This window comes from Zingiber officinale, chromosome 5A (assembly GCF_018446385.1).
Source record: "Zingiber officinale cultivar Zhangliang chromosome 5A, Zo_v1.1, whole genome shotgun sequence".
Lineage (NCBI taxonomy): Eukaryota > Viridiplantae > Streptophyta > Magnoliopsida > Zingiberales > Zingiberaceae > Zingiber > Zingiber officinale.
The window spans coordinates 15,104,668-15,176,756 of record NC_055994.1 but is presented as its reverse complement, the minus strand read 5'-3'; the positions used below and the strand labels follow the sequence as shown (position 1 = coordinate 15,176,756).

Sequence of the window (72,089 nt, the reverse complement as noted above, 5' to 3'; positions counted from 1 at the left end):
TTAGTTAAAGATTTATGTTGGATGTTGTGTTAAAGCATGATCTTCTTCTTTATATGTTTCGGCCATGAATGTTTTAGGGCTTTAAGAAGCGTAAAAATCCAATCTAACATGCTTATAGACTCCCTTATGATATGATAAGAACTTGGTTAGGTATTCATGTTTGTATATTGCTTGGAAATTTTATTTTCCTTTAGGTAAAGGTTCGGCCATGATGGATCTAGGGTTTCAAGAAGCTCAAAACCTAATTTAACTTGCTTATAGATTCCTTTATGATATGATATGAACTTGACTAAATATCCATGTTTGTATGTTGCTTGGAAATTTTAATTCCTTTATAGTAAAGGTTCGGCCATGATGGGTTTAGGGTTTCAAGAAGCTTAGAACCTAATCTAACATGCTTATAGACTCCCTTATGATATGATAAGAACTTGGCTAGGTATTCATGTCTATATGTTGCTTGGAAATTTTATTTTCCTTTATGTAAAGTTTCGGCCATGATAGATTCTAGGGCTTCAAGAAGCTCAAAACCTAATTTAACTTGCTTATAGATTCCTTTATGATATGATATGAACTTGACTAAATATCCATGTTTGTATGTTGCTTGGAAATTTTAATTCCTTTATAGTAAAGGTTCGGCCATGATGGGTTTAGGGTTTCAAGAAGCTTAGAACCTAATCTAACATGCTTATAGACTCCCTTATGATATGATAAGAACTTGGTTAGGTATTCATGTTTGTATATTGCTTGGAAATTTTATTTTCCCTTTAGGTAAAGGTTCGGCCATGATGGATCTAGGGTTTCAAGAAGCTCAAAACCTAATTTAACTTGCTTATAGATTCCTTTATGATAGGATATGAACTTGACTAAGTATTCATGCTTGTATGTTGCTTGGAATTTATTTTTCCTTTCCTTGAAGTTTCGGCCATGATAGAGTATGGAGTTTCATGAAGCTTAAAACCTAATTTAACATGCTCATAGACTTCTTTATGATATGATATGAACTTGGCCAGGTATTCATGTTTGTATGTTGCTTAGAAGTTTATTTCTTTTTTTTATGAAGTTTCGGCCATGAGAGATTTTAGGGTTTCATGAAGCTTAAAACCTAATTTAACATGCTCATAGACTTCTTTATGATATGACATCAACTTGGCTAGGTATTCATGTTTGTATGTTGCTTAAAAGTTTATTTCACTTTCATGAACTTTCGGCCATGACTATATTCTAGGGTTCAAGGAAGTTTAAATTTAAACTTAGCAAGCTCATGGATTTCCCTTATGATATGATATGACGTTAGCTTTGTTGGAGTGTATACTGAAAGCCTAAGCTTTTGTAAATATTTATTTTGAATAAAGAATCACATTTGGTCAAATTATCTACATTTGTTTGTAGTTGTTCAATTAATTTATATTGTAGATAACATAGTATGTGGTGTCACAAGCAGAAGATGATGTTATCAGTACCTTATAAATTATAAACAGTAGCTCACGACCAAAATGGAAAGGAACAAACCATTAGAAGGTCGTAGTGTAATTAGGTATTAGTTTATCTTGACTATATAATTACACTAGTACACTCAGAGTGTATTGAGTAGGACCATTTGAGGGCGTTTCTTTTATACTGACTTTATAAAGGAACAAAGACCTCGGTTATTATGGAAGTGTGTGCTCTTAATCCTAATATAATAACAAGCACATATATTTGATATTTATTTCTTTAATTTATCAATGGGTGAGATTTAGTTCGATAAATCAATAAACCCGATAAGTTGGGAAATGATATCACTTATAGTGTGTGTTGTTGATTATAGAAGGAAAATGTGTCCTAGAGATACTAGGTTGATAATGTCCCCAAGAGGAGCTCATAAGGATTGTCATGTTAAACCTTGCAGGTGGACTTAGTCCGACATGACGATAAGGTTGAGTGGTACTACTCTTGGACTAAGATATTAATTAAATGAGTTGTCAGTAACTCACTTAATTAGTGGACATTCAAAATCTTAAACACAGGGAGACTAACACACTCATAATAAGAAGGAGCCCAAAAAATGTAATTTGGGATTGGTGCGGTAGTTCAATAATAGTTCTCTAGTGGAATGAATTATTATTGATAAAATTAAGTTGTGTGTTCGGGGCGAACACGGGATGCTTAATTTTATCAGGAGACCAAAACCAATTTCTCCTCTCGGTCCCTATCGTAACCTCTTATTTATAGAGTACTATACCCACCTATACCCACCTTCTATACCCACCTAAAGGGGGCCGGCCAAGCTAGCTTGGGAATCAAGCTAGGGCCGGCCTAAGCATGGTTTAGGGTGGCCGGCCCTAGCTTGAACCCAAGCTAGAGGGGGCCGGCCATAATTAAATTAAAAAAAAATTTAATTTTAATTTTTATTATGTGGAAGATATAATTTATTAAATAGAATTAAAATTAAAATATCTCTCTTAAAAAAGATCTACAAAAGATTAAAGAAAGAGATTAGATTTCTTTCCTTATTTGTAGATTGGAGAGATATTTTATTTTCTCTTTAAAAAATTATTCACATGTTAAAAAATTAAAATTATAGAAATTTCTTTTTATCAACCATGAAGGGATTTTTGAAGAGAAATTTTATTTTTAAAATTTCCGGAAACAAATTAGGAAGTTTTAATTTGTTGATTGAAACTTGTCTAATTTGCCTCTCTATGATGTGGCCGGCCAATATAAGTTTAATTGGGAAATTTTATTTTATTTTTCTCAATTAAATCATGTCAAGGAAATTAAGGAAATTTTATTGTAATTAAATTTCCTAATTTACCAAGGCTAAGGAATATAAAAGAGGGGGTTGAGGTGCCTTCATGAGACACAACCTCTATTATTTTTCTTCCTCTCTTATTCCTTGGTGTGGCCGGCCAACCTCTCTTCCCCTCTTCTTCTTTGTGGTGGCCAAACCTTTCTCTTGGCATTGGAGCTCTTGTGGTGGCCGGATACTAGTTGGAGAAGAAGAAGAAGAAGGAGAGAAAGCTTGCATCCCTTAGAGCTTGGTTGGTGTTTTTTTCTTCTTCCTTGGTGAAGCTTTCTTGTTTTGGCCGAACCTAGCTAGGAGGAGAAGAAGGTGGTTGGTGGTTTCTCATCTCGGAAGATCGTTGCCCACACAACGTCCGAGGTTAGAAGAGGAATACGGTAGAAGATCAAGAGGTCTTTCTAAAAGGTATAACTAGTAATTTTTCTTTCCGCGTCATACTAGTTATTTTTGGAAATAATACCAAATACAAGAGGCTTACGATTCTAGTATTTCGAATATGTTTTTCGATGTTGTGTTCTTTTGTTTTATTTTTTCCATGTGATTTGATTGTTCCATTCGGTTAACCTAAAGTTATTTTAGGAAATTAAATATTAGCTTTCCATAAAAGGTTTTGTCTAGTCGGTGGTGGTTGCTCCCATATCCAAGAAGGTCTTGTGCCTCGCCACGTCAGTACTGGGAACCAATTATGGAAATTAATATTTAATGGAATTAATGACTTAAGGTGATTTGGATCGAACATGTTAAGTTCCGCAGGAGATCCAAGTCTAAACCTAAAAGAACAAATAGATTAAGTTTTGGATCAAACGTGTTAAGTTCCGCAGGCGATCCGAAATTTAATTTAAAAGAACACATCATAGCTAGGAAAAGGTTCAGACCTTTGTACAAATTTTTTGTACAGTGGAACCTCTAGATTTTTCGAGTAGCAACCAACAAGCTTGGTATTCTTATGCTTGTATAGAACTTAGTTTCATGCTCTTAAAGGTTCGGCCACAACCAAGTAAAAAGGCCTAGGAAGCTTAGAACCTACTACCTATGCTCATGATATTCTTTATAGTTTATGATATGAAATTGATTTAAGGTTCACATGCTTATATGTTATTGTAACCTAAAACTAAGCATGGTAACTTTCGGCCACTATATGGAATTAGGGTTAGAGACCCAATTATGATTTTGCTAGGTGTCTCACATACTAGGATATGAATTAGGAGATGCTAGTAAATATTTTCCATGTATGATTATGTTTTCCTATGATGCTTTATATGCTTATTTAAATATGCTTATGAACTATGCATGATGATGACTCTTATGATGTGTTTTATGCTTAAGTATGCATGCTTTATGATAAGACAAGTAACATGCCTATTTATGTATGTTTATGAACTATGCATGAAATGATTCCTATGATGACTATGTACCCAAGCATGTATGATTTCAAATATGTTGCATGCTCATTTAAGTAAGCTTATGAACCAGGCATGAAAATGATTTTTATGATAGCTATGTGCCCAAGTATGTATGCCTTATGATATGATAAGAAAATGGCTAAGAGTTGCTTCCCTTAAGTTGGGATTAAGAGCACTCTTCATGTTAAGACAAGAGCATGACATTTATGTTGATATGATAAGACAGTTATGATGGTGTGATATGCATGACATGTATTTTACCTTGTATGGCTTGTACCAAGGGTGGGCTCCATAAGCGCCCCTAGGCCGACGGACTATGAACGGGTCTAGTAAAAAGGGATGGGCTCCTTAGTACGCCCCTAGGCCGACGGACTATGAACGGGTCTAGATCCCTAGTAGGTTCAGGGTTAGCTACCATGTCCTAGGGATTGAGCGCATTTATGTATGTATGTGGTACAAGCCAGGCCCTCATGATGATGATATTATGTTTAAGTATTAAAAGATATGTTTAAAGACATCTTGCACTTGACATGACATATGTTTTAAAAAGACATTCTGCATAATGCACCCATTCATGATATGATATGTTTTTATGAATTATATGACATGATGTTATGCTATGCTCTTATGACTTATAGGATATGATATTATGAGATGTTTTGTTTATGATTCATATGACCTGATGATATGTTATGCTTCTATGATTCATATTACATGATGCCTTTATTTATGATATGTTAAGAGTATGATGTTTCTTAATGATATGATATGATATGATATGATAGGAGGCTATGTTCACATGATATAATGTTAGATGATTATGTCTCCATTGATATATGCTTATATGACCATGCTATGAAATACGGTTTTTTGTGAGTAGGAAAGGATCTTACTGAGCCTGTGTGCTCATAGCTTACTTTCCTTGTACCACAGATAAAGGCAAGGAATGGATGATCTAAGGGAGCTGCAGGAGAGGCAAGGAAATGTGTGTGGCAGTGGCTCGGCTAAGACAAATAAAGACCTGATATGTTATTTTGTTATGTCTGACATGAACCAAGTGTATTATGTTACATTCCAGTATAACTTCATGACATTTCTGCTGCTTTATATTACTAGAAAGAAATTTTAAATATGCTTGTGTATCCTGGAATAGTTAAGTAAGTAGCCCCGTTCCTTTTAGTAGTAGGGAGGGCGGGCGTTACATTTATTAAATTGTTTGATTTTATACTTTTATTTTTTTAAGTATATATTATTAGTTGACTTTATTAGATTAGTTTTATCTATATTCTTATCTTTAAGATTTAAATTTTTGTTAATTAAATTATCTTGGTTTTGAATAGAATTTTCTAGATTGACATTATCTAAATTATTAAATAATTTATTAAGATATTTATTGATTTTATCTAAATCTATTTTCTCATTTTTAAGTTTTAAATTTAAATTTATTTTAATATTTAAATTAATTATTTCTAAATTTTTATTTAATTTTAAATTTTCTAAATTAATTAATTTATTTGAATTGATTTGATCAATGTTCTGTTTGACCATAGTTAAGATTGATGTCATTTGATTGAAGTTTTGATTGACTTGATCAAAATCTAAATTGTCATGCATCATACCAGTGATAATTTCATAATTATCTAGATTATCATACACATTATTTAAAGTACTACTGATAGGGGTATTTTGGTAAATTATACTAACCTTAAGTGCATCCTCTAATTTAGTAGGTGTCTCTGTTGAGTTGGACTCGAGTTTGGATTCACTTTTGACTTGATCCTCTAGCTCCATCGACTACTCATGAAGCTTGATTAGACGAGTCCATAACTCATAGGCATCTCGATGTTCTCTAATTTTGCATGTGATCTCATTAGGTAATAATTTTATAATTAAATTTATTACCTTCTTCTTGTGCCACCATCGAAGTTGTTCATAAGAATGAAGCTTTCCATGTAACGACCCGATTTTCCCTATTTCGAGTACCAAATGTCCATAAAAAAATTTGAAAATGCTTTTAAAATATTCTAGAGATTTTTAGAGTATTTTTACGTAATTTTTGGAGGTCGTTTAGTATGTTTACAAAAAGAAAGAAATTTTGACAAAAACTGTTGAAGGCGAGGTTCGAACCCACGACCTCGGGTCGGATTGACCCAAGCAAAACCGGCCCAACCAGCTGAGCTACACGATTTTGTTAACTTTATATGGAGAGAATTAAGTTTATAGTATAGTTTTGATTAAACCCAAATATAAGAAAGGGAATTAGGTTTTTGATTTTCCGAAAACCAAAACAATTCCTCTCAAAAATCCCTCTCCTCTCCCGACGCGAGCGGCGACTCTTCTCCTCTCTCGCGGCGGAAATGAAGAAGAAACCAGGTTTGGTCTCCGGCGCCGGTGATCTCTCTCCTCCACGAATCCTTCACCAAGCCGAACTTCTCTCGGCAAGGTCAGCGCGGGCACAAGAAGAAGCCGCAAGTTTTCAAGCTTTGAAACCCTAGACCTTCCTCTCCTTCGGTTGTAAGTCCAAGAATCGTCGGTAAGTTGCTACTCACCTGCAGTAGGATAGCTCCAAGGTTTATTCCTTGATTCCTTTCTTTGTTCCCGAAGTTTTGCCTCCTGTTGAAGTTGCTGCCGAGATTTTCAAAGAAAGGAGATAGATTTGTTTGCTTAGCATGTGGTTTGGTTTCTTCAGGCTTCGTAGTTAGGAATTCGGATTCCTTTTTGATGTAGATCTTCCTGTTGGGATCATAATGGGCATGATTAGTCCATGTGGAGTTTTACAGGTTTCTTTGGATTTTTGCTACTAGGAAAGGAACATGAGGTAGTATAGATTTATCTTTTCTTTAGCATGTAGTTTGGTTCTGGTTTGTGGCCATGCTCTATAAAGGTTTTGGGTGTAGTTAACAGAAGTAGGTAATAATGATTTAGTTTGTTTCATGCTCTGTTTGGGTTAATAATACCATGTGCTATAGATGCAATGCTTAAACTTTTCTTTGATTTAGTTTGGAACAGATTTAATAGAATCATCAACCTCACTTTTAGCTCTCTTAGTAGCAGATATAAAGTCATGTGGTTCTTCCTTCTAAAGTTAATTCTAATTCAGTAGGAAAGGAATAAGAGCAGCCGGTATCTTAGCAATCCAGTTTTGACCAAGTTGTAACAGGCTTAAAGGTTACGATTTTCTTATAAAAGTATAGCTGTAAATAAGCTTTATATTAGTATTGTTTTAGTTTTCTAGTAAGCTTAAAGTTGCTTTCTTTGCTCTATTTTATAGCATGATTAGTAAGCTTAAAGTTGCTTTCTTTTGCTCTATTTTATAGCATGATTAGTAAGTTCAGATTTGCTTTCCTTTGCCTTGTTTTATAACGTGCTTAGAGAGTTCAGATATACTTCCCTTGTGTTATTTTCATGTAGCATACTTGGTTAGTTGTAATCTTACACTTGTTAGATATATCTACATGATTCTAATAAGCTCTAATAAAGGATTATGAGAAGTGTGAGTAAAGAAAAAGACCAAGGTCTAGTTAAAAAGAGATAACAAGTAAACTAAAGTAAGAGTCTAGTACCCGACTTCCAAGGTTGTCGTTAAACAAATCCAGGTGATCAATTCCAAGGTCTTGGCCCTGGTAAGACCAAGGTCTTTACCTCATAGGACTACAGGCTCGCTACCTCAGTCACTATCAGAGAGCGCGCAAAACAAAGATGGTACTAAGCTTGGGCCCAAAGAAGAAAATAAAAGAAAAGAAGAACAAGAAGAAGAAAGTGAAAGAGAAATTAAAAGATTAATTTCTAGTATAAGAAAAGTAAAAAGAAAAAGAAGAAGAAAGTAAAAGAGAAATTAAAAGATTAATTTCTGGTACAAGGATCTAAGAAAATGAAATAAGCTTTATGCTTAGAATCAATATAAGTTTAGTTTCTTTAATTCTAAGCTTACAGTGTTAGTTTCCTTATTTTTCTTGTTAGTTAGTGAGCATGTTTAGTATTCAGTTTTATTTCTGTATACCATGAGTACATGCAGCTTTGCTTTAGCATTTCAGTTTTAGTATTATTGCATTACTTTTATGCACTTCGAGTTTTTGTGAGATAGATTAGTATTTACTAAGCGTTTTCGCTTTTAGTTTTGTTTTCTTTCCTCCTACTGCAGATAAAGGAAAAGCTAAGACATGAAAGGGAGACGACAGGGTGGTGGTGGTGATGAAGGTGTGTGGTGACTGGACTATGGAGAGATCCAGAGAGTGCTACCAAACCTGCAGGACCTATTTGATTAGAGTTTATGCTTTAGTTCTTTTCTTTAACACTATTATTGTAACGACCACCCTTCTTACTACTACTACTATCTAAGAGTGACCATTACTTAACTACTAATTCTACTTAACCGGTATGATTAAAAATCAAATGGAAACCCTACCGAAAAATTTCGACAGAATCTCCCCTGTACCGGTGACCATATTCAACAATACATGCAATATATACTCAGCCACAAGCGGCTGGAACACATATCAATCAACCATGCAGTATAATAAATCCAAAATAAAGAAAACAATACCACAACTCATCACACTATATCACAATTCATCTACTATGTCCTAATCACATCAAAATATCATGTACTATCTCAAATACTTCTAACATAGCAAAAGACAATAGAAACTAAAATAAAACTTCTTTCCTAGTCCCAAGGCTTCCATAGTCCTGGCATCACACATCCTTCAATCACTTCCTTGTCGCCTTCCTTTCTATATCTTTTCCTTTCCTGTATCTGTAACGCCCCACCCTTCTTACCCCACCAAAGGCGGCGCTACGTTCTTATACTACTTACGTACATGTTTTACTATAACAGCGGAAGAATAAAAACTTTAAAGAATTTAATTTATTAAGCATAATATCACATATTCTGATTTGTTCAAATATTGATTCTATAACTAATCATATTAATTTGTCCGAATCGTTCTTTGCCGAGCCACCACCACACACATCACTATCTGCTCCTCCTGCTGCTCCGTTGTTCCGAATATCCGTCCCCCATATCTGCGGTACAAGGAAAGTAAGCTATGAGCACTCATGGCTCAGTAAGTTCCTTTCCTACTCACTGAAACCGAAAATCATCGTATATCAATATCATGCGTAATATCATAAGCATACAACATACAAGGGTATCATATTCATATCATATTATCACATGACATTATATCTAATCATCAGATAATTCAAGTACATATGTAGGCAATGCATCATGAATTTGAAAACTTATACTAATAAGTACTTGAAATTAATATCATCATTAAGGGGATCCCGGTTTGTACCACATACATAATACGCGCTCTTCATAGGTAGGTCCAAGGTAGCAAGTCTTGAACCCTATCATGCATACATACTAGGCCCGAGTCTTACTCCATCGACCTAGGGCATTCAGAGGCCCATTACTGACGAGGCCCGAGTCTTACTCCATCGACCCCGGGGCGTTTACGGAGCCCACCCATGGTACAAACCCATACAAAATAACTTATCATGCATAACTATCATATCATGTCCTTAACAATCTTTCATGCATTTCTTTTCATTATGTATAGCATTTCCTATGCTATCACATATCATGGCATATTACATAACATAATTTCATTTCTTCATTTTGTATAGCATTTCCTTATGCTATCGCATATCATGGCATATTACATAACATTATGTATAGCATTTCCTATGCTATCACATATCATGGCATATAACATAATTTCATTTTCTCCTCATTATGTTTAGCATTTCCTATGCTATCACATATCATGGCATATTACATAACATTATGTATAGCATTTCCTATGCTATCACATATCATGGCATATAACATAATTTCATTTTCTCCTCATTATGTTTAGCATTTCCTATGCTATCACATATCATGGCATATTACATAACATTATGTATAGCATTTCCTATGCTATCACATATCATGGCATATAACATAATTTCATTTTCTCCTCATTATGTTTAGAATTTCCTATGCTATCACATATCATGGCATATTACATAACATTATGTATAGCATTTCATAGAAGGAACCTTTGCACTAGTTCGGTTAGACAATAATCTTACTCATCTCTTTAAAATATTTTTGGTTGAAATCCTAAGGTTAGATACTCCTCTGATCATACATCATATCAATATAAAATCATGGAAAGGAATCCTTCTACATAGCATAGAAAATCTTATCATGAAATGAGGTCTTGTTTAAATCATCCTAGATTTGAAAACCTTTTCTTTAGCCGAATTTTTCTTAAATTCTTTCCTAGGTTTTCTAATCCTTATAAATCCGAAAATCACATAAAAGCCTTGTACCACAGGTGAGGGGAAGCTTACTTTCTTCGCTTAAGTTTCCTAGATTTGAGAACTTGCTTGTGGACCTTTCTTCCTTGCTTGCTTTGCTCGGAACCAATGGAGGAAGAAGTGGCTAGGTCTTTTGGTGGAGGGGAGGAGGAAGAAGAGGAGGCTTCTTCCTCTTGTGTTGCTCGGCAACAGAAAGAAAGAAAGAAGGGGGAGAGTTGTTGCTCTCGGCAACAAGAGGAAAGAGGGAGGGAGAGTGCTCGGCACAAATGGAGGAGAGGAGGAGAGTGAGTTGAGGATGAAGCCCCCTCCATGCCTATTTATACTAAAGTGAGGGGAGGAAAACTTGACTTGATTCATCCTCCTCATTTACTTCTCCTCTTAATGAGAAAGAATATGCTAGAGAAATGCTTCTTGAGTTTCTCTCTTTTCTTTCTCTTAATTTCTCTCCTTTCTTTCCTTTAATTATAATTCCCATCTCTCCTCTTACAATATTCACTCCTATCACACTTGGTTAACACATGCATGCATCCACAAGAGAACCAAGGATCAAATCCTTCTCCTAACATATTTTTGTACAAAATAATTCATGTATATGCATTATGCATAAATATTTCATACATGCATATATAATAATCTCATATTTCTTTTGTTTACATTAATTCCTTGCATTATAAATCATGTATAGAACTTTATATTCTCAACTTTATTTTCTTTCATAAAGTTTTTAATCATCTAAATCCTTCCCATCGTAACATTCAACGTAGACTATCTACACATTCTTTTCATTACATTCGTACTCTCATTGCCCTTACTTTATCTAGGCTTTCTAGGGGTGTTACAAACTCCCCTACTTATTGAAAGTTCGTCCCCGAACTTAGAATAACAATTTCTGCTCCGATTCCTTAGATACTGGTGGAGCTTCCAGCATATCGGGTTCATCCGCGAACTCGAGGTATTCGCCAAAATATTCTACATCCTCGGGATCGTATTCGAACGGGATATAGTCCATTTCTACAAGATTTTAAAGATTCATTATTCCTCTTATGTTATAGCCTAAGGTTCTTGTATCTAGGCTACCATTCATGCATCCTAGAATATCACCTACTTATCATCATGCACCATTCTCTAGGGTATAACTTAAGGTATCCTTCCTAGGCTACCATTCATGCATCCTAGAGTATCATACTATTTTTAACACATACTTGTCATCATGCACCCTTCTCTAGGGTATAGCTTAAGGTATCCTTCCTAGGCTATTATTCATGTATCCTAGAGTATCATACTAATTTTTTGCATATAAGTAAATTAAGCAACTGTACTTACTTGGAGCGACAGGAAGGAGCTTGATGTGTGTGTAGTGAGCTGGCAAAACTTCGCTCTGATACCACCTGTAACGCCCCACCCTTCTTACCCCACCAAAGGCGGCGCTACGTTCTTATACTACTTACGTACATGTTTTACTATAACAACGGAAGAATAAAAACTTTAAAGAATTTAATTTATTAAGCATAATATCACATATTCTGATTTGTTCAAATATTGATTCTATAACTAATCATATTAATTTGTCCGAATCGTTCTTTGCCGAGCCACCACCACACACATCACTATCTGCTCCTCCTGCTGCTCCGTTGTTCCGAATATCCGTCCCCCATATATGCGGTACAAGGAAAGTAAGCTATGAGCACTCATGGCTCAGTAAGTTCCTTTCCTACTCACTGAAATCGAAAATCATCGTATATCAATATCATGCGTAATATCATAAGCATACAACATACAAGGGTATCATATTCATATCATATTATCACATGACATTATATCTAATCATCAGATAATTCAAGTACATATGTAGGCAATGCATCATGAATTTGAAAACTTATACTAATAAGTACTTGAAATTAATATCATCATTAAGGGGATCCCGGTTTGTACCACATACATAATGAGAAAAGAATGAAATTTATGTTATGTATATGTCATGATATGTGATAGCATAGGAAATGCTATACATAATGAGAAAAGAATGAAATTTATGTTATGTATATGCCATGATATGTGATAGCATAGGAAATGCTATACATAATGAAAAGAAATGAAAAATAAAATGCATGAAAGATTGTTAGGGATATGATATGATAGTTATGCATGATAAATTATTTTTGTATGGTTTGTACCAAGGGTGGGCTCCGTAAACGCCCCGGGGTCGATGGAGTAAGACTCGGGCCTCGTCAGTAATGGGCCTCTGAATGCCCTAGGTCGATGGAGTAAGACTCGGGCCTAGTATGTATGCATGATAGGGTTCAAGACTTGCTACCTTGGACCTACCTATGAAGCGCGCGCATTATGTATGTGGTACAAACCGGGATCCCCTCTAATGATGATATGAATTTCAAGTACTTATAAGTATAAGTTTTCAAATTCATGATGCATTGCCTACATATGTGCTTGAATTATCTGATGATTAGATATTATGTCACGTGATATTATGATATGACTATGAATATGATACCCTTGTATGTCGTATGCTTATGATACCTCGCATGATATTGATATGCAATGATATGAATTCGGTTTTAGTGAGTAGGAAAGGAACTTACTGAGCCATGAGTGCTCATAGCTTACTTTCCTTGTACCGCAGATAAAGAAGCTGGATGAGCTAGAGGAGCAATAGGAGGAGCAGATAGTGATGTGTGTGGTGGTGGCTCGGCAAAGAACGATCCGGACAAATTAATATGATTAGTTATAGAATCAACATATGCACATTTATGTGATATTATGCTTAATAAATTAAATTCTTTAAAGTTTTTATTCTTCCGCTATTATAACTAAAGCATGTACGTAAGTAGTATAAGAACGTAGCGCCACCTTTGGTTGGGTAAGAAGGGTGGGCGTTACAGTATCTGCAGTAAGAGAAAGTGCAGTCTATAAGCAAAATTTACTTAGTAAGCGCTATCTAACTCACAAAATCACGAATGTGCATGTATACGAAAAGAACTAGAAACTATATGCTCTAAACGAGAGTAAAGCATAAACATAACTACTCATGTCAAACTAATAGCAAAGAAAAGCTAAGAAATCTACTCATGCAATACTAATAGCTAATCATGCTATACAAGGATAAAACTGCATGCTAGGAATAAAGCTAAACATATGAAAGTTGCTTATCCAATAGGTAAACATGAAAAACTACTCATCTACTAAATAAACATGGTAGAATAAAGAACTAAACTTATTGATTTAGAACTATATGAAACTTATTTCATTTGTTCTAACTTAATCTTTAATACTTTATGTTTATGTAAAACTCGTTTTACTTGTTCAAAAACTTATACTTATAATACTTCAAAATAATAATCAACTTCTTCTTGGGCCCAGGTGTAACGACCCAATTTTCCCTATTTTGAGTTCTAAATATCCTTTAAAATATTTGGAAATGCTTTTAAAATATTCTAGAGATTTTTAGGAATTTTTAGAGTATTTTTATGTAATTTTTGGAGTTCGTTTGGTATTTTTACCCAGAGGAAGAAGTTTTAAAAAAAAAAGAAAAGAAAAGAAAAGAAAAATAAGTTTGTAGAAGCTGGGGTTCGAACCCAGCTCCTCAGCCCAAGCAGAGCTCGGCCCGACCAACCGAGCTGTGCTCGATTTGTTAACTAGATATGAGAACAAATTGATTTAAGGTATAGTTCGGTTTAAACCCTAGTATAAGAAAAGGAATTTAGGTTTCTTTTCGGAAAAATCAAACAATTTCTCCCAAAATTCTTCTCCTTCACGCGACGGCGCTCCTCTCGGGCAGAAACGCAGCGGCGGCTAGGGTTGGTTTTCCGGCGGCCGGCGAGCTCCCTTCTCCGCGGATTCTTCACAAGTTCGAGTTACTCTCGGCAAGGAGAGCGCGCGGGCACAAAGAAGAGCCGAAATAGCTACATCTCCGAAGCCGTAGAGGTCATCTCCGTCGGTTGTAAGTCCAAGAACAGCGAGGTGAGTTGCTTCTCACCTGCAGTAGGAGTTGCTCCGAGCTTCGATTTGCTTTCCTTGCTTTCGGATTTTACTGTGCCGAATAAGAGTTTATGCTGGAGCCTTTCTTTCTTGCTTTCTCTGCTTTCGGGTCATTGTGTGCAGCCGGTTGGTTGTGCTTGCTGCCGTGAATCAAAGAAGGAAGAGGGGGGTTTTGATCGGATAGGGTTTCATTGGGTTTGGCAAATAGTTAGGTTTCAATTCGGCAAGCTTGGATTACTAGGTTTCAACTCAGCAGCTTAGTTTATTATGCTTCAGTTTAGCAAACTTGATTTCTTATGATTTCTCCTTGCTAATTACCATACATGAACATCCCCTTATTCTGAGTAGATAGTTTAAGAAGTTTGCTAGTTTAACAAGCGTGAATATATTCTTATTATGTTAGTATGATTAGCATTGTAGTTAGATGTTCCTTCGCAATTAACTAGCAGTAACAGCCCTCTAATTCTAGCATATAGTTCACGTGTTAGACATGCTTCAATAGTTCAATTATAACAGCCGAACAACCCTCTAATTAGCATGAGTAACTGTGTATTTAACATATAGTTCAATTATAACACATGCAGTGTTAGTTCCTTGCCATTCAATTAGCATGAGTAGCTGTGTATTTAACATTGCTGCTCAATTCCTCTCTTTGCTGTTCAATTAGCATGAATAGCTTTTCAGATTGGATAGGTTTATTTCTTCGGACAGGAATAACCTATATAAGTAGAAGAAGTATGGCAGGTTTAGTTTAGCTTATGTGGCTTGCATTAGCTAGGATTAATGTAGCTAGAAGTTGCATTTTTCTTTCCCTATTTTACAGCATGTATAGGAAACTCAAGGTTAGCTTTCTTTTGCTCTATTTTACAGCATGTTTAGAAAGTCCAAGTTAGCTTTCTTTTGCTCTATTTTATAGCAGGATTAGTAAGTTCAAAGTTGCTTTCTTTTGCTCTATTTTATATCATGATTAGTAAGCTCAAAGTTGTTTTCATTTGCTATTTTAATATGCATGAACAGCCATGTATTCTAGTGGAAAAATGAGAATCCTATTAAATACTTTTAGAAGTATTAACAAGTAAAAGAAAGAAAAAGAAAAGGAAGAGAAAGGTCAAGGCCTTAAGTAAATCCCAAAGTCAAGATTTTAGGGATTTTTGGCACACAAGGTGTCTATTAAAATGCCAAGGCATTTAAAGAAGAAGTAATTAAGATAAAAAGTATTTTACTTTTAAAGGGCATGTACCGGACACAAGGTCCAAGGGATGGGCTCCAAGTTGCCCCTAGGCACAAGGCCTAGAAGTACCTTAGTAGTTTCGGGATTAGCTACCTCGACTCTTATTAAGGATGCGCGCAAATTGGTAAAATACCAAAGTGGTACAATGTCGGGCCCAAGAGAAGTTGATTATTATTTTGAAGTATAAAAGTAAAAGTTTTTGGAAACAAATGAAACAAACATCAAATATGTTTAGAATTAGAAAGTTTAGCTTCTTGTTATTTGAAGCATGTAGTATCAGTTTTCATTTGCTTCCTTATGAGTTTATTTGAGCATGACTATATGTCTTATCATTTAGTTGATTTCTTGCTATTAGATTATTTAGCATGATTAGCTTTATTTGCTTTTCAGCATGCAGTTATAGTTTTATTCTTGTATAGCATGAGTAGCTTTACATGTTAGCTTTTCAGTTAATATGATTTCTATGCTATTTATGAGCATGATTACATGTTTAGTATTTCAGTTAATCTGATTTATTTACTAGTAGATGAGCATGAGTAGCTTTCTTCTAAGCATTCAGATTTAGCATGTTTTTCGTTATATACATGCATATCGAGTTTTTGTGAGTAGGCAAGCACTTACTAAGCTTTTAGCTTATAGATACTACTTTCCTCCTACTGCAGATAAAGGAAAAGCTAAAGTATGAAAGGAAGACGACAAGGTGGTGGTGATGAAGGTGTGTGATGGCTGGACTATGGAGAGATCCAGAATGAGCTGGCAAATTGCCAAGACTTTTCTGTTTAGTTATTTTAGTTCTCTTTTAATGCTATGATGAAGTTGAGATTGTAATTGAGTCTATTCCGCACTTGTAGCTTGGTATGTCTTATCGTTGGAGTTCTATTTGTTTACTATTGCTAGAATAGTTTCCTTTTAGTTATTGTGATATTATTACTGCGTGGTTGTGAAGTATTTATACCAGCCGCATGTGGCTGATGGTTTATTATTTGTTTGTATTGCTGATTTGGTCACCGGTACAGGGGAGATTCTGCCGAAATTTTTCGGTAGGGATTTCTCGTAGTTAAGTAGCGTACCGGTTAAGTAGAGTTAGTAGTTAAGTAACGGTCACTCTTAGATAGTAGTAGTAGTAGTAAGAAGGGTGGTCGTTACACCAGGCATAGTACCATCTTATGCGCGTTCCCTAATAGGTTGGGGTAGCGAGCCACCAATCCTAAAAGAGCAGACCTCAGTCTACCAGGGCCAAGACCTCGGAATTGGACACCTGGATTTGTTTAACGACAACCTCGAAAGTCGGGTACTAGCCTCTTCTTAAAAGTAAAATACTTATAATCTTAATTACTTCTTCTTTAAATGTCTTGCCATTTTAATAGACACCTTGTGTGCCAAAAATCCCTAAAGTCTTGACTTTAGGATCTACTTAAAGTCTTGGCCTTTTCTTTCTTTTCTTTATCTTTCTTATACTTTTCTTAAACCCAAAATACTGTTAGGGTACCTTTCGTATGCATCTATGAATGAAATTAACTATGTAACACATAATCATGCATAGAATACAAAAGAAATCTACACATACAATACTTATAAAAAATCTGCACTAATGCTTAACAGAAATCTGCATACTAGCTTAATAAAAATCTGCATAATAGCTTAACAGAAATCTGTATCTTAATACTTTATAAAATCTACATTGATCAACATGTAAATCTCTTTTCTCATTTTCTAAACTAAACTTTTATTCTGAACTTATTACTTGCATAACTAAATCACCCACATACTTCTCACCTTTAGACTAAACTAACCTCAATAATCGGTACAGGAATTATCTTTCTAAACATAGAACCCAAACTTACATCAAACCAATTTCATTCAAACCTTTCTAAAACAGTTCATAGCTATTTCAGTTAACAGGAGCATATAAGAACTTAAATCCTATTGCTTCACACAAGAACTTCACTCCAACGTGAGGATTTCTAAATCTTCCAAAGCAACTAAACTGTACAGCAAACTCTAATACAATTCAAACTTCACAGAATTCTTCCAAGGCAACTAAACTGTACAGCAAATATAAATAACCATTCATGTTCTTCTTTGAAACTTATGGCAACAACTTAACATTTCTTCCGTACCTAAACAAATCTAATCTGTATTAAGTTTCATAACAGCAAGTATCAAATAGAACAAGCCGAAACCTCTACTAATCCCCTGTTCAGTACCCGGCAAGGAAACCATTGTAACTAGTAAAGGGTTTGCTACTGGAAAACAAAACAAATATCATTCCTCATACTCAGATTTAACAAAAGAAATTCTGGAATTGAAAACTATACTACACAACCAATGGATCAAACACTGTATGCTTAAAAACTAATAACAAAGAAATCTATTCTAGAATCTCTACAAGCTGAAATGCTAAACTACATGCCCATCTGATTAATTTGTTCATTTTCCAAACCTAAACAAATCTGAAATTGAGATTCACGGCAGCAAACCTCAAGAACAACAATCCTACTGCATACTTCGGCCAAACAAGAAGAAAACAGAATCCAGAAAAAGGAAAGAAACAAGGAATAAAACCTCGGAGCTATCCTACTACAGGTGAGTAGCAACTTACCCCTCGTGTTCTTGGACTTACAGCTGGAAAAGGTGGCTTCCAATACTTCTAGGGCTTGCAGAGGACTCAAGCTCTCGGCAACTCCTTCACCTCCACTTGTTCTCCTCGACAAGATGATCACGATGGTAGAGAACCCTCTCGGATTAGGTCCTTGGCCGGCCGCCGGAGACAAGCCCTAGTTGCGGCTTCGTCGTCTTCGTTTTCGCCCGAACAGAAACGCCGCGCGCCGTCGCGAGAGGAGGAATTTTGAGAGAAATTTTTAGGTTTTAGGAAAAAGATTTAAATCTTATACTTAAGGTTATTTTCATTTCCAACTATAGCTTATATACATTTTATTCCATACTTTATTAACAAAACTCTCGCAGACCGGTTGGTTGGCTGAGTTCCGCTTAAAACTGGGTTCGTGGGTTCGAGTCTCGGCTGCAACCAATTTATTTCCTTTTCATTCTCTGTTTCCTAACTACTGCTTAAATAGAATTTTTCTTCTTTTTTAATAACAAACGATCGCTAGCACACTTGGTCAGCCTGGCTTTAACCAAGTCAGAGATCTCGGCTTCGATTCCTCGGCCGCGCACTTTTATTTCTAATTTATTTTACTGTTTCTAACTACTAGTTAAATATATATCGCTCCATATATAATTAACAAAAATCGTGTAGCTCAGCTGGTTGGGTTGGTTTTGCTCGAAGTCACAGATTGCAGGTTCAAAACCTGGCTTCAACATATTCCTTTTTTCTTTTTTTTAAAACTTCTTCCTCTTGGTAAAAATATCAAACGAACTCCAAAAATTGCATAAAAATACTCTAAAAATTTCTAAAAATCTCTAGAATATTTTAAAAGTATTTCCAAATATTTTTATGGACTTTTAGAACTCTAAATCATGAAATTTGGGGTGTTACAATTATGAAGTTTGTGAGATTGTAGTTGAGTTTATTTCCGCATATGCATTTAGTCGCTTTAATTATTTGTGGAGTGATATAGTTGGTTGTTTTTACTGTTATTTTTATAACTGTGTGGTTGTGAAAAATGTGTTCCAGCCGCCTGTGGCTGCATATATATCTTATGTACTATGGATTTGGTCACCGGTACAGGGGAGACTCTGCCGAAATTTTTCGGTAGGAATTCCTCTAAACCGTGATATATCTAACTGATTCTAATAATAGCGTCAGTGACACTAGTAAGTAGAGTAGTAGTTAGGTAACGGTCGCCCTTAGAGAGTAGTAGTAAGAAGGGTGGTCGTTACAGTTGGTATCAGAGCAGTGTTCCATTCTCCAGCATCACACACACACATCAGCATCATCCTTGTCGTCTTCAAGTAAGAAAGTATTTAATTTCTTTCTTTATTGCTTTCCTTTATTACTAATTGCAGTATAAAGTAATTGCTTATAAGTTCTTAAGTCATATAAGAGTTTTTGCTGTTTTCTTTATTCCTATACAAATGTGTATGTTAGAAAGGATAAAGAAAATATCAAGTCTTTTTCCTTGCATAACTAGATGGCAAGAAGAGGACGTCCCCGTACCGTTCGTGTTGAGGACCAAGCTCAAGAGAATGAAGTTCCCAGAGCTTAGATCAACAGAGCCCAATCTCTCTGAAGTTGTTGCCTAACTCTAGAGACAAGTAGAAGAACAGCAGCAAATGCTTGCCAATCTAATGGAAAACCAACCAGCAGTTCCTCCCCCTCCTCCAGCTATCACTGCAGAGGCTCCAGTGGTAATTGAGACTCCACCAGCTACCCAGGGAGCCGTCATAGCACCCCAGAGACCAGAAGCTTATCTTATACAGTGGCTGAAGCTGAAACCAGAGAGCTTCTCAGGCACGACTGAGCCCTGGGATGCCTAGGCTTGGTTTAAAACACTAGATAGCACTATGGAGCTTCTTGACTGGCCAGAAGTCGAGAAGATCAAGTGCGCCTCTTTCTGCCTGTCTGGAAATGCTCGTATGTGGTGGGAGAGGATAAAGACCAAGAGAGCAGCCGATCAGATGAGCTGGGCAGATTTTCAGTTAGAGTTCTATGAAGAGTTCTATCACCAACAAGCACTATGAGGAGTTTATAGAGTGCAAGCCAGCCAAGATAGAAGACAAGACAGTAGGGAGCCCGGAGCCCCAGTCAAGTAAGTGCAGAAGAACAGAAAGAAGGTAAGAAAGAGGGGGTTCGGGTGGTATGGGAATATCCAGAGGTATTCCCAGCAGATCTACCTGGACTACCTCCCAATAAATGAGTGGATTTGAGATTGAATTGGTTCCTAGAACCGGTTCAATTTCAAAAGCTCCATATCGCATGTCTCCAGCAGAGCTGAAGGAGTTACAAGAACAACTACAAGAGTTACTTGACAAAGGCTTCATTCGCCCTAGTCATTCACCCCGGGGAGCTTCAGAGTTGTTCGTTAAGAAGAAAGACGGATCCGTGCTAATGTGCATAGATTTCAGAACGCTGAGCAAAGTAGCAGTTAAGGACAAGTACCCCCTTCCCAGGATCGATGACTTATTTGATCAGTAAAGAGGAGCAACAGTGTTCTCAAAGATAGACCTACGCTTTGGGTACCATCAGCTGAAGGTGAAAGAAAGAGATATACCCAAAACGGCGTTCAGGACCAGATACGAGCACTACGAGTTTGTGGTCATGCCTTTTGGAGTGACTAATGCATCTGCGGTCTTCATGGACTTAATGAACAGAGTGTTCAAAGAATATCTTGACAAATTTATCATCGTATTCATCGACGACATTCTGGTCTATTCAAGGACCCCAGAGGAGCATGACACACACTTGAGGATGGTACTGCAGACTCTGCAGCAAAAGCAACTTTATGCTAAATTCTCAAAGTGCGAGTTCTGGTTAAATCAGGTGGCGTTTTTAGGTCACATTATTTCTAAAGAAGGTATTCAAGTGGATCCAGCTAAAGTGGAAGCGGTCAACAACTGGAGTAGACCCAAGAACGTCAGAGAGATCAGATGCTTCCTTGGTTTAGCTAGGTACTACAGGAAGTTCGTGGAGGACTTTTCCAGGATAGCCTTTCCACTAACAGCCCTCACCAGAAAGAACAAGAGACTCGAATGGTCAGATAAATATGAGCAGAGTTTCCAAGAGCTAAAGAAGAGATTGATCAGTGCTCCCATTCTGACTGTTCCACAGAGCGACAAGAGTTTCGACATCTACAGTGATGCTTCCAATATGGGCTTAGGAGTTGTACTCATGCAAGAAGGAAAAGTCATAGCTTATGCTTCCAGACAACTCAAAGATTATGAGAAGAACTACCCTACTCATGATCTTGAGCTGGCAGCTGTGGTTTTTGCACTTAAACTCTGGCGACATTATTTGTATGGAGTTCAGTGTAGAATCTTCACAGATCATCAAAGTCTTAAGTACTTCTTCACTCAGAAAGACTTAAACATGAGACAGCGCAGGTGGCTGGAGTTGGTCAAAGATTATGACTGTGAAATCCTCTACCACCCAAGCAAAGCTAATAAAGTGGCAGATGCACTCAGCAGAAAATCCAGTGCATCCCTGATGTCTTTGTCATCATTAGCCCTACCACTACAAAGGAGTTGTCGGATTTTGGACTTGAAATTATTGAAGGGAAACTCTCTGCATTGACCTTAGAGTTCACATTACTTGAGGAGATACAGAGAAAGCAAAGTGAAGATCCAAACATCCAGAAAATCAAGCAAGGGTTACAGAAAGGAGACAAATCAGAGTTTCGAGTAACAGACAGCGGGATTCTTTATTAGGGGAGTCGCATTTGCGTGCCCCATGATAAAGAACTGAGGAAGAAGATCTTAGAAGAAGCTCACAACACACCATACTCCATGCATCCTGGTTCTTCCAAGATGTACCAAGATGTGAAACAGAGGTTCTGGTGGTCAGGACTCAAAAGAGGCGTTGCTAAATATGTCAGTACCTGCTTGACATGTTAGAGGGTCAAAGCAGAACACCAGAGACCAGGAGGAGTTCTTCAGCCTCTTCCAATACCAGAATTGAAATGAGAAGATATATCCATGGACTTCATAACAGGTCTTCCAAAAACCACCAATGGATATGACACAATATGGGTAATAGTAGACCGATTGACCAAGTCTGCTCACTTCCTAGCCATCAAGGTGTCCCACTCTATAGAGCAGTTGACCCAGCTATATGTTAAAGAGGTAGTCAGACTTCATGGAGTTCCTAAATCTATCGTTTCTGATAGAGATGGGTGCTTCACCTCACACTTTTGGGAGTGCGTTCAGAATGCACTAGGCACCAAACTCAAGTTCAGCATAGCTTTCCATCCATAGACTGATGGACAGACAGAGCGAGTGAATCAGATTTTAGAAGATATGCTCAGAGCTTGTGCGCTGGATTTCAAGGGAAGTTGGTGCCAGTATTTGTGCTTAGCTGAATTCACCTACAACAATAGCCATCAAGCCACCATCAAGATGGCACCTTATGAGGCACTGTATGGCAGGAAATGTAGATCACCCATATGCTGGCAAGAAGCAGGAGAGAGAAAAGAAATGGAAGTATAGCTGGGTATTCAGACAGAGCTGATAGATGAGACCACTCAGGCGATCCAGAAAATCAGACAGAGAATTGAGACTGCCCAGAGCAGACAGAAGAGTTATGCTGACACACGCCATAGGCCATTGGAATTCAAAGTAGGAGATTCAGTTTTCCTCAAGGTCGCTCCTATGAAGGGAGTGATGAGATTTGGCAAGAAGGACAAATTAAGTCCTCGCTATGTAGGACCTTACCTGATCATAGAGAGGATTGGGAAAGTAGCTTACAGGCTAGACTTACCACCAGACATGTCAGCAATACACAATGTATTTCATGTCTCCATGCTAAAGAAGTGTCTCCATGACCCGAGCCAAGTGATTCAACCTCAGTCAGTGCAGATCCAAGAGGATCTTAGTTATGAGAGCAGACCTACACAGATAGTGGATAGAGTAGTCAAGAGATTGAGAAACAAAGAAGTACCACTAGCGAAGGTCGTCTGGCAGAACCAGAAGCACGAGGAAATCACTTGGGAGTGGGAGGACAGTATGAGACAGAAGTATCCAGAGCTATTCTAAGTTCGAGGACGAACTTTTTATCTGGTATGGGGGATTGTAACGACCCGATTTTTCCTATTTCGAGTTTCAAATGTCCATAAAAATATTTGGAAATGCTTTTAAAATATTTTAGAGATTTTTAGAGTATTTTTACGTAATTTTTGGAGGTCGTTTAGTATGTTTACAAAAAGAAAAAAATTTTGACAAAAACTGTTGAAGGCGAGGTTCGAACCCACGACCTCGGGTCGGACTGACCCAAGCAAAACCGGCCCAACCAGCTGAGCTACACGGTTTTGTTAACCTTATATGGAGAGAATTAAGTTTATAGCATAGTTTTGATTAAACCCAAATATAAGAAAGGGAATTAGGTTTTTAATTTTCCAAAAACCAAACAATTGCTCTCAAAAATCCCTCTCCTCTCCCGACGCGAGCGGTGACTCTTCTCCTCTCTCGCGACGGAAATGAAGAAGAAACCAGGTTTGGTTTCCGGCGCCGGCGAGCTCTTTCCTCCACAGATCCTTCACCAAGCCGAACTTCTCTCGGCAAGGTCAGTGCGGGCACAAGAAGAAGCCGTAAGTTTTCAAGCTTTGAAACCCTAGACCTTCCTCTCCTTCAGTTGTAAGTCCAAGAATCATCGGTAAGTTGCTACTCACCTACAGTAGGATAGCTCCGAGATTTATTCCTTGATTCCTTTCTTTGTTCCCGAAGTTTTGCCTCCTGTTGAAGTTGCTGCCGAGAATCTCAAAGAAAGGAGATAGATTTGTTTGCTTAGCATGTGGTTTGGTTTCTTTAGGCTTCGTAGTTAGGAATTCGGATTCCTTTTTGATGTAGATCTTCCTGTTGGGATCATAATGGGCATGATTAGTCCATGTGGAGTTTTACAGGTTTCTTTGGATTTTTGCTACTAGGAAAGGAACATAAGGTAGTATAGATTTATCTTTTCTTTAGCATGTAGTTTGGTTCTGGTTTGTGGCCATGCTCTATAAAGGTTTTGGGTGTAGTTAACAGAAGTAGGTAATAATGATTTAGTTTGTTTCATGCTCTGCTTGGGTTAATAATACCATGTGCTATAGATGCCATGCTTAAACTTTTCTTTGATTTAGTTTGGAACAGATTTAATAGAATCATCAACCTCACTTTTAGCTCTCTTAGTAGCAGATATAGAGTCATGTGGTTCTTCCTTCTAAAGTTAATTCTAATTCAGTAGGAAAGGAATAAGAACAGCCGGTATCTTAGCAATCAAGTTTTGACCAAGTTGTAACAGGCTTAAAGGTTACGATTTTCTTATAAAAGTATAGCTGTAAATAAGCTTTATATTAGTATTGTTTTAGTTTTCTAGTAAGCTTAAAGTTGCTTTCTTTGCTCTATTTTATAGCATGATTAGTAAGTTTAAAGTTGCTTTCTTTTGCTCTATTTTATAGCATGATTAGTAAGTTCAGATTTGCTTTCCTTTGCCATGTTTTATAACGTGCTTAGAGAGTTCAGATCTGCTTCCCTTGTGTTATTTTCATGTAGCATGTTCGGTTAGTTGTAATCCTACACTTGTTAGATATATCTACAGGATTCTAATAAGCTCTAATAAAGGATTATGAGAAGTGTGAGTAAAGAAAAAGACCAAGGTCTAGTTAAAAAGAGATAACAAGTAAACTAAAGTAAGAGGCTAGTACCCGACTTCCAAGGTTGTCCTTAAACAAATCCAGGTGACCAATTCCAAGGTCTTGGCCCTGGTAAGACCAAGGTCTTTACCTCATAGGACTAGAGCCTCACTACCTCAGTCACTATTAGAGAGCGCGCAAAACAAATATGGTACTAAGCCTGGGCCCAAAGAAGAAAAGAAAAGAAAAGAAAAGAAGAACAAGAAGAAGAAAGTGAAAGAGAAATTAAAAGATTAATTTCTAGTATAAGAAAAGTAAAAATAAAAAGAAGAAGAAAGTAAAAGAGAAATTAAAAGATTAATTTCTGGTACAAGGATCTAAGAAAATGAAATAAGCTTTATGCTTAAAATCAATAGAAGTTTAGTTTCTTTAATTCTAAGCTTACAGTGTTAGTTTCCTTATTTTTCTTGTCAGTTAGTGAGCATGTTTAGTATTCAGTTTTATTTCTGTATACCATGAGTACATGCAGCTTTGCTTTAGCATTTCAGTTTTAGTATTATTGCATTACTTTTATACACTTCGAGTTTTTGTGAGATAGATTAGTACTTATTAAGTGTTTTCGCTTATATTTTTGTTTTCTTTCCTCCTACTGCAGATAAAGGAAAAGCTAAGATATGAAAGAGAGACGACTGGGTGGTGGTGGTGATGAAGGTGTGTGGTGACTGGACTATGGAGAGATCCAGAGAGTGCTACCAAACCTGCAGGACCTATTTGATTAGAGTTTATGCTTTAGTTCTTTTCTTTAACACTATTATGAAGTTTGTGAGATTGTAGTTGAGTTTATTTCCGCATATGCATTTAGTCACTTTAATTATTTGTGGAGTGATATAGTTGATTATTTTCACTGGAGTAGTTCTTTCTTTTTACTGTTGTTTTTATAACTGCGTGGTTGTGAAAAATGTGTTCCAGCCGCCTGTGGCTGCGTATATATCTTATGTACTATGGATTTAGTCACCGGTACAGGGGAGACTCTGCCAAAATTTTTCGGTAGGAATTCCTCTGAACCGTGATAAATCTAACTGATTCTAATAATAGCGTCAGTGACACTAGTAAGTAGAGTAGTAGTTAGGTAACGGTCGCCCTTAGAGAGTAGTAGTAAGAAGGGTGGTCGTTACATTCCATCTCTATCCTCCACAGATTGAATTCGTGTCCCTTGTACATCTCATATGAAGGTGAATCCTTGACATTTCGCCCCATACAATTCTTTGTACACCATTTTTCAACACTAAAAGAAAACTCACAAAGATTCCAAGACTATGTTTTGGGGTAAGTAGTGCAGGAGATAAAGAAATTACACATGTAACGACCACCCTTCTTACTACTTGTGAGATATCGGGAAATTTAAATAAATAGGGTTATTTGGGAAATGGCCTTATAAAATTTTCTGGGATTTTTAGAAATTTTCTGAGAATTTTTCGGAACTCGTACGGAGGGTTTTGAGGGGATCGTCCGGTAGGCGCGAAATAAGCATGTTTGGGATACCCGTTTAAGTGAGGAAATGTTTAATATATATATCCATTTCCTTTATTTAATTCTTCCCCCAACCCTAAAACGTCGATTCTCCTTCCCCGATCTCCCCTCTGCTAACGCGCTCTCTCTTCCTGTCGCGGACAGATCTGCGGCGATCGTCATCTTCGCCAGAGGAGCTCGTCGCCGGAACCTTACCAGAGGTCGAACAAGGAGGCGGATCCTCCTGATCTCCTGTCATCAGGTCTTTGTCAAACCTTCTTTCTGATTTGGTTGGCTCTTCCTTCTCCGATTGACGCGAGATCCACTCGATCGCCGGCGTGAAGAGTTAATTAGGGCTTTAAGGGTATGTATCCGAACCTTATTCTTCTATTTCTCGGAATTGTGCCCTAGCTTTGAGTTTCTTCCTCGATTCTGCTCTCTTTCTCTCTAATGGTCGGCGATCCTAGGTCAGATCTTGGATCCAATCTTTGTTCGTGTTGATTTGAGGACAGAAGAATCCCTGGTACATTGTTTCATGGATCGGATTGGGCAACATTTTTTGGAGACAACCGATTGAAGGTAAGGTGTCATCGAATTTCGATTGATTGGGTTCTGTTCTGTGTTGAATTGTGATCTCCTCATCTTGATCCGATCTAGGGAGGGGAGGTTCTGTGAAGGTGATCTTGGATCCCTTCTATGTTGCTGCTGATTGAGGTCTTGGTTGAATTGGGGAAGAACTCCAGCAGAGGTTGCTGTGGGTTCTCTGATACAGCAAGGAGACTACCTCTCACTGTGTCGACAACAAGGGCTTAGATCAATGAGGTGTTATTGATTTCGGAAGCAGTCCATCCAGCCAGCTCAGTTGGTTTCCAGCAGCTCACTTTATTCCAGCAGAGGCTGTAAATTAGGTAAGGATTAGGTGTTGTAGATCATGTTTCGAATTTGGATCTTTGTTAGATGATCATGTGTTAGATGATTAGGTATGATCTTGATACCTATTGATAATTAATCATCATTAGGTTGTGTAGATTAATTAGGTTATATGGATTTAGGTTTTGGATTTCTATCTAAAGGGTTGTTTGGGGTTAAGGTAATTAACCATAATTAACCGTTAGAAAAGTTGAGGGATATGGTTTAGGGTTTATCCCTAAATTTCTATTTAGGATTTATTTAGTTATTTGTTTGTATTCTAGCTAAATAAAAGTAAATGTATTTGTTTACACAGGACTCTGATTTGAGACGGGCGTCTCGACTTCGGATTTGGATTGACTGTACCTTCTATTGGAGGCGGGTACCCTTTGACTTATCTTTTTGATATTGTCTTATGATATGTGTAGTATATATATAATTACTAGTAGTAGATGGTAGATTTATCTCTTCCTTGGTCTTAGCTTAGTTGATACCTATCACATGCTTCTACTGTTAGATGCTTTACATTAGTCTGGTTTACTTTTATCTCTTGCCATGTGTATATGTGTTCGTGGTTATGGTTACTTATAGTACTTATCTACCCATGATTAGTTGCTGGAGATACTTGTTATATATTGTTGGATTCATGTTGTTTATATCTCTGTTATATATATGCGTTTACCTTTTTGGCACCTACGCATATGGAGGAGGATATGTTCAGGTATGACATTCTGTAGCCACATGCACAATACTGCATGATTGCATGCTAGGCGATTGACGACTCCATTATTGTTGAGCTCGTCGGCCGGCTACATGAGGGCCTGCACACAACGTGTCCACTGCATGGGTAGTGGCACAGCACTCAGGGTGTGTATGGTAGGTTGCTCTGTCGAGGGCTCCGCTGGTACACTCATGGGTTAGTGTTACGCAGCGTGGTAGCAGGACAGGGATCCCGTACCGGGAGATGAGAGCATTGCGCTCCCTCACTATGTTTGAGGTAGGAGGATAGGTGTATTCCGACAGCATCCCGTCCTCTCAGTCACTCATCAGGAGTAGTGATGGCAGAGTGCACGGTGTCACAGCCCTACCCACTCGGTCTCACCATTGCGTGTGAGATGGCAGACTGGCGTCAGGGGTGACCAGGGCATTCCATTTGCATCATATGCACAGATTGCATTCCTTGTGATGATGCATTTTGGTGATTGCATATGATTGACATGCATACAGGATACATACTTTTGCTTTGACTATGTTTATTTGTGTATGTTCACAGTCAGTTGCACAAGCCTCGCAGGTGAGTACAGTTTATTTCAGTTATGCATTTCTTATTATTCTTGCTGTAAACTGTATTACATGCTTCTTGTTACTCATTACAGTTTATTCAGCTATGCATACCTGTTATATTGTTAGGAGACTGTACTTTAGGTTCTATGGTTTTGGAGACTGTACCTTAGGATATTACTGATAGTTATATGTTGCTGTACATATCTATTGGATTATCTGCTGAGTTCTTTGAACTCACCCCATTGTTGCTATTTTTAGGTTGAGGCCGTTGGGAGATATTCTAGTCGCTAGCCCCATTATCGCGAGGATTTTCTTTGTCAGATTATATTTTTCTTTTGCATTTTATATACTTGTATTGTGGGTTTGTATTGTGGACATTGAACATTCGGGTTTGCTACTTTTGTTTTCCGCTGCAGATTTTCTCATTACTTCGTGGATTTGTTTTCTTCGTTGTAGTGGAGTAGGATGTTTACATATATCTTCGAGGATTCTATATCGTCCTTCCTTATTAAACTACGTGGATTGATTATATGTTGAACTGTGTGGAATGTTGATATAAACTGCGTGGTTTGTTTCTTATTTGTATTGTATTGTTCTGGTTGTGTGGGTCGATGTATAGATATATGTATATTGGATTCATATTGTCACCCATACAGGGGAGATGCTGCCGAAATTTCTTCGGACAGGAACTACCTGGGGTGTGACAATTTATTTGGTATCAGAGCAGGTTACGATACTTGCTAGGCATTCTGGATTTTCGGGATTTTATCTGATACCAATTTTTTTGGTATCAGAGCATGTTACGATACTTGCTATGTGTTTTGGATTTCTGAGATTTTATCTGATACCAATTTATTTGGTATCAGAGCAGGTTTGCGATACCTATTCCAGATTTTTGATTTTATCTGATACCAATTTATTTGGTATCAAAGCCAGGTTCTGATACTAGTTCTTACGAGTTTTGCGAGCTTATCTAGATATTTTCGGATTGTAGGGATTTTCGTCGACTGACTCGTTTCAGAATTTTGACGTATTTTGACGAGGTTCTATTGGATCTATTTGGGGGCTAAGCAGCGACAGGACATCTCCAGACGGCAATTAGGTAAATTATGTAATTTATAGTTTTTATACCTGTAGTTTTATCTGGGTAGCATTTTGTTTACAAATATGATATATACACGTATTCTGGTACCGAGACTTGATCGCCCCCATAAGATGGCGATAGATTCTCTGGAGATAGAGTCTACAGAGAGATCTTCTAGGATCGAGCTTGTCCGTCAGGGACATACTCGTCAGGATATTATAGGCACGTCGGATTATAAGATCCCGACGGTTCCGACTTCAGAGGTACATACCTCGACTGTACCACTAGTGGTATCACCTTCAATATACCCGGCACCCCCTCCAGTCGTGCCTACTACTGCGTACTTGAGGTACGAGATGAGGCAGAGATCTGGTGGGACACGCAGTACGCGATTATAGGTGAGCAGCATATTACTTGGGCGAGATTTAGGGAGGCATTCGAGAGTCAGTATTTTCCCCGGGCGTATCAGATGACACGTCGGCAGGATTTTCTGAGTCTTCGGTAGAATAACCTCTCAGTGATGTAGTATAATGCCGAATTTAATCGGTTGACCAGATTCTGTCCTGAGTTAGTTGTCGAGGGCAGATCTCGTCTGCTTCAGTTTGTCCAGGGACTAGATGGGCATCTTCAGGTGAAGATTGCCGGTTTTGGTAGTTCATTATACACAGAGGCACTGGATAGAGCGCTTATGATTGAGTCTGCTCATCAGAGAGTGAAAGTAGACAAAAAGAGGAAGTAGATTTATCGGACTTCCGGACAGATCCAGCAGCCACAGACTACTGGGCAGCAGCAGAGCAGTCACACTCAGACGGGTCAGGGTACTTCTGGGTCATTTGGCCGACCCCAGAAGTCAGGATGATCTTTTTCAGGACGTTCCCGGTCTTCTCAACAGAATCAGAAACTGTCCACCGGTGACTCTCACTACACCCGATGTGGGTCCTGAGATCACATCACCTCTGCATGCACCCTGGGACAATCAGTTTGCTATTATTGCAAACTGCCTGGACACGTGAGCCGAGACTATTCGCTGAAGACTTAGCATGTAGCTTCCGGAATTTCTGTTCCGGGAGGATGTTTGGTCAGTCCGAGACTCAGCGAGGAGGGTCGAAAGGCCAATTTTCGTATCGTCAACAGAGGACAACTCCCCCTGCAGCAGCTGCATATGGCATGCACGGGCAGGAGCATTTCGATGTCCTTGTGCAGAACCCCCACGGTATTCCGCCTTAGTGTTCTCCTGTACTATTCGTCAAGAAGAAGGATGATACTCTAAGGTTGTGCATCGATTATAGGCAGTTGAATGCAGTGACTATCAGAAATAAGTACCCCTTGCCACGGATTGAGGATTTATTCGATCAGCTTAGAGATACATCAGTGTATTCTAAGATCGATTTGCGGTCTGGATATCATCTGCTGAGAGTTAAAGATTTTGATATTCAGAAGATAACTTTCCGCACCAGATACGGACATTATGAGTTTTTGGTAATGTCATTTGGGCTTACCAATGCTCCTGCAGTATTTATGGATTTGATGAACCGTATCTTTCTGGAGTATCTAGATCAATTTGTGATTGTATTTATCGATGACATATTGATCTATTCACGTTCCGAGGAGGAACATGCGCAGCACCTTCGCATAGTCTTGGAGACTCTTCGACGACATCACCTGTATGCGAAGTTCAGCAAGTGTGCATTTTGGCTTCCCTCAGTTGGTTTTCTAGGACATGTGGTTTCTAGCCGAGGTATTTCAGTAGATCCTCAGAAGATCGAGGCTATCACCAGCTGGGAGCAGCCGAAGTCAGTCCAGGAGATTCGTAGTTTCTTTGGCTTGGCTGGATATTACCGACGATTCGTTGAGGGTTTCTCCAGCATTGCTATGCCGTTGACACGTCTGACTAGGAAATGCGTGAAGTTCACGTGGTCAGAGGCTTGCGAGACCAGCTTCCAGGAGCTGAAGCGAAGATTAGTATCAGCACCAGTTTTGGTTTTACCTTCTGGTGATGACGGATTCGTACTTTATACAGACGCATCTCTTCATAGCTTGGGCGCTGTATTGATGCAGCACGGTAGGGTAATCTCCTATGCTTCTCGTCAGTTGAAGGAGCATGAGAAGAACTACCCAGTACATGATTTAGAGCTAGGCGCTATTATCTTTGCTTTGAAGATTTGGCAACATCATCTTTATGGTATTACTTTTGAGATTCTTACTGATCATAAGAGTCTCAAATATATTTTCATACAGAAGGAACTCAATCTCCGACAGAGGAGATGGATGGAGTTCCTGAAGTCCAGAGGGACTTTAGCTTGTCACCGAGTTTTAGTCACGGACTTGATTCAGGGATTCTCCGAGTTGGACCTTGAGGAGCAGGGACGGACAGAGCAGGGTATTCTTGTTACCATGGTTGCTCAGTCGTCGATCAGGATGAGGATTCGAGAGGCCCAGGCCGAAGATCAGCACTTACAGTTCATTGGCAAACAGATAGCTTCCGGACAGCAGACCGAGTTTACACGAGATGATGAGGGTATTGTTTATTTCCGAGGCAGATTGTGTGTACCTCAGTCTCACCTGATCATGGAGGAGTTACTTCAAGAGGCTCATCGATCTAGATTTGCTATCCACCCAGGCAGGACCCGTATGTATCGTGATTTGAGGCATTCCTATTGGTGGAACGGTATGAAGAAAGACATTGCGGAGTTTGTTGCTAGATGTCTTATCTGTCAATAGGTGAAGGCCGAGCACCAGAGACCTGCTGGATTACTTCAGAGGATCCCTATTCCAGAGTGGAAGTGGGAGCATATTACTATGGATTTCGTGGTGGGATTGCCTAGGACTCGACGAGGCCATGATGCGATTTGAGTAATCGTTGACCGATTAACCAAATCCGCACACTTTATAGCGATCCGAAAGATAGATTCTTTGGATCGATTAGCAGAGCTATACTGTCGTGAGATTATTAGATTACATGGTGTTCCTTTGAGCATCATATCGGATAGAGACCCACAGTTCACGTCCCGATTCTGGCAGAGTCTGCAGCAGGCCTTGGGCACACAGCTTCGTTTCAGTATGGCATTCCATCCGCAGACAAATGGACAGTCAGAGCGGACCATTCAGACTTTGGAGGACTTGCTGAGGTCTTGTGTCATGGACTTCGGAGGCAGTTGGGAGGACCACCTGCCCTTGGTGGAGTTCGCCTACAACAACAGCTATCATTCGACTATCTAGATGGCACCGTTTGAGGCGTTGTATGGTAGACCTTGTCGGACACCCACCCTTTGGGAGGAGGTTGGTGAGGCTTAGCTGTTAGGACCTCAGAGAGCTCAGCAGGAGGCAGAGTTGGTTCGTACTATTAGACGGAGGATGTCTGAGGCTCAGGACCGTCAGAAGAGTTATGCTGATCAGAGACGGAGACCCCTGGAGTTCTCTATTGGTGATCATGTATTTCTGAGAGTTTCACCCACGAAAGGGGTGAAGAGATTTGGACTTCGAGGTAAGCTAGCTCCACGATATATTAGTTCATTCCAGATCTTGGAGAGGATTGGAGCAGTAGCTTACCGTCTGGCGCTACCACCATCTCTAGCTGACATTCATGATGTATTCCATGTATCTATGCTGAGGAGATACGTATCCGATCCGGCACATGTTCTATTAGATATATCAGTTCCTATTCAGCCTGACGTTACTTACGAGGAGGTTCCGGTACGGATTCTGGACCATAGAGAGCGTCAGTTGCGGAACAAGACGGTCCGACTGGTTAAAGTCGGATGGCAGCATCATTCTGACAAGGAGGCTATTTGGGAGCTGGAGGATACGATCCGAGCTCGATACCCTCATCTGTTTACTTGAGGTATGTGGGTTAGAGTTTTTTCAGCATTTATACTATTTGGTTATATTATAGTGTTTGCTGCTGGTTATAGCGAAATTTGGGGATCAAATTTTTTATTAGTAGGGGAGAATGTGAGATATCGGGAAATTTAAATAAATAGGGTTATTTGGGAAATGGCCTTATTAAATTTTCGGGATTTTTAGAAATTTTCTAGGAATTTTTCGAAACTCGTACGGAGGGTTTTTAGGGGATCGTCCGGTAGGCGCGGAATACGCCTGTTTGGGATACCCGTTTAAGTGAGGAAATATTTAATATATATATATCAATTTCCTTTATTTAATTCTTCCCCCAACCCTAAAACGCCGATTCTCCTTCCCCGATCTCCCCTCTGCTCACGCGCTCTCTCTTCCTGTCGCGGACAGATCTGTGGCGATCGTCATCTTCGCCAGAGGAGCGCGTCGCCGAAACCTTGCCAGAGGTCGAACAAGGAGGCGGATCCTCCTGATCTCCTGTCATTAGGTCTTCCTCGAACCTTCTTTCCGATTCGGTTGGCTCTTCCTTCTCCGATCGACGCGAGATCCACTCGATCGCCAGCGTGAAGAGTTAATTAGGGCTTCAAGGGTATGTATCCGAACCTTATTCTTCTATTTCTCGGAATTGTGCCCTAGCTTTGAGTTTCTTCCTCGATTCTGCTCTCTTTCTCTCTAATGGTCGGTGATCCTAGGTCAGATCTTGGATCCAATCTTCGTTCATGTTGATTTGAGGACAGACGAATCTCTGGTACGTTGTTTCACGGATCGGATTGGGCGACGTTTTCTAGAGACAACCGATTGAAGGTAAGGTGTCGTCAGATTTCGATTGATTGGGTTCTGTTCTGTGTTGAATTGTGATCTCCTCATCTTGATCCGATCTAGGGAGGGGAGGTTCTGTGAAGGTGATCTTGGATCCCTTCTGTGTTGCTGCTGATTGAGGTCTTGGTTGAATTGGGGAAGAACTCCAACAGAGGTTGCTGTGGATTCTCTGATCCAGCAAGGAGACTACCTCTCACTGTGTCGACAACAAGGGCTTGGATCAGTGAGGTGTTCTTGATTTCGGAAGCAGTCCATCCAGCCAGCTCAGTTGGTTTCCAGCAGCTCACTTTATTCCAGCAGAGGCTGTAAATTAGGTAAGGATTAGGTGTTGTAGATCATGTTTCGAATTTGGATATTTGTTAGATGATCATGTGTTAGATGATTAGGTATGATCTTGATACCTATTGATAATTAATCATCATTAGGTTGTGTAGATTAATTAGGTTATATGGATTTAGGTTTTGGATTTCTATCTAAAGGGTTGTTTGGGGTTAAGGTAATTAACCCTAATTAACCGTTAGAAAAGTTGAGGGATATGGTTTAGGGTTTATCCCTAAATTTCTATTTAGGATTTATTTAGTTATTTGTTTGTATTCTAGCTAAATAAAAGTAAATGTATTTGTTTACACAGGACTCTGATTTGAGACGGGTGTCTCGACTTCGGATTTGGATTGACTGTACCTTCTATTGGAGGCGAGTACCCTTTGACTTATCTTTTTGATATTGTCTTATGATATGTGTAGTATATATATAATTACTAGTAGTAGATGGTAGATTTATCTCTTCCTTGGTCTTAGCTTAGTTGATATCTATCACATGCTTCTACTGTTAGATGCTTTACATTAGTCTGGTTTACTTTTATCTCTTGCCATGTGTATATGTGTTCGTGGTTATGGTTACTTATAGTGCTTATCTACCCATGATTAGTTGCTGGAGATACTTGTTATATATTGTTGGATTCATGTTGTTTATATCTCTGTTATATATATGTGTTTACTTTTTTGGCACCTACGCATATGGAGGAGGATATATTCAGGTATGACATTCTGTAGCCACATGCACCATACCGCATGATTGCATGCTGGGCGATTGACGACTCCATTATTGTTGAGCTCGTCGGCCGGCTACATAAGGGCCTGCACACAACGTGTCCACTGCATGGGTAGTGGCACAGCACTCAGGGTGTGTATGGTAGGTTGCTCTGTCGAGGGCTCCGCTGGTACACTCATGGTTTAGTGTTACGCAGCGTGGTAGCAGGACAGGGATCCCTCCCCGTCATCGCGTACCGGGAGATGAGAGCATTGCGCTCCCTCACTATGTTTGAGGTAGGAGGATAGGTGTACTCCGACAGCATCCCGTCCACTCGGTCACTCATCAGGAGTAGTGATGGCAGAGTGCACGGTGTCACAGCCCTACCCACTCGGTCTCACCATTGCGTGTGAGATGGCAGACTGGCGTCAAGGGTGACCAGGGCATGTCATTTGCATCATATGCACAGATTGCATTCCTTGTGATGATGCATTTTGGTGATTGCATATGATTGACATGCATACAGGATACATGCTTTTGCTTTGACTATGTTTATTTGTGTATGTTCACAGTCAGTTGCACAAGCCTCGCAGGTGAGTACAGTTTATTTCAGTTATGCATTTCTTATTATTCTTGCTGTAAACTGTATTACATGCTTCTTGTTACTCATTACAGTTTATTCAGCTATGCATACCTATTATATTGTTAGGAGACTGTACTGTAGGTTCTATGGTTTTGGAGACTGTACCTTAGGATATTACTGGTAGTTATATGTTGCTGTACATATCTATTGGATTACCTGCTGAGTTCTTTGAACTCACCCCGTTGTTACTATTTTTCAGGTTGAGGCCGTCGAGAGATATTCTAGTCGCTAGCTCCATTATCGCGAGGATTTTCTTTGTCGGATTATATTTTGCTTTTGCATTTTATATGCTTGTATTGTGGGTTTGTATTGTGGACATTGAACATTCGGGTTTGCTACTTTTGTTTTCCGCTGTGGATTTTCTCATTACTTTGTAGATTTGTTTTTTTCATTGTAGTGGAGTAGGATGTTTACATATATCTTCGAGGATTTTATATCGTCCTTCCTTATTAAACTGCGTGGATTGATTATATGTTGAACTATGTGGAATATTGATATAAACTGCATGGTTTGTTTCTTATTTGTATTGTATTGTTCCGGCCGTGTGGGCCGATGTATAGATATATGTATTCTGGATTCATATTGTCACCCGTACAGGGGAGATGCTGCCGAAATTTCTTCGGACAGGGACTACCTGGGGCGTGACACTACTACTACTACTCTCTAAGGATGACCGTTACTTAACTACTAACTCTACTTAACCGGTATGATTGAAACCACAAGGAATCCCTACCGAAAAATTTCAACAGAGTCTCCCCTGTACCGGTGACCTTAAACAGAGATACAAACATAATATACATCAGCCACAGGTGGCTGGAACATATATCAAACATCCACGCAGTTATATAAGTGTCAAACACCATAAATATATACTTACTATACTGAATTCATCTTAGCATACTATCTAAAACAATCTCAAATGACATGGAACTCAAAATACAATCTCAATATTTATTAATCACTAAAATGTGGAAAACTCAACAACATCCCAAGTCTCTCCCATAGTCCTGGCATCACACACCATCTGCACCTCCTCCTCGTCTTCTTTTATCTGCAGTAAGAGGAAATGCAATCTATAAGCAAAATGCTTAGTAAGCGCTATCTAACTCACAAAAACTCGAATATGCGCATGTAAATACAAAAGATACTGAAACTGAAATGTTAGAAAGAAGGCTACTCATGCTCATCTAATAACAAAGAACTAGAAATAAGAATCTATACTACTCATGCTCAAAATAACAAAGAAAAGCCTAACAAGAAAGGAAAGACTAAACAATAAAGGAAAGTCTAAACAGCATGCTAGAAATAAGACTAATCATGCTCAATAAACTAATAAGGGAAACAAATAAAACTAATACTGAATGCTTAGAATTCTAAAGAACTAAACTTACTGATTCTAAGCATCTTTGAAGCTTGTTTCATTTGTTCCAAAAACTTATACTTTAATACTTCAAAATAATAATAAACTTCTTCTTGGGTCCAGGCGTAGTACCATCTTATGTCCGCTCCCTAATAGAGACTGTGGTAGCTAGTCACCAGTCCTATGAGGGTAAAGACCTTGGTCTTACCAGGGCCAAGACTTTGGAATTGGTTACCTGGATTTGTTTAACGACAACCTTGGAAGTCGGGTACTAGCCTCTTAAAAGTAAAATATCTTAATTACTTCTTCTTTAAATGTCTTGACATTTTAACAAGCACCTTGTGTGCCAAAATCCCTAAAGTCTTGATTTTGGGATCTACTTAAGGTCTTGGCATTTTTCTTTCTTTTCTTTATCTTTCTTATACTTTTCTTAAGCTCAAAATACTACTAGGGTATTTTTTCCATATGCATCTATAGGTGAAATCAACTAGGTAACACACAATCATGCATATTTAAGGGAAATCTAAAGCCTTGTTCTAAAATGCTATCCATAAACTATCTATTAGCAAATCTGCATTGCTAAAGAAACTAAATACTTAAAGCAAATCTACACTACAATGCTTAACAAAATTCTGTACTGCAATGCTTAACAGAAATCTGCATTATAATGTTAAATAAAAATTATGCACACTAATGCTTAATAAAATCTGCACACTAATACTTAATAAAAATCTACACTAAAATTCTGCACTACAAGGAGACCTAAACTGCACTAAAATTCTTACATGGCAATTATAAACCTAGAATTTCAAATTCTAGTAACCGGTTGAGACCAAATGGAATCCTTGATATTGACACATACAAGTACTTTAATTCTGAACATCAATTATGCCATTAAACTTATGGTCAGAAAGGAATTCTTAGTATAAAATCTATATTGATCAACATATAAATCTCTTTTCTCATCTTCTAAACTAAACTTATACTCTGAAGTTACTACTTGCATATCTAAATTACTCACATACTTCTCACCTGTTAAATTCATTTCATCAATTCAAATCATCTTTAGTCTTAATACATGATACTCACCAAAACAACATATTACATATGCTCATTTTCACTCTTTCATCCACACTTCTGCACTAAAGAGATTACACTACCTACTTCATCATAAAATAAACCAAAATCACTACCGGATCAACCTCCAATTAGCCTAATAAACCAATACTTAATCCAAGTCATTCTATGTTCATTGCCTAATAGCAGAACAAAGGAAAACTAAAAGCTTAAAGAAAAATCTAACTATATACTTGGAATAAAAGGCAGTTCGTTGCATAGATATATATATAAACTAAAACTGAAAATCTACATCTGAAATGTTTTCATGAAATCTGAAACTAACATGCTAAACTTAAAACTATAATTGCAGGTTAAAGGATCACTTACAAAGAATCTAGTAACATGTTAAACAATTGATAACAAAAAGGGTCTAAACTAGTTAGAACTTGAAACTCTATAAAACTTATACTTCTTATACTTTAAAATATTAATCTTTTCCAATCAAGACCTTGGTCTCTCTTTACTTATAACTACTCATAATCTCCTAAAAAGATTTAATAGAACACATGCTTTAAATTAAAGAACTATTCTTGCTCATTAAGATAGTAGCAAACTTCAAATCTGCACCCTAAAAGTGGAGGACTGCATCTTCGTGATATGCATGTTGTTTACGCCCACGGCGGTAATAGAAAGACTATAAACTATATGCTTAATATTAGAAGGTTGTTCAAGCTTATTATAAACATGCATGCTATTCTTAACCTCTTCCAAAACCTAATTCTATACATAAAGCACCCATCTTTAACAAAATCTTCAACCTCATGCTATAGCAGCCCTAAAGAACTACTATTCTCCATATCCGTGGGACTGGCACTAGGGGGGACGCTAAGGTAGCGGATCTACCTTTTTTTTTTCCTAAAGAACTACTATTAATACACGGCAGCCCTAAACCAAGATTAAAGGGTATTAACTTATCCCTTTTGCATATTCAAATTAAGCTAGAGTGGTTGAGATACACGGCAGCCCTATAGAACCATTTTTAATACACGGCAGCCCTAAAAACCAATAGATGAGATATATAAATATGCTACCCAACTTAGCATGATAAGTGTCACATAGACCAACTAATCCAATGAATTCATAGGGCAAGCAAAGCCTCTTTAACCATGTTACAATAGAACATGCAAAGGTAAATTTGGAATTCCAAAGTCATCGGAACCATATAAGAACAACTCAAAATCGACACATCACACTCTATATTTACCCAGAATTCGGACAGCCACTAAAGCATCATAATCAACTCACATTAACATTATCCCATGGGCAAATAGCTAAACACAGCAAATCAAACCGTATTCATAATATCTTGCAACAGTTTCAAAACTATTTCAATAACAAGAGCATATAAGAACTTAAATCCTATTGCTTCCCATGAAGAACTAGAACATTCTAATCAACAAACACATCAAGAATATGAATCTGAAACTCGATTCCTCAAGAAAACTTGAATAAAAACCAGATCACATCAAGACTTAAAACCCATCACCACAGTCTATGCTTCATCGAAAATGATTCATAACCTCTCCTATCTTTAGTAGGACATTCAATCAACACAGAGGAATCAAGCACAATGTTGAGGTTGGATCAGAACCTCCCAAGCAGACAGTGATTGTGATAGTAAAGAGGAAAACCAGAAACCTCAAATTGAACCTATACAAATTCTCCTTCTTTCCTTAGGGTTCATGGCAGCAAGCATCAAAACAAAAACTCCTTAAAACATGCTTCGAAATCCAAACAAAATGCTAACTTGAATCCGAAAATAGAGAAAGCAAGGAAACTCATGCAAAGCTTCAGGAACAAGGAGAGGATCAAGGATTAAACCTCGGAGCTATCCTATTGCAGGTGAGTAGCGACTTACCCTTGCGTTCTTGCACTCACAGCCGGGAAGAAGGACTTTCTAGGGTTCGGGTGAACTTGAAATCGTGGCCTCTTCCTCGCTCACGGCTTCCTTCTTGACGAGAGACCTCAGATCGACGAAGAACTCCCGGAGTTCGCCCCTCGCCGGCCGCCAGAGAGATGCCCTAGATCCCCCGTTGCGTTTTCGCCTGAGAAGGAGCCACGCCGACGCCGCGTGAGGAGAGGAAAGGATTCGGGAGATATTAGGGCTCGGGAAAATTTTGCCCTCTTTTTGTAACTAAGGTTTCATTATCAACTATACCTTAAATATATTCCGCTCCTTCCTAAATTAGCAAAGCCCGCTGGCATAATTGGTTGGCTGCATTTTTGCTTAAGGCGCGGCTCGCGGGTTCGAGTCTCGGCTGCATCCCTTCTTATTCCAATTTATTTCCTATTCATTAACTACTTCTTAAATAGATTTTGCTCCATATTCATTCATAAAACAATTCTGGAATAGTTGGCTAGCTGGATTCGGTTAAGGCTCGGGTCAGGTCCGAGGTCCATGGTTCGAATCTCGACTTGAATATTTTTTTGTCGAAACTTCCTTCGTTTAGTAAAAATATCAAATGACCTCCAAAAATTACATAAAAATACTCTAAAAATTTCTAAAAATCTCTAGAAATTTTCTATAGCATTTTTAAATATTTTTAAATTATTTTTGGGGCTCAAAATGAAAAAATTTGGGTTGTTACAACACAAGTAGTATTACACAAATTTTGAGGAAATGCTAACAAAAATAATAAAATAATATTATGATAAATTTTGTTAAAAAGGTTATTTCACCCATTTTAGCTTATGGTGAAAAAATAAAAATAGAATTTTTTTAAAAAAAATGGAGGGAAAAAATGAAATGCTTAAGAATAATTTTTAAACAAAAACGATATAATTTTCTTTCACAAAGGAACCCCCTGCTCAAATGGTGGTTTCACCAATTTAGAGCGATCTGGCTCTGATACCACTTGTAGGATCGGAAAGACGCTAGAGGGGGTAGGTGAATAGCGTTCATCAAAAATTATGACTAAAAATAGGTACACAGTGGAAGAATAAAGGAGTAAAAGAAATAGAGAAATAAAGTGCTAACACAAGTAGTTTTACTTGGTTCAGAGCTCCAAGACCCGCACTCGTGGAGTGCTTTCGTTAGACAATCCACTAATAGCTCGAACGATTACACAAGTTAAGTACAAGAACTAAAAGCAATGTTGCCGACAATAAAAAAAAATAAGAAAGTCTTGATTGCCGATTGTTGAATGAGCTTCCTAGCGTCGTAGGAGCTTTTTCGGAGCACCGCACAAGAGTAAAAATCGTAGCAGTTGATGTCTTAAAGCTCCTAGTCAAAGGCCTTTATATATGCCCATTCCGGGGATCTAGAACCCCTCTGAGCACTTGGACCACATGCCTCAGCCAGTCAATGCACTCCACCTCAATTTTTGGATGAGTTTTCGAGTCCGGACGCCTGGACCGACTCCGAGCGCCTGGATTGCTAAGGTGCCCGCGACACCCACCTAGGCGAGCTGGTTCGGGCACCCGGACCAGCTCTGGGAGCCTGGATCTCTTCTGAGCGCTCGGATCCCTTCTGAGCGCCTGTACTCCTCTTTTCTTCAACAGTTTTTTCCTTGTAAAAAGGGTTAGTCCAGGCAATAAAAAAATATATTTGTCCTACAAAACAGAGTTAACATAACACAATAGAATAAGAGTAGTAATTAGATCCTATCTTCCTGAGACTAGGATCTAATCAAGGTCTCAACTTAGATTTCCCAAATTGATCTAAGTTGGACCGGCACCTACAGTTCCCTCAATGGGGAACAAGTCCTCACTGGATCTCTCCTCTAGTTGCTTATCTTCACTTACCACTTGCAGTCACTTGACTTACCTTTGACCCACCAGGTCTTCCTGCTAGTTGTCAGGTCCGACGGACCCAACTAAACTTTCTGCCAGATATCTGGCCCCGCGGACCTATCTGGACTTCCCACCAACTATCAGGTCCATCAGACCTAGCTGGATTTCAGTCTGATGTCAGGTCCTTCAGACCAGTCAACTCCTACACACTTGGTAAAGCAATTAGGTCACAAAATATTCTAACTTTAAGTCGCTTGTCATTCATCAAAATCTGAGTTAGATTATTAGTGAAAGTTGCACCAAAACGTTTATGTAGTCTCCGATGCATCCACGGTTCAATATCCAGCTACGACATACTGCAGGACATTTTACTTTAGTAGGATGACAAACCTAAGACTAAGATGTTGAGTTACTGAGCCACCTGACACTGGGTAAAATAATAATTATCTATAGGCAAGACAAGAAGAGAAATTAGGACGACAAACATGAAGTGAATCTGAAAAATGCCAAAGGGATGGGTGGGAAACCCATCGTTCTCCAAAATAGAGCTTTGTTAATAATAGAGGGATAATTCATCATATTGCTAGACATGTGCTTATATATACTCTAGACTTTAAGACTAAGAAATAAAAAAAAATCTAAAATATGAACCTTAATTTCTAACCTTGTAGAGAAAGAAAAAGACACCATAAAATATCATAAAATAGGAATTAGTAAAATTAGTAAAATCACTCCAAAAATAATTTAAATGGTGAAATTTGGGCATGAAATTTGACAATTATGGTTCCCTAATAATTAATATAGATTTTAAAATTATGTACCAATGGCTGTCGATAAATATGAGTCTAAGGTTAAAAATTATGACTCTTTGAAATTTAGATTGATCTTACATCACTACCCATTACAAGCACTTTAGTACTTTTAAATCTATATGTTGATGATAGATAGAAAACTTTCTAGGATATTCCCAATATTAATCGTGCTAGCTAAAAGAAAAATACACAGTTACACATCACTAGTTATCAATCAATATTTAGGTCAGTGGTAGTTTTTTTGCAGTATCAACCATTTGTTTTTTAAATTATAGAGGTTGGCTAAGACTATTATAGAAAAAGAGACTTTTCAAGTGCTTTTCAGTAATGACCTAAATTAATTGAAATATCTAAAGTTTATGGGATAAAAAATATTATTAACTTTGAAAAACTAATATACTCTATAAACGAGTCATTTTTGTCATTCATTTAACGTTCCACCTATAATTTATCATTTTCAATTTTGCTCTTTCGTAATTGTAATTTAGCTCGAACGAGTCAAATAAAATTAGCATCGTTTGTCAGGTCATGTCGAACATGACAAATTCAAAGATATAGTTTTTGTTGTGCCAATCTCAAGTTTCTGTAGACTGACTCCAATAATCTGATGTGGTAAGGATCCTTACAACATGCCCAATGCAACACATTCAAAGATGGGTTGAGTTATACTTGATCCAATCAGTTAACGAGCTCAATCTAGTGTATCCATGAGTCATGCCTGATTGGAATAACAAATGAGCTCAAGCCGCACGCAGAGTTAGGCATGATCTAACTAGAACCCATGCTTGACTTAGCATGAACCCGTGCTTATATGACATGTATATGCTGTTCCAATACATGGAACTGTGTTGGGCATAGCCCAAACTGACCCGGGTCGAAGCGGATCATAATCCTCTCGCTGTTTGCTGACTGACAAAGTAACGTCAATTTCTCCCTCCTTCTTCCTCTTCTCTCTGACTTTGACTGTCTCTCTCTATACTCAGTTAATGCTGGCTCAAAGCTCCTCTTGCTACCCTGCGCTTCGGCTTCAACTCCAACCATAAGCTCGTCTAAATCCGGCCGAAACTCCCCCATTTTTATCGGCCAAGGAAACACCAAATGGGGGGCTGTGCAGCGTCCAGGCTTGGGTTCAGCGGCGAGGAGGAAGGCCCGGTAGCGCTCTGCCGCGAGAGGAAGCGCCTCATGAAAGCGGCGGTCGACTGCCGCTACGAACTCGCTGCTGCTCACGCCGCCTACATCCACTCCCTCAACGCTGTCGCCGCCGCAGTCGACATTTTCGTCTCCCGCATGTCCGCCCCGACTCCCTTCCTCATCACCCTCCCTGACTCCTCTTCCTCCTCCGCGCCCCCTGCCATTTCCTCCCCTCCATGCGCCTACCTCCGCCAGACGCCGACGGAGGCAAAGATCGAGTCTTTGCCCTGCCACGCCTCGCCTCCTCCCGCGAGCTCGAAGTCCACAGAGGCGGCCGAGTCGGTGGAGGAGGTGGAAGAAGAGAATAAGATGGGTGGGGAAACGGGCTGCGGTTACTTCTTCTCCGCGACAGGGCCAATGCCTCCGTCTCCTCCACCGGAGGTGTTCGGTTGGGACTTCTTTGGCCAGTTCGATGAGGTCCCACGGGCAGCTGAACCGGCAGTTGCGGTGGGACGACTCGACCGGAGCTCAGATGAGTATTTGAGGGCGGTGAGAGAGCAAGAAGGCATTCCGGATCTCGAGGAAGCGGATGAATATGAAGAAGAAGAGGAGCTAAAAGGTGAGACTTTGGTTGCGGAAAGGGTGCCCGACTGCGGCTGCAACACCGAAGTGGTGGAGGTCGTCGCAAACCAAGAAGAAGATCTGTCTTTGTCCGAGAAGGCTGGAGAGGGCAGAGATCTACTCCAAGCGCTGAGAGAAATCGAGGACTCCTTCATCAAGGCGTACCATTCAGGGAAGGACGTCTTAAGGATGCTGGAGTGCAACTTTGTTCAACACCAACCAGGGCATGAGGAGACAAAAGGTTTGGTAAAATTTTCACAAGCTTCTACGTGCTCCTTTTATCTGGGTAAAAGGTGGATCACAAAGGGGAGTAGGAACAATTTCTTCTCCCTTAAATGGTCCAAGTGTTGCCTATCTTTTACCCCTGTCTAGCCTTATTGATCTCTGTAGCTCTACCATTTTATTTATCAACAGTCTTCCTTGTCATTCTTAAATGTATACTAAGGATCACAATTCCTATTTGCCAAAGAAAACATCAAGTTTTCCTTCTTTTTTTACTAGTTCGTAATGATCTGATTCTTTGGTTCATAGCTTAAGGCACAGTTCTCTTCCTTGAAATATCATATACATATATCAAACTTTACTGATTGCGTGTGTGCATCATATATCTTTGATCTAGAGAACTCGTCGAAAGTTATTCGAGCTATTACATGGCATCGGTCTGCATCGTTCTCGTCCTCTCATAGAAGTCCAGTTACCTCGAGCTCCAACAGCACGTCTTGGACAGAAACTACAAACGAACCTTTGGACGACTATGTTGGAATGGAGTCTGGAAGTCATTCACAGACTCTAGGAAGGTTGTATGCTTGGGAGAAAAAGCTATATGAAGAAGTGAAGGTACATTGTGCGTCCTTGGAATTCTCTGGATAGTCGATAGATGTCTGCATTCTGTAATCTGTATGAGATTGCTAGCAATGCCTGATCATTTTAATGACAGCTTAACAGTGATGTGCAAATATTTCCCTTTATCTATATTGTTCTTGATGCATTGGTTTGGTTTTCTAGGCAGGGGACCAGGTTTGGCAAACTTACTTGAAGAAATGCATGCAACTAAGGAACCAAGAAGCCAAAGGATCAAAATCAAGCTCTGTGGACAAAAATAGAGCTATTGCAAGAGATCTACATGCAGGAATATGTGTTGCGTTACGAGCTTCTCAATCGATATCACAGAGATTAGAGAAACTAAGGGACGAAGAACTACAACCACAAATCGTAGAGCTGCTACAAGGGTAAGAAGAATGATCCTGAATTATGAATCTTAATTAGCAATGGCATCATTTTCTTCATTGTTACTTCTCCTGTAGTTTGTCCCGGATGTGGAAGACGATGCTGGAGTCGCATGAAACTCAGAAACATATAATGTTTGAAGTGAGCACATTCATATGCCCGGCACATGGAAAATTCAGTAACAACACGCATCGTCTTGCGACCGTTACTCTCGAGGCAGAGCTTCGCAACTGGAGGTCATGCTTTATAGGCTATGTTGCAGCACAGAAAGCGTATGTCGAAGCTATTCATGGTTGGTTATCGAAGTTTTTTGCATCCGACGTGGAATACTATTCCCGAAGTAGATCGTTGTTTCCTTCCTACAGAGCTGGAACACCTCCTTTGGTTATTATGTGTCATGAATGGTTGACCTCACTAAGGAAGCTACCTGACCAACCTGTATCCTCTGGCATGAGAAGCTTCATTAGAACTGTGCGGGGCTTATGGATCAAGCAGGGGGAAGAACAGCAACAGAAGAGAAAAGTAGATAGGCTCACCAAAGAGCTCGACCGCAGGGTTCTTGCTCTGCAAAGGGAAGAGAGCAAGGTTGTGGAATTCAAGCTGTCTGAAAACAATCCTGATTCTGATCTTCGACAGCGAGTAGAGTGTTTGTCTGAGAAGAAAGAGCTGCTAGACATGTTCAGGAAAAAATTGGAAGCTGAGAAAGCGAAGCATCGGGATTGCTTGCGCAAGACCCATGAAATCACGATTAATGGGTTCAAGATCGGATTGGCTAGCATCTTCGAATCGCTAACGCAATTCTCAAAGGATTCCGTTAGCATGTATGATCTGTCGATGCATGAGATGGCTGGGAAGACTACCTGCATGGAGCCTCTTGGACATGGATGAAGTTGATATCAAATGTTTGCCGATCTTTTTGGGGCATGCAAAGCAGGATAAAATATGTGATTACACTGAGGAATTCTGTAGGCCTTGGCTTATTGCTAATTGCTAGTCTTCTCATAAGTATTTCAATTGCCTTCTCAAGCTACCTTCTTTAAATCTGCTGTTGAATGGTTAAGGCCTATCTATATTTTGGGGTATATCTTCTGTTAAATGTTAAAGGCCTATGTACATTTAGGGTACCCTAAGAAAACCTGGTGGTGATGTGTAGCATGCCAAGGAGCTGAGAGAGTCAGTTGGCGTAGGTTTCCTTTCCGACGCCTGGGCACCCTAAGAAAACCCACTACACACTCAGGCTCGTAGGATCCCTCACAGACAAGACCCCCTTGTGTGCCACGCTCGGCGGACATGAGATCCTCGATTTAGCGACCACCGAAGACATCCACCTCCCTGCCACGTTGAGCCTCAGCAAGCGGCTCAAGTCCGCCATATCGTGGAATAGAGGAGTTGCCATAAAATCAACCATGTATTTACTTCCATAATCAATTTTAATGAAGCCCATAGCTCCATCTGTACCAGTATAGCAACTAGCCTTTACAAGTTTACATGGCAGGTTTATCCAATCAATTAGAACCTTAAAGAGCAAGGCTATGTGACGGGATAATCCAACCTCAAGTGAGTCAAGAGGAAGAACAATAGTGTTCAAAGAATTCTGCAATTCACAACTCTTGAGTGTCCATCTTCTTTATATATCATTAGCATCATCAACTGGACCACCAATATTGCAAACAATGAGATATGTAATTTTTTAAACCAACCCACTAGGCAATGAATTTGGATCTCCTGTCTCGTAATCCCATGTCCCCATGCCCATTAGTTAAATGCTAGAAGAAAAATATCATTTTGAATTGAAAAAACAAAATCTTGGTTTAGAATTTAGGGTTTAGCATTTTAAGATTTAAGATTATCGACTGAGCTTGAGTGATGATAGGAAAGTCGTTAAACATCTTAAATCTTAAACCCTAAAACTCTAAAACCTAAACCTTAAATGGAGGTTTTATTTTTTCGGTTCAAAACTAGATTTTTCTTGTCGTTTAACTAATGGGACAAGGGGACAGGAGAATTATGGGACAGAAGATCTGATCTCCTAGCCAATAGACCATGCTCTTCTAGTTTGGTTTCCATAAGAATAGAAGCTACTCGCTTCTCAAGTTGTAGAAGTGTATATAGTCAAATGTTCAGTTCAAAGGAATGACTTTATCATCATCATACATGGCTCACTAATCACCTCGGCCTTGTCTCAAATTTGAGATCGAGATTGTTCTTCAATTGCTTTTGGGTCAATTTCTTCAATTTCGAATCCGTCCATGTTATCTCGGATGTCAAAGCTATTGTCTTCCATAGCAAAACCTAATCGTTCTTAGAACAAAGTTTGAGTATAACCAATGGGAAGAAATTGACTTTTTATCTTCTCCTAATCCTTGATCTTGGCCTTGTCTTGTTAGTCTCATGAGTGTCACAAGTGCTCCCGTTATGCCGATGCTATACCTCTAAGTTTGAAGACGACCAATTTTACTTTTATCTGAACAGGTACTTCTTTATAATAAAAAATCTACTCTACTTCATTAAACTAATCAATGAACCCCTTAGTCTGTGATGCACCAGAAAAATAGAGAAGATCAATTGGAAATTGAATATCTCCATATCGTTCCTCTTGACCATGACTTTCTAGGAACTGAGCATGATTATGGTATGAAATTTTGAAAGTAGAACTAGAATTAGAATAAGATAACTTAGGAGCTTTAAAATCTTGAGCACTATGATCACAGTACGAAGCTTCCTCAGTCGGAACCTGCCTCTTATGACCTTGACCACATGCCTCACGATATTTAAGATATCATGTCACCCTAGGGAGTAGGGCAAACAGTGGACGCATGACATCTTTAGCGTAATAATCAGGGATCGATTCTCAGGAACTGACGACCTATGATTTATCCCACCATGGGTTTAACGCCTGTGTACCTACATTTACCTCACTCCATATCCGTGGAGTACTGCAGATTAGGGAGGGTCGTTAAGGCAACAGATTTACCTTTGTTAAGATCTCGCGCCGCTAGACACTAGGTTAACTCTATGACTTGCTTTTGTAAATCCTCAATCTCGTCTTGGGTGTTACAATCACGGTGCGAGGCTTCCTCAACCAGAACCTGACTATTCTTGCGACTGCGACCATGAACATGATGACTTCCATTGGATCAGTGCTCGACTTCCTCAATCAAAATCTACTAGCTCTGATACCAACTAATGTCGGGTAGGATAGCAATTATCTGGTGGGCTAACGAGAAGTGGAAATTAAGGAGAAGACAAGAAAAGAAAACCACCATCCTCCAGATTTTTTTGAAAAATGGAAATTTTATTTAATAATCGAGAATCAACCCTCAAACAATTAAACAGATATTTATATATAGACTCTAAACCTTAAGATACAAAGAAAAGAAAGAAATCCTAACATATACATCATAATTTTTAACTTGTAAAGAAAGGAAAAAAAATTCAATTAGAAAGGAAAAAATATTGAGAAAGTCATAATCCTAAAATCCATAAACCGAATCAAAATCCAAAAAATTCAAAAGATAAAAATTACCAAAAATACTAAAAATATCTTAGATATAAAAAAAATAAAAATTATCAAACATAATGATAAAATCTTCGAATTCTCCTACATCAACAATTAGCAAATGAGAAATCAATAGAAACAGACAACATGCCTAGTTAAGAGTTTTGTTGTGAGGGAAATTTCAACTAAATCTAAAGGTATTATGATATATGCGCATGCACACGAAGAAGATACATAAACCTCTTATTATAATAATCAATTTACATTTGCATGAGTCACATATTCACAACATTAGCAATATACAACAACGTAGCAGCATTCCCTGCTTTGTTGAGGTCTTATGTTGGCCTCATATTATGTTGCCTATGGAGCCCACACAGGTCTTATAAGAACAAGGTCACACTTACCTTTCAACTCTAGGGTTTACTTAGAAAAGGACTAAGCTGATAGCGAAAGCTAGAAGAAGGCAGAGCCTTCCTGTCCTAGAAAGAAAAACTTGCATTAAAAAAATATAAATTTGTTATATTAACGACCCCCTAGTGTCAGTCCCACGGATATAGAGAGAGGTAAATGCAAGTACACAGACATTAGGCACATGATAGGATAAACGTCAGGTCATCAGTTCTTGAGAATCGACCCCTGACCAATACGCCAAAGATGTCATGCGGCCACCGTCTGCGCTACGCCTTGGGGGTAAAAAAACTACATTAAAGAAATTTGGAAACTTACATAAGGAAATTACATAGGGAAATGTAGAAAGAATGTAAGGAAATTATACAAGACAATGCAGAAACACTCATTGAAAAACACTTGCACAAACTTGCACACTAGATTGCTACCACTCTTCGGTATCTATATCTTGCAAGGAGTAGTCCGAGGTCCTTATATTGACAAACTGTAACGACCCAAAATTTCTCATTACGAGTTCTAATAGTGGTTAAAAATATTTGAAAATGCTATACAAATATTCTAGAGATTTTTATAAATTTTTAAAGTATTTTTATGCAATTTTTGGAGGTCGTTTGGTATTTTTACTAAACGAAAGAAGTTTCAACAAAAACATATCCAAACCAAGATTCGAACCCGTGACCTCTGGCCGAGCCAACTCTTAAGCAAATCCGACTGACCAAGTGTTCCAGTGAGCGTTACTAATTAAAAGGGGAATGAAATTTATTTAAGTAATAGTTAATAGGAAACAGAAAATAAATGGGAAAAAGGGGTTCAACTGAGGAATTGAACCCGCGACCTCTGACCCGGTCAAAACGCGGCTTGCCAGGCATTCCAATGGATGTTTCATAATAAAAGGGAAGCGAAATATTCTTAAACCATAACAGAATACCCTAGTTATAAAGAGAGAACTTAGGGATTATTTTCCCCGTGACCTAAAACTTCTCCCTTCCTCTCCTCTCTCGCTCGCGAACGGCGTGCGACAGCTCCTGCTAGGACGAAAACGCAGCAAGCAGCTAGGGCGTTTCCGGCGGCCGGCGAGCACCCTTCTCCGTGAGGTCTTCACACCATTGTGATCCTCTCGTCGAGGAGGAGCCGTGAGCACAAGAAGAGACCGAGAGCTCGAGTTCTCCGAAGCCCTAGGAGCTTTCCCCTTCGGTTGTAAGTCTAAGAACATCTCGGTAAGTTGCTACTCACCTGCAGTAGAGTAGTTCCGGATTCTTTTTCCTCTTGTTTTTGAATTTTTCTGTGAAGATTGTTGGTTTAGGGTTTGCTGTCGTGGGTTTCAAAGAAAGAACATGAGAGGGATTAGTATGTTGAGCATGTAGGTTTTGGTAAATTGGTTTTCCTTTGCTCCTTGTCGTGGTACTGAACCTGAAGCAGGATTGTTACTTTTTGTTGGGTTCTAGTAGCAAATTCTATACTATTTGCAATTGTACACATTGCTATGTGTTCATTGGGTTCTTCAGGATTTGGATTTTGGGTTTTTCCTTCTGTACAGCAGTGGGTGGCTGGAAATTTAAGGGCAACAAGTATTCCTTGTTTCTGGTTTTCGGTCCCTCTGTATAGCATTGGGATGGCTAGAAGTTCAAGTGTAGCTAGTGTGCTTTGTTTTCCTTGCTTCGGTTTTTGTACAACATTAGTATGGTTTGAAATGTAAGAGTAGTAAGTGTTCCTTGTTGTCTTGCTTTCGGTTTTCCTTCCTGTATAGCATTAGGATGACTTGGAATTAAAGAGTAGTTTAAGAAGTTCTTCTGCATTGCATTATGTTTTGGTTCCTTGTATGTTCTAGTATATTATCATGTTCACGTATCAACTTTTGATAGCAGCAGCATTATTTTAGTAGATGGCATTTCTTTTGCTTGAGCTAATTGACTTGTCTTTACTAAGGGGATTTGACTGCTCCTTTTTAGTGCTGTTGTAGCAAGATATAAGATAATGTAGTGCAGATTTTTGTTAGTTATATATGCAGATTTCTATTTAAGCTTGAAGGCAGGTTCTGTTAAAGCTTATAGTATGCAGAATTTTGTAGCGTAGTATGCAGAACTTTAGTGCAGTTTAGATTAAGTCTATTTAAGCTTAATTAGATTTGTAGATTTTTGAATGTTCAGCATTACAGATTTAAGTCTTTTAATTCGAAGCATGCAATATAGGTTTTAATTCCAACAAGTTTTAGATTTAGTTTAAGCTTGTATGGTATGCAGATTTTTATAAGTATTGCTTGCAGAATTTTGATTAAGTTTGTAGGCAGATTTGATTAAGCTTATATTACAGAATTTTATTAGCATAGTATGCAGATTTTTGGTTTAAGCATTCCGATGTTAGAAGTTGTTTAAACATTTCAATTTTTAAGGAAGCATTCTTTTATTAGAAGTGTTAACAAGTTTAAGCAAGATAAAGAAAAGAAAGAAAAAGGCCAAGGTCTTAAGTAGATCCCAAGACTTTAGGGGTTTTGGCACACAATGTGCTTATTAAAATGCCGAGGCATTATATATTAGAAGTAATAAAAGATAACAAGTATTTTACTTTTTAAGAGGCTAGTAGCCGACTTCCGAGGTTGTAGTTAAACAAATCTAGGTGTCCAATTCCGAGGTCTTGACCTTGGTAGAACGAGGTCTGCTCTTTTAGGATTGGTGGCTCGCTACCCCAACCTATTAGGGAACACACATAAGATGGTACTACGCGCTGGGCCCAAGAAGAAAGTTGATTATTATTTTGAAGTATTAAAGTATAAGTTTTTAAACAAAAGAAATAAGCTTCACATAAGTTTAAAAATTCAGCAAGTTAGTTCTTTATGCTAGCATGATTGTATAGATTTTCTTTTCAGTATGTTTCTGTTGCTATTAGATGAGCATGAGTAATATTTCTTTCTGAGCATTCAGTTTTAGATTTCTTTCAGTTTCATGCATATTCGAGTTTTGTGAGTTAGATAGCGCTTACTAAGCATTCGCTTATAGTTTGCATTTCCTCTTACTGCAGATAAAGGAACGCGACAAGGAGGTGCGGATGGATGTGTGATGCCTGGACTATAGAAGCCTTGGGATTTAGTTAAAGATTTTATTAGGATATTTTGTATTTAGACATTTTAGATTGTACCTTATATTCCATGTCATTTGAGATTTAGATGTAGTTTAGATGTGTAGATTAGTCATTTAGTTTTCCACTGCTAGTTAATTGCATGTTTAGAGAGTTTATATATTGATAATTACATGTGTGCAATATTAGTTTTAAGAAAAGTTAGTAGTTCAGTAGCGCTCCGCCCTCACAGACTAGTAGTGAGGAGGGTGGGGTGTTACAAGTTGGTATCAAAGCAGTTTCTATTCTCCAGCATCACACATCAACACCGGCCTTGCCGTCTTCAAGTAAGAAAGTATTTAAATTTTATTTAAATTTTATTTAAATTTTTTAGTATGCTTTCTTTATTCTTTACAGTAAAGAGAAATCCTTAGAAGTATTAGATTCTATGTACAGAATAGGGAGATGTTTAGAAGTGCTTATAAAGTTAAGAATTCTGCTTAGTTTCTTTCTACATAACTAGATGTCAAGAAGAGGACGTCCTCGTACCGTTCGTACTAAGGATCGAGCACATGAGAACGAAGAGCCCAGAACAACTGAGCCAGATCTCTCTGACGTTGTTGCTCAACTCCAGAGACAAGTGGCGGACCAGCAACAAGTGATCGCCAATCTGATAGCGAATCAGCAGCCAGTCCCTCCCACTCCTCTAACTGTCAATGTGGAGACTCTAGTGGTGACTGAGGTTCCACTAGCCACCCTGGAAGTTCCCACAGCACCTAGAAGACAAGAAGCATACCTAATATAGTGGCTGAAGCTGAAGCCAGTCAAGATCGAAGACAAGACAGTGGGGAGCCAGAATCCCCAGTCAAGTAATCAGAACTGGAAGGGCAAGGGTCACAAGAGAAAGCAATGGAACTTAGGAGGTAACTAGAAGGGAGGACCAGCAAACAAGCAGACCAAGTTCCCTCTCTGTCCTAAATGTGGGAGAGCACATCAAGGATCCTGTCTTTTGGGTAAGACGGGATGTTATTCATGTGGGCAGGAAGGACACATGGCTAAAGAATGCCCTAATAAGCTCAAAGCACCTCAGCCACAGCCAATACAATATGGAGGCAAGCCTCAGTTATATTATATGCCTGCAACTCTGGAAGGACCCTATCTCAGTCAGGGAAGGTTGGAAGCCCCACCCGTTCCAACCGATGCCAGAGTATTTTCTCTTACTGAGGAAGAAGCTGCCGGTGCCTCCACGGTAGTCACAGGTCAAATACCCCCCTTTAGCATTTCGCTACCTTCTTATTTGATACTGGGGCTACCCACTCTTTTGTGTCAATTTCTTTTGGTTAAACTTAACAAGTACCTATTGCCCAGAATTAGTCTAAGTTCGAGGATGAACTTTTTATAAGATATGGGGAACTGTAACGATAAAAAATTCCTCATTACGAGTTCTAATAGTGGTTAAAAATATTTGAAAATGCTATACAAATATTCTAGAGATTTTTATAAATTTTTAAAGTATTTTTATGCAATTTTTGGAGGTCGTTTGGTATTTTACTAAACGAAAGAAGTTTCGACAAAAAAATATCCAAACCGAGATTTGAACCCGTGACCTCTGGCCGAGCCAACTCTTAAGCAAATCCGGCTGACCAAGTGTTCCAGCGAGCATTACTGATTAAAAGGGGAATGAAATTTATTTAAGTAATAGTTAATAGGAAACAGAAAATAAATGGGAAAAAGGGGTTCGACTGAGGAATTGAACCCGCGACCTCTGACTCGGTCAAAACGCGGCTTGCCAGGCATTCCAATGGATGTTTCATAATAAAAGGGAAGCGAAATATTCTTAAACCATAACAGAATACCCTAGTTATAAAGAGAGAACTTAGGGATTATTTTCCCCGTGACCTAAAACTTCTCCCTTCCTCTCCTCTCTCGCTCGCGAACGGCGTGCGACAGCTCCTGCTAGGGCGAAAACGCAGCAAGCAGTTAGGGCGTTTCCGGCGGCCGGCGAGCACCCTTCTCCGTGAGGTCTTCACACCATTGTGATCCTCCCATCGAGGAGGAGCCGTGAGCACAAGAAGAGACCGAGATCTCGAGTTCTCCGAAGCCCTAGGAGTTTTCCCCTTCGGTTGCAAGTCCAAGAACATCTCGGTAAGTTGCTACTCACCTGCAGTAGAGTAGTTTCGGATTCTTTTTCCTCTTGTTTTTGAATTTTTCTGTGAAGATTGTTGGTTTAGGGTTTGCTGTCGTGGGTTTCAAAGAAAGAACATGAGAGGGATTAGTATGTTGAGCATGTAGGTTTTGGTAAATTGGTTTTCCTTTGCTCCTTGTCGTGGTACTGAACCTGAAGCAGGATTGTTACTTTTTGTTGGGTTCCAGTAGCAAATTCTATACTATTTGCAATTGTACACATTGCTATGTGTTCATTGGGTTCTTCAGGATTTGGATTTTGGGTTTTTCCTTTCTGTACAGCAGTGGGTGGCTGGAAATTTAAGGGCAGCAAGTATTCCTTGTTTCTGGTTTTCGGATTTTCCCTCTGTATAGCATTGGGATGGCTAGAAGTTCAAGTGTAGCTAGTGTGCTTTGTTTTCCTTGCTTCGGTTTTTGTACAGCATTAGGATGGTTTGAAATGTAAGAGTAGTAAGTGTTCCTTGTTGTCTTGCTTTCGGTTTTCCTTCCTGTACAACATTAGGATGACTTGGAATTAAAGAGTAGTTTAAGAAGTTCTTCTGCATTGCATTATGTTTTGGTTCCTTGTATTTGTCACGCCCCGGAGGAGTCCCTATCCGAAGAAATTTCGGCAGCATCTCCCCTGTACGACGGACAATCTGAAACTTTTCTACATCCTCATATACCTCAGCCACATGCGGCTGGAATAAAAACAATAATAAAATACAACCACACAAACATCCACGCAGTTTATATATAAGTAAACAAAACAGTAATACCACGACTCGAAACCAACCCTACTCCACTACACCCATAAAACACAAATCCGACAAACTCATCTCTTCTGCCGTCTAGGTAGGCATGTAGTAAAACATATCGAATAAAAATCCATCGACATCACAAAATCCATACAATGTCTATACCATCAACCAGAACAAGTTTAGCATAATCTAAGTAAGAAAACCAAAAGACCAACAATATCTTTGAGATCTGCAGGGACTAGAAACTGGAACTCTCTCCTGACAGCATCAACCTGAAAAATAACAACAATGGAGGCGGGGTGAGTCCAACACTCAGCAGGTACAACTGATATACAAAGTAGGGAAATAACACCTAGCACTAATCATACGTACAGTCTCCTGATATAAGAAAGATAAAAATACAACTGAAGTAAACAGGAGAGAAACTGTACTAACCTAAGGACAAACAGTCCGAGTGGTATAGAAATCCTGTATGCATGTCAAACATAGGTATCCAAACAATATGCAGCATATAAATGCAGCAAACACAAACACAAGCAATAAATACATCATGCATATGATGCCAATGATGCGTCCTGGTCACCCCTGACACCAGTCAACCATATCACACACAATAGTGAGGTCGAGTGGGTAGGGCTGTGACAACCGTGCACTCTGTTGTCACTGCTCCTGATGAGTGACCGAGTGGACGGGATGCTGTCGGAGTACACCTATCCTCCTACCCCAAATCATAAATGGGGAAGCTCAATGCTCTCAACTCTCGGTACACGATGACGGGGAGGAATCCCTGCCGGCTACCACGTTGTGTCACACTACTCATGAGCGGACCAACGGAGCCAAACAAAGTCCCTGCTGCAACACACTCTGCCTGAATCGACCACTAACCCATGAGTGGTGGTGTGTGCAGATCCATATAACTGGCGATGTGCTTAACAATAATGGAGCAGACTATCGCACAACATGCAATCATGCAAATGGTGCATGTCACTAACCACAAAATATCCTGAACTAATCCATATATATATAAAAGTGCACCATAGGTCAACGAATCAAATCAAAGGTGCACAGAAGGTATAAAACCTAGGTCCTGAATATGGTGAAGCATGGTATATCACTACCCCTATAAGCATGTATCAACAGGTAAGGAATATATGAGATGCAAAACAAGCAATCAACCAATCATGTAACAGGTATCGGGTAGTGATTAACCGAAACAAATAAGAGAACATAATTATTGCTACTTGTTAAATTCACTACTATGCATATCAAAGACATAAAGTCAAAAGTACCCGCCTCCAATAGGAAAGTCCAAATATGGTCCAAATACGACGTCGAGATGTCGTCTCGTGTTAAAGTCCTGTGTCACCAATACACATATATTTTAATTAGCTAAAATTCTTCTAAATAGCTAATTAAAAATCTCTAATCATAAATTAGGACAACACCCTAATCATATTACCATCATCCTTCCTTTAAGAATTAATCTCCTCATGATCATCTAACTACCATACGTATTCAAATTCCTAATTACATTAATAAATCCCAAATTATTACACCTTACCTCAAAATCACAATCGTGATCACTGATCTACTGCCAAAAGGAGTGGCTGCTGGACCAAAGAGCAGCCCACAACACCCCAATTTCCAGATCCACCAAAACAGCACAACCTACTGAAATCATCGGATCGAAAGGAATCAAAAGGTCAACACCATAAACAAACCAGATATCCAAAGCAAGGATTAGGGTCGAATAGCTACCTCAAAGACCACTGCTAGGACGCAGAGGAAAGGCTCGGATAAGGCTATAGTGATTCTGTGCCAGTGATGAAGAGCTTCGGCACCGACTTGATCGTGGCCGAGAGGAGGCACCGAAAAAGAAGGGGCGCCGGCGGCCGTGGACCCAGTCTAGGGCACGGTGAAGTTGTCTGGTGGGAGGGACTCGGCGTAGAGAAGATCGACGTTGTCCCGTGCAACTGCGGTGCTAGGGCACAGGCTACAATTTGTGGTAAGTCAAACCTGGTGGTCGGCGATAAGAAGTGAGGAGATGGGTCGGCGGCGGTGCTAGTGCACGACGACGACGGCCGACGCTGGGAAACCGGTGTCGTCAGTGGCGTCGATGCTTGCTAGGGCACGGCATCGAGGCTGGCTAGGGCACAGGAGAGAGAGAAAGGGATCAGGTGTGTGGCGAAATGTGACTAGGGCAGAAAATCGGGAGAAGAGAGGAATAAAAGGAGAGGAGGAAGAGAACCGCTCGTGCGGTTTTGGGGAGGAGACGGCGTCGGGGAAAAAGAAACGGAGAAAAAGAAAATAAAACAAATAAAAAAAAATATTTAAATTAACATTTCCTCGCTTATATGGGGTAGCCTAAACAGGCTTTTCCCGGGCCCCGTTTTTATCCCCGTTAACTCGTCCGTACAAGCTCCGAAAAATTCTCGAAAAATTTCCAAAAATTTTGAAAAAATTCCTTATTAATATTCTCCTATTTTTGGTATTTTACAATATGTTCTAGTATATTATCATGTTCACGTATCAACTTTTGATAGCAACAACATTATTTTAGTAGATGGCATTTCTTTTGCTTGAGCTAATTGACTTGTCTTTACTAAGGAGATTTGACTGTTCTTTTTTAGTGTTGTTGTAGCAAGATATAAGATAATGTAGTGCAGATTTTTGTTAGTTATATATGCAGATTTCTATTTAAGCTTGAAGGCAGGTTCTGTTAAAGCTTATAGTATGCAGAATTTTGTAGCGTAGTATGCAGAACTTTAGTGCAGTTTAGATTAAGTCTATTTAAGCTTAATTAGATTTGTAGATTTTTTATTGTTCAGCATTACAGATTTAAGTCTTTTAATTCGAAGCATGCAGTATAGGTTTTAATTCCAACAAGTTTTAGATTTAGTTTAAGCTTGTATGGTATGCAGATTTTTATAAGTATTGCTTGCAGAATTTTGATTAAGTTTGTAGGCAGATTTGATTAAGCTTATATTGCAGAATTTTATTAGCATAGTATGCAGTTTTTTGGTTTAAGCATTCTGATGTTAGAAGTTGTTTAAACATTTCAATTTTTAAGGAAGCATTCTTTTATTAGAAGTGTTAACAAGTTTAAGCAAGATAAAGAAAAGAAAGAAAAAGGCCAAGGTCTTAAGTAGATCCCAAGACTTTAGGGATTTTGGCACACAATGTGCTTATTAAAATGCCGAGGCATTATATATTAGAAGTAATAAAAGATAACAAGTATTTTACTTTTTAAGAGGCTAGTAGCCGACTTCCGAGGTTGTAGTTAAACAAATCTAGGTGTCCAATTCCGAGGTCTTGGCCTTGGTAGACCGAGGTCTGCTCTTTTAGGATTGGTGGCTCGCTACCCCAACCTATTAGGGAACACACATAAGATGGTACTACGCGCTGGGCCCAAGAAGAAAGTTGATTATTATTTTGAAGTATTAAAGTATAAGTTTTTAAACAAAAGAAATAAGCTTCACATAAGTTTAAAAATTCAGCAAGTTAGTTCTTTATGCTAGCATGATTGTATAGATTTGCTTTTTAGTATGTTTCTGTTACTATTAGATGAGCATGAGTAGTATTTCTTTCTGAGCATTCAGTTTTAGATTTCTTCCAATTACATGCATATTCGAGTTTTGTGAGTTAGATAGCGCTTACTAAGCATTCGCTTATAGTTTGCATTTCCTCTTACTGCAGATAAAGGAAAGGAAAAGATATAGCAAAGGAAGACGACAAGGTGGTGCAGATGGTGTGTGATGCCCGGACTATAGAAGCCTTGGGACTTAGTTTAAGAATTTGTTTAGATTAATTCTTTATTTAGGTTGATAATAAAATTTTGGAGTTAGAAGTTGTATTTCATTATGTTTTCGCTATTCATTACTTGCATGATCTGATTTTATTAAACTGCGTGGTGATGTGTATTTCTTTTGTGTATGTATGCTCCATATTGTCACCGGTACAGAGGAGATGCTGCCGAAATTTTTCGGTAGGAACTTCTCTGAGGGCGTGACAAAGTTGAGTATTGCTAATATTAGCATAAGTAACACTAGTAAGTAGAGTTAATAGTTAAGTAACGGTCACCGTAGAGAGTAGTAAGGAAGGTGGGTCATTACACAAACTTCGTGGAAGATAGCATGCATGTGGATAAGAAGGAATATGGGATATGCTTGGTAGAGTCATCAGCTTTTTGAGTGTTGGCTGAGTCACCAAGGAGAAGAAATCTTGGCTTTTTGAGTGTTGGCTAAGTCATGAAGGATGAGAAGGAATCTTGCTACATACCCTTTTTGAGTGTTGGTTGAGTCACTAAGGATGAGAAAGAATCTTGCTACATACGTCTTGTAGGGTTTGGATAGAGTTCCATCATATTAATGAGGTTAGTATCTTCTACATAAGTGACAGATGGAGGAGTTTTGGGTAGTGAAGCCATCGGTCCCTGTTAGCTAGTATCCTGTCATTCGCTACTTTTCTTTTGGTACCATTCCTACAGACTTGGATATAAAGTTGTACATTTGAAGGGAAGAAAAAGAGTACCCATTTCTTTAGGCTGATAGATTTTTTTCGATATAAGTTTCTTCCACTAATAGGAATTTATGGGAGTCATAGTATTGGTCTTATAACCATGAACTTCCTTGAACTAAGTCTCTCCGATGTTTCAATTGTTCATCTAAAGTTGTGTTGGCTAACCATTCTGTATCAGAATTAGAAAATATTTCAGTAAACATTTCAAGGTTACCATTGACTTCATTAATATCCATTCGGATTAAATGTCTAGCTGGTTTAATTTTATCGGCTATCCATTCTAGAGGAGAACTTTTAAAATGGCAGATAATGAAAGATTCCATTTCCAAGATTTTTTTTCAGAATAGTGGCTAGTAAATAGGGAAATAATTGAGTAGACTCGATATCCTTAATACAGATTATGTTTAGAAGACCATAATCCATGAGCATAAAAGGAGTGATCATTTTGCACGCCTCTGAAATTATGCTGCTTAAATTCTTCAAAATTAATATTAGCTTTCCGAATCAAATAAATCAATTAACACCGGCACCCTAGCTTAGTAGGATTTGAGCATAAAGGAAAAGTTTTGACGCATTTCCTTTTAAAAGGAAATTCTTACATTGTGTTGACTCCCTTTGTGTTATTTTTGTGGAACAATTCCAGTGCTTCGCATATATCATAGTAGTATTAGTAATCAAACTCCTGATGTAAGATGTCATATCTAATGATAAATTAGTCATCATTTCAACAAGTTTCTCCTTTCCTTTGCTAGCCTCTGTGTAACGACCTAATTTTTCCTATTTTGAGTTCTAAAAGTTCTTAAAAATATTTATAAATGCATATAAATATTCTAGAGATTTTTAGAAATTTTTAGAGTATTTTTATGGAATTTTCTGAGGTCGTTTGGTATTTTTACTAAACAAGAGAAGTTTGGACAAAAATAATGTCCAAGCAGAGATTCAAACCGTGGACCTCGGACCGGAACCAAGCCTTAACCGAATGCAGCCAACCAAGTGTTCCACAAGAGTTTTGTTAATCAAATAGGGAACAAAATATATATAAGCTATAGTTGGAACCGAATAACCCTAAGTATAAAGATTTAATTTCTTTTCCCGAACCCGAAAACCTTTCTCCCCTTCTCCCTCGCGACGGCGGTCTCCTCTCTCGGGCGAAAAGGGGCGACGACGCTAGGGCTTCACTCCAACGGTCGGCGAGAGGCTCTTTTCGATGGGCTTCCACAAATCCGCGGCCACCTTGTCAAGGAGGACGCGCGGACACGAGGAGAACACCGAGATCGTGAGCTCATCCGAACCCTTGAAGTAATTTTTCCGGCTATGAGTTCAAGAACAGCAAGGTAAGTACTACTCACTTGTGGTAGGAGTAGTTCCGAACGTGTGTTCCCATTCCTTGCTTCCCGTAGCGTGTTTCAAAGAACTTGGTCTGATCCAAAGTCCGAACCCTAGGATTATACAGAATAGGCACAGCATGATTGAAGTAGTTGATTTTTTTCTAGTATGGATTTCCCCTTGATAGTTCTGAGCATGAAAGGGGCCTTAGTTCATGGGTGTAGTTCAGATTCCCTTTGAAATTTTGCTTACTTGCACAGCATGTTAAGTAGTTGTAATTGTTTGATTTTCACAGCATGTTTATGTACTTGACTTTCACTGTGTTCTGTAAGCAATTGGAGGTGCTTCACTTCCACAAGCCTCTTAAAGCATGCCGCCTTAAGTTCTTTGCTGACGAACTGCTTCATCTTTGACGTTACAGTTTTGAATTCTTGCTGTTTCCAAGAGCATGAATAACTCTTAGCTTATTTCGGGATTTCTATACACATGCAATTGCGAGAATTACTGATACTTGCTAATTATGGTAGTATAAACATGGATGAATACGTGCTGTAGGTTTTAAAGGTGTTCCTTAAAGCATGGAAACTTAATAGCATGAGTAGGCAGTTTAGATATTTCTATTGTAGTTTCAGCATGTAGTTTTGTAATCTTCCAGTACTACCATAAGCATGAATAGCATTTTCCTTGATACTCAAAGGGTAAGAATAGCCCTTTATTTAGTTAGAATGGGTTTAGCATTTTCCTTGCTACTCAAAAAGACAAGAACAACCTTTATTTAAAGTATGTAGTGTTAGTTTCTTGGTTTTCTTGAACATGAACAGCTATTAAGCTTATCTTGTAGTTTGATTGGCTTTGCCTTATTTTTTATAGCAAGCTCAGTTAGTGTCAATTCTCTACTTGTTAGATATACTTACGGTGTTCTAGTAAGCTCTATTAGGAGATTATGAGAAGTTATGAGTAGAGAAAAGACCAAGGTCTAGTTAGAAAATATAACATGTAATTTAAAGTAAGAGGCTTGTACCCGACTTCCAAGGTTGTCGTTAAACAAATCCAGATGACCAATTCCAAGGTCTTGGCCCTAGTAAGACCAAGGTCTTTACCCTCATAGGACTGGAGGCTCGCTACCTCAGTCTCTATTAGAGAGCGCGCATTTGGTACTAAGCCTGGGCCCAAGAAAGAGAAGAAGAAAGTTAAATACTAATTTCAAGTATAAGGCTATAAGTAAATGAAACAAGTATTACCTATGTTTAGAACTAGCAAAGTTTAGCTCTTATAATTCTAAGCATACAGTATTGGTTTTCATTTGCTTCCTTATGAGTTTTATTGAGCATGATTAGCTTTATTTCCAGCATGCAGATTTATTCTTGTATATCATGAGTATGCAAATTATTTAGTGCTTTGCTATTAGATGAGCATGTGTAGCTTTTCTTTTTAGCATTTCAGTTTTAGCATCCTTTGTATCTTATGTGTTGATACAGTCTGACCTGGCTGTTGTTTTGATGTTGACACTGATTTAAGTTTGTATCAGATGTTAATTGAACTCGGATTGATTAATGATCAAGGTTGATCAAGTGGAAGGGAAAAGTCCAAGTTGGAAACTTGGCACGCGAAGTCGGAGAGGGCTCGGTAGCTCATTCTCCGGACTAGGTCAGAGAGGGCTCGGTAGCTCGTTCTCTGGACCTGACGAAGTCGGAGAGGGCTCGGTAGCTCGTTCTCCGGACTAGGTCAGAGAGGGCTAGGTAGCTCGTTCTCTAGACCTGACGAAGTCGGAGAGGGCTCAGTAGCTCGTTCTCCGGACTAGGTCAGAGAGGGCTCGGTAGCTTGTTCTCTGGACCTGACGAAGTCGGAGAGGGCTCGGTAGCTCATTCTCCGGACTAGGTCAGAGAGGGCTAGGTAGCTCGTTCTCTGGACCTAACAAAGTCGGAGAGGGCTCGGTAGCTCGTTCTCCGGATTATGTCAGAGAGGGACCTAAGTGGACATTCCATGGTACATTGGATCGGTTGGCAGACCGATCCAGTGATACATAAGATAGTGGATCGGTCGGCAGACCGATCCAGTGAAACTAAGTTTCCATGGATCACTCAGTAGCACACTGAGTGTAATATGATCGGTCTGGTGACCGATCAGGAAACACTCAATAGCACACTGAGTGCAATCTGATCGGTCTGTAGACTGATCAGGAAACACTCAGTAGCACACTGAGTGTAATCTGATCGGTCTTGGAGACCGATCAGGACATAGTATTGCGAAGAGAAGAAGACAGGGGATCGGTCCCCGGACCGATCCACCTGCAGTCTGATTGGTCTCCACGACCGATCAGACAAGCTTCGGACCGATCAGGATATGCCCTGATCGATCCATGGATCGGTCTGGTGACCGATCCACACACACAATCAGATTTGTTTCTGCGATTCCTCCACTGCATTTGATCTGCCTGATTCATATAACCCTCTGTGTTGTTAGATTTTGAGTTTGCAGGATCACAGGTATCATTCCAAGCCTAATTTCAAATTAAGACCATAAGAGGAATACGACAAATGGCCTTTCTGCTATGATTCGCGGCGCATGGTGCATTTGAGGCATCAATGGCTACTGGTGTGATCTGGCTGCGATCCGCTTGACTCCTGGTGATTGGTTCGAGCTCAGAAGACACCAGTGAAGACTGTGATTTCATTGGTGTGAGTTCAGAGAACCAGGTAAGGAGGAAGAGGGATTGGCTGCAGCGATGATTCTGTGCAGATTGACCACGATCCGTGATAGCAGAGGATAGGGACTTAAGAAGCTGTAAAAAGCGAGAAAAAAGAACAACAAGCAAGTAAGAAAGCAAGAAAGTTCTGTTGATCGTTGAAGTGTGCTAAGTTCTTGAGCTCTCGGGTGAGAAACTGCTGTCTGTGAGTTCTCTGTTTTCACTGATCCTCGCGTGGTTGTAAGCGTTAGTTCATTCTTCTTTGCCACCGAGCTCTGTAAGTCTTGTGCTTTAACATATATATTTCTTGAGACTTTGTGGAGAGGTTACTCCACCGAGAAGGAGGATCTTTAGCCGGAATTTTTCGGGGGTGCGATCTACCGAAGATCGAGGGGTCGTCCACCTTACGGACACGCCGAGGAGTAGGGGCAAGTTATCCCCGAACCTCGTAAATCCTTGTTTTAGTGTGCTTGTTTCCTCCTTGTTTTAGTTTCCTAATTCCACTGTGCTAATAAGTTTCTTTGTAGAAATTTGTGTTTAAGTGTTTAAGAGGCTATTCACCCCCCCTCTAGCCATCTAAGATCCTAACAAGTGGTATCAGAGTCTGGTGCTCTTCATCTAGACTAACATCCAAAGGAGCAAGAAGATGGCCATGAAGGAAGGATTCAGCACCAACAGACCACCCTTCTTCGATGGAGCAGATTTCCAGTACTGGAAGAGCCGCATGGAGTATTACCTCAAGATTGATATCTCCATGTGGTTCTCGGTCAAGGAAGGATTCACACCACCGAAGGACGAAGAAGGTAAGAAACTCGATTCATCAAGGTGGTCTACCGAACAAACTCGTAAAGGGCAAGCCGATGCCAAGGCGGTAGTCACCTTACAATGTGGGATTGCCAAGGACCAACTCGTCAAGGTAGGTCCATTCTCGAGTGCAAAAGATTTATGGAACAAGCTTATCGAGCTCCAAGAAGGAACTCGAGATTCTCGGATAGCCAAGAGGGACCTATTCTTGAATCAACTACAAAATCTCACCATGAAGGAAAACGAAACGGTAAGTGAACTACATGGGAGGTTCAAGGAAATCATCAATGGTCTACATTCCGTGGATGAACGCGTGGAGAATCGCGATCTAGTAAGGTACGCTCTTAAATCCTTTCCAAGGAATGCCTTGTGGTCATCTATGGTAGATGCCTACAAGGTTTCCAAGGATCTTTCCATTGTTAAATTAGACGAATTCTTTTGTGAAATGGAACTTCATGAACTCGCTAACAAAGGTCAAAGAGAGAAAGGTATTGCCTTAGTTGCAGGATCAAAGAACAAGGATGGAAGAAGAAAGAGGGAAAAGAAGAAGGAGAAAGAGATTTCTTCATCTACATCCTCCTCCGAGTCCGATGATGAAGGTGGATCATCATCAAGCGAGATGGCCAACTTCGTGAGGAGAATTATGAGAAGAAGCCGAAGATACAAAGGAAAAGGTAAACCTAATGATCAAAATATCGATAAGACTAATGTTACATGTTATGAGTGTAGCAAGAAAGGCCACTACCGGAGTGAGTGTCCAAAACTCAAGAAGGAGGAACGGGCCAAAAAGAAGGAGGAAAGAGCCAAGAAGAAGAAAGCTCTCAAGGCCACTTGGGATGAATCTTCCTCAAGCTCATCGGAGGAGGAAGAGAAGAAGGAGAAGAGTACTCGGCAATTGGCACTCATGGCAAGGGAGGAGTCCGAGTCCGAGAGTGATGACTCAAGCACTTCAGCCGCGGCTTCATCATCTTCGGATGATGAAGAGGTAACCTCTTCTCACTTAGAAAAATGTTATAAGACTATTACACATTTGTCTACCTTGCTTAAAAAATCAAAAACAGAAAATAAATCATTAAAAGAAGAAGTAGAAAACTTGAGGGCCCTTAGGGAAGATGAGGTTGATGACCTACATCTAGAGGTCCTTGAGGATGAGAACAAGGCCTTGAAGGGTGAGGTTGAGAAACTCAAGAAAATGCTTGAAAAATTCTCAACTAGCTCTAAGACCCTAGACATGATTCTAAATGCCCAAAGGGCGGTCTACAACAAGGCTGGATTAGGATATCAACCTAAGGAGTCTAGCTTTATTTCTTTAGTGTCAAGAACCCAATTTCATAGATCGCATGTTTCTAGGGTTCATGAGACTAGGAAGAAGGTAACAAAGGCATGGGTGCCTAAGTTTTTCATTGTAGATGCATTAGGTCCCAAGATTTGGGTACCTAAAACATCTATCTTTCGTGTCTTGTAGGCATTGGTAAAGGGGGGGCGTCTATCAACTTGGTTTGTTGATAGTGGATGCTCCAAGCACATGACCGGGGACAAGTCACTATTTTCTACCATTCAAAACAAAAATAGAGGTAATGTGTCATTTGGTAATAATGGTAGCCTTAAGGTTATAGGGGTTGGAGATATTCATATATCCGAATATCTCCAAATCAAGAATGTCCTTCTAGTCAAGGGGATGACTTTTAATCTCCTAAGTGTTAGTCAATTGTGTGATACGGGTTACACAATTGAGTTTCATTCGAGTCAATATCTAGTCAAAAACATTGACACACTTGACACAGTACTAGTAGGCACAAGGGTAGATAACATTTATCAAGTTTCTTTTAAAAGTGCTACTAATGCTCTTGCTAAGTGTTTCATGTCAAAAGAAGAAGAATCGTGGCTTTGGCATAGGAGGTTGGCTCATGTGAACATGAAGAATATCTAGAAGCTGGTCAACAAAGGGTTAGTGCGAGGCTTACCAAGCATCAAGTACCAAAAGACAAAATTGTGTGATACATGTCAGAAGGGTAAGCAAACTAAAGCGCCTCATAAAGGTAAAAGCGCTGTAAGTACAACTACTGCCTTAGACTTATTACATATAGATTTGTTTGATTGCAGTAGTATTATTTCATTAAATGGAAGTAGATACTGTTTAGTGATTATTGATGACTTTACTAGGTATACATGGACCTTCTTTTTGAAAACTAAGGATCAAACCATAGATATTTTTATTTCCTTTTGTAGAAGAACTGAAAATGAAAAATCAACAACAATTAAAACCATTAGAAGTGATCATGGTGGGGAATTTCAAAATCATAGGTTTTTAGAATTTTGTCAAGAAAAGGGATATAGGCATGAGTTCTCTACTCCAAGGACCCCACAGAAAAATGGGGTTGTGGAGAGAAAGAACCGAGTCTTACAAGAGGCTGCACGAAGTATGCTCAATGAGTACTCACTACCGAGTTACTTATGGGCTGAAGCTGTAAATACAGCTTGCTATGTGCAAAACCGAATCTTGATACATAGGTTTTTAGGAAAGACTCCCCATGAACTTTGGTTTGGAAAACCCCCTACAATTAAACATCTTAGGGTGTTTGGTTGTAAGGTGTTTATTTTGAACACCAAGGACCATCTTGGAAAATTTTCGGCCAAAGCTGATGAAGGGATACTGGTCGGGTACTCGCTCACCAGCAAAGCCTATCGAGTCTATAACAATAGGACTAAATTGATTGAAGAGTCATCTGATGTAGCTTTTGAAGAAATCCCTAACTTAAATGATCAATCAAGGGATGTAGGAGAAATTCAATTTGAACTTAGAAGGCTAAGTTTGAATGATCGAAACATAGAAAGAGTCAAAGTTGACTCTGATGATGATGAGCAAAGGCAACCAAGAACTCAATCTGATCCTTTGCCTGATATTGAGTCCTTGCCTGTGCCTAGTGAGACCATTCATGAGGCACCACCAACACCAAGACAATCTAGGATAGCCACTAGTCATCCCCAAGACCAAATTGTGGGAGACATTCAACAAGGGGTTAGGACTAGGTCATTCTTTAGAAATGAGTCTAATGAAGTCGCATTGATTTCAGAGATTGAACCAAGATTAGTTGATGAGGCATTGCGCGATCCTGATTGGATCATAGCTATGCAAGATGAGTTAGGTCAATTTGAAAGGAACCAAGTGTGGGACTTAGTTCCTAGACCTAAGAAGACCACCATTATTGGAACTAAATGGGTCTTCAAAAATAAGTTAAATCAAAAGGGAGAAGTTGTAAGAAACAAGGCAAGACTTGTAGCCAAGGGCTATAGTCAAGTCGAAGGTCTCGATTATGATGAGACTTATGCTCCCGTGGCCCGATTAGAGTCCATTCATTTGATGCTAGCTTTTGCTGCACATAGAGGTTTCAAGCTCTATCAAATGGATGTTAAATCTGCCTTCTTAAATGGCTTTATTAAAGAAGAAGTCTATGTTGAACAACCACCGGGGTTTGTGAATACCGAAGCTCCAAACCACGTGTATAAGCTCAAGAAAGCACTTTATGGGCTTAAACAAGCACCACGAGCTTGGTACGAAAGGTTGTCAACATATTTACTAGAAAAGGGTTTTGTAAGAGGCCAAATAGACCCAACACTATTTCTGCGTAGAGATGGTGAAAATATTTTTGTAGCCCAAGTGTATGTCGATGACATAATTTGTGGCTCAAATAACAAGGGCTATTTGAATGAATTTATTTCTCACATGGAAAGTGAGTTTGAGATGAGTCTAGTAGGAGAATTGACATTCTTCCTTGGACTTGAAATCAAACAAACTCGAGATGGAATTTATGTCCATAAGACGAAATACACTCAAGAGATGCTCAAAAAATTCAAAATGAGTGACTCTAAGGAAGTATCCACTCCAATGGCGACAAACACTCGTCTTGACAATGATGAGAGTGGGAAACCAGTTGATCTAACGTAATATAGAAGCATGCTCAGTAGTCTTCTATATCTCACAGCTAGTCGACCGGACATACTTTTTGCTGTGGGCATGTGCGCTAGATATCAAGTTTGTGCCAAGGAATCTCATTTAACTACAGTTAAGAGAATTCTAAGATATCTCAAGGGCACAATTAGAGTAGGACTGTGGTACCCTCGTACGGAGTCTTTTGATTTGATAGGCTATACCGATTCCGATTATGCTGGATGCAAATTGGATCGGAAAAGCACTAGTGGGGGTTGCCAATTTCTAGGTTCATCGTTGATTAGTTGGTCAAGTCGGAAGCAACATTGTGTTGCTCTCTCCACAACCGAGGCTGAATACATTGCCATGGGAGAGAGTGTATCACAATTGTTGTGGATGATTCACACTCTAGAAGATTATGGACTTTCATATAAAGGAGTGCAAGTGTTGTGTGACAACATTAGCACAATAAACCTAATGAAAAATCCAGTCCATCATTCTAGGACCAAACACATTGAAGTGCGTCATCACTTAATTAGAGATCACGTAGCTAGGGGAGACATTGCACTCACATATGTTGAGTCAAAGTCAAACCTAGCCGATATTTTCACTAAACCCCTTCCGAAAAATGAATTTAGTCATTTAAGGAGGGAATTGGGAATGTGTTTGGCTCAATAAGTCATTTTGACCACATCATGATCAATAAGGACCATTAAAATGATAAGAGAAATTGGGAAATTAATTTGGGCAACTTGGGAACATCTCACACAAACTATAAGGTTTAACAAAATATTTTTGTTTGCTAGAAATGGGGTGAGATGCTAGGATCAACCAAATTATTCAAAATGTATCATGCATCCCTTGAATAATTAGGTTGAAGAGACATAAATTGAGTATGGGGAAGGCCATTACATAATTCATGTATATTTGGCTCCTAGATATTACTCATATATTCCAACCAAGGAATCTTGGTTGGACCTGTGTCTAGAAATCATCTAACCTTGTTGATGTGTTGATTGATACCCTTGATTGATATCTTCCTGATTTTGATTGAAAATAGGACAAGTTGGTGAAGAAATTTTGACATATTTTGACAAACTTGTAACTACTCATAGCAAGGATATATTTTGAACCGATAGCCTGAGTCAGATTTACTACCTTGGTTCACTATAGATCATAGTTTCAGCAAATAAACAAAACAAACTTCTCTGGTTTTGAAACCTTGAGATTCAACACATTTGTTATGAAGTATCTGAAACTTTCGAGCCCTAAATAATTCCAAATCATTAGAGCTCATCATTAGGAAATATTCATTGGTATCACTGAATATAATCTGTGGGCTCTTCAGATCCTAGGTTCTGAACTTGGAAGTTGTTGAACCAAGTTTCAGAGCTTTCGATACGAATTTCAGAGAATGAAATCACTGACTATCAGACATTGATCGGTCCAGGGACCGATCAGGATGATATCTAATCGGTCTCTACGACCGATCAAGAGAGTTACACCTCTCTGTTCGATATCTGATCGATCTGCGGACCGCAGACCGATCAGGGGTTCTGGCACGTATCACTGATCGACCTCTGATCGGTCCGGGGACCGATCAGGAGGTTCCCTGATCTGTCTCCACGACCGATCAGGAGGCTCCTACCTCTGATCCACCTCTGATCGGTCCGGGGACCGAGCAGGAGGTTCCCTGATCGGTCTCCACGACCGATCAGGACCCTCCCTGATCGATCAGGACGTTCCCTGATCGGTCAGGATTTCTCCTGATCGGACAGCCGTCCGATCTTATGATCTGATCACCCCTTTTAACTTCCCCCAATCCTTCCTCCTCTCATTTCACGTCGAAAACCCTAGCCGAACCACTCCTCAGCCCGACTCTTCTCTTCATCTTCTCCGAAAGCCTCAAATGGCGCCCAGGTAACTTCCTTTCTCCCCGAAATCTGTCCATTTTTGGCATTTTAGCTTCTTTTAACAGTGTATCTCTGTGTGTTGTGTTGTCTCGGTTCTCGACTCTGTGGCTCCCGTGGACTTCCATTTGCCCCGACCATGTCCCATTTTTGACCTATTTAGAAAGAAATCAGCCGGTGAGGGTACGTCTAAGTCATCTGAGAAATCCAAGTCCCAGGCACCCTCCCGACCTCAACCTTCCTCTTCTTCAAGATTCCCGAACCGACAGTTTGAACAAGCATTTCAACAGAGGACATTCAAGCTGCTCCCATGTCGATCTGTGGATCGAAAGTACATGGATGAGTTTTGTCCCTCTGTATCCGAAACCCTGGCATATTACAAACTTGACTCGTTAGTCTACCTAGAAAGGGACATCAACTATGACCTAGTATATGAATTTTACAACAATCTTCATCAGGGCAGTGATGGTGCTTATAGAACCAGAGTTGCTAAAAGAACTATCGATTTCTCCATCGTAGAATTCTTTGGGTATCTAGGTTGCCGAATGTGTTCAGGAGATCTTTTTTCCATTTATCCTGATTTACCCCATCCTTTACCTTCTCCATTTGATGTCTCACCTGATTCCATCTATGAGTACTTCTTCGGTCATCCTAGACCAGATGGACTGGATGAGTTGGATGTCGAGTTTCCTACTTTTGCGGCTCTGAGACTATCTCCACCTGACTATATTCTTTTTAAGATAGTCACAAACTGTCTTCTTCCAATCACATCCAAACCTCTAGCAGAGATCCGACTATACCACTGCTTGATGCTTTATGGTTTACGTCGGCGTCTCGACTTTGACATTATGTCCAGCATCTATTCTTCGATCATCTCAGATTCTCAGCCTAGCAGCTCCACCATTTATATGCCTTATGGGCATATAATTACAGATTGGCTCGAGACCCTTCAG

The 72,089-nt window shown here is 39.2% G+C and overlaps 1 protein-coding gene across 1 annotated transcript; it reads left to right on the top strand.

Annotated features, from left to right (window-relative positions):
- Positions 1 to 44,039: 44,039 nt before the first annotated feature.
- Positions 44,040 to 47,105, top strand: LOC121980254 (protein ALTERED PHOSPHATE STARVATION RESPONSE 1-like). The gene is made up of 4 exons (XM_042532231.1): positions 44,040 to 45,093; positions 45,472 to 45,689; positions 45,858 to 46,081; positions 46,157 to 47,105. The coding sequence occupies exons 1-4, from the start codon at positions 44,199 to 44,201 to the stop codon at positions 46,965 to 46,967; spliced, it is 2,148 nt and encodes a 715-aa protein (XP_042388165.1). The 5' UTR covers positions 44,040 to 44,198; the 3' UTR covers positions 46,968 to 47,105.
- The last annotated feature ends 24,984 nt before the right edge of the window (positions 47,106 to 72,089 follow it).

Excerpts from the sequence above, each read along its gene's own strand:
- LOC121980254 (XM_042532231.1), top strand. The coding sequence starts at position 44,199 with ATGGGGGGCTGTGCAGCGTCCAGGCTTGGGTTCAGCGGCGAGGAGGAA. Across the intron at positions 45,094-45,471 it reads AGGGCATGAGGAGACAAAAG|AGAACTCGTCGAAAGTTATT; the intron begins GTTTGGTAAAAT and ends TCTTTGATCTAG. Across the intron at positions 45,690-45,857 it reads AGCTATATGAAGAAGTGAAG|GCAGGGGACCAGGTTTGGCA; the intron begins GTACATTGTGCG and ends TTGGTTTTCTAG.